General features: G+C 43.3%; 2 protein-coding genes across 2 annotated transcripts; both read left to right on the top strand.

Moving 5' to 3' along the window:
* The first annotated feature begins 26,975 nt into the window (after positions 1 to 26,975).
* Positions 26,976 to 44,418, top strand: LOC137360151 (deleted in malignant brain tumors 1 protein-like). Its single transcript, XM_068025699.1, has 5 exons — positions 26,976 to 27,032; positions 27,312 to 27,626; positions 36,022 to 36,336; positions 43,931 to 44,239; positions 44,396 to 44,418. The coding sequence occupies exons 2-5, from the start codon at positions 27,314 to 27,316 to the stop codon at positions 44,416 to 44,418; spliced, it is 960 nt and encodes a 319-aa protein (XP_067881800.1). The 5' UTR covers positions 26,976 to 27,032; positions 27,312 to 27,313.
* A 1,580-nt stretch (positions 44,419 to 45,998) lies between these two features.
* On the top strand, positions 45,999 to 54,888 carry LOC137360150 (scavenger receptor cysteine-rich type 1 protein M130-like). Its single transcript, XM_068025698.1, has 4 exons — positions 45,999 to 46,032; positions 51,324 to 51,632; positions 52,761 to 53,051; positions 54,791 to 54,888. The coding sequence occupies exons 1-4, from the start codon at positions 45,999 to 46,001 to the stop codon at positions 54,886 to 54,888; spliced, it is 732 nt and encodes a 243-aa protein (XP_067881799.1).
* The last annotated feature ends 17,201 nt before the right edge of the window (positions 54,889 to 72,089 follow it).

Raw genomic sequence — 72,089 nt, 5'->3', positions numbered from 1 at the left:
ATGCACCGTGGATGGCACCAGTATCCCTCAGATGTACTGGTACAGGCAATACCCAGGGGATAGATAGATAGATGGATGGATGGAGAGTAGTTGCGGTGTGGTTTTATGTCACTGTGCAGTGAGACAGGGGCACTAGCAGGTTGAGATAGTGAGAGGGGGACAGTAACTTCAGTGAGACAGGGCCACCAGCAGATGGACATGGTGAGAGGGGTCAGTAACTGCAGTGAGACAGGGACACCAGAAATGGAGATGGTGAGAGGGGCCAGTAACTGCAGGGAGACAGGGACACCAGCAGATGGAGATGGTGGGAGAGGACAGTAACTGTAAAGAGATAGGGACACCAGCAGATGGAGATGGTGAGAGGGGGACAGTAACTGCAGTGAGAGAGGGACGCCAGCAGATGGAAATGGTGGGAGAGGACAGTAACTGAAAAGAGATGGGGACACCAGCAGATGGAGATAGTGATGAGGAGACAGCAACTGCAGTGAGACAGGGACATCACATTGGGGGATGACAAAAGCACTTCTCCTCTTTGACAGATATTTTATATTTCCCTCCCACTGCCCTGTCTCAGCAGCCAGACCTGGAGCCCACACTGAGAGATGGCTCTATCGTGCCAGTCACTGCACTGTCATCGTGCAGGCAGAATTGGAGACCACACCAAAAGCTGACCATGTGGTGCCTGGCATTGCATGGTGAAGCAGCGAGTAACATGAGAAGTCTGAGAACAAGTTATTAAATGTTGGATGTATTGAAATGCTACCCATACCCTTTCCTCCCACCCCTGCACCCAATGATCCACGAACATCATTCTTCTCTTACATTTAGCTCTGATCTCCACTGTACCTGGACAGAGAAAATCCCTGCATGAGGCATTCACATGCCCACACTGTGAAGGAACTAAAGTTATTAACAAAACAATCTGCACAAATTGACACGGATATACGTTGAACTAATATTACGTTCACAAATTGCACTCAAATTAATATTCATTCCTGTGCCACCTAATAGTGTTTTCCTGAACGCTGTGTGTTTTCTAATTCCAGAGCCGCCCCTTTGACCTCAGCGTGGTGGACGCTTACTGCAGTGGTAAAAATGGCACTGCAGATATTTACAACCAGAATTTTGGGCAGTGCGACTGAGAGTGGGACTGACTTCTGGTTGGTGCATCTCGACTAACTTGGTGGTGCCTGCATGGGCATCGAACGAGGGACAGTCAAGGGCGCAGATGCACTTCCCTCTTGAAAGAGGACACCGCCTGCAGCTCCCATAGCACAAGTCTGCTCCCATGGGGCTGTATGTTATATCTCACTGATCTGCATGAGAGAAAACTAAAGGACAGCAGAGATCCGTACAAAGCTCCTTTCCATTCGAACCACTAAATCTGTCAATGCTGCCTCTCTACGTTTCGAGGCTGGTAGGGATTGTGGAAATCAGTGCCCCAACAGCTGCAGGTTGGGCTTTCATTAAAGCTGGCCTGTGTGAGTTGGTGTATGTTTGTGTGTGTGTGTATTTGTCTTTGTCGATCTGTCTGGCTTGGTGCCTGGGTTCTGATCGGTGTGCGTGTGTGTGTTTGTGTGTGAGTCTGTCTCTTTCTGTTTGTGTCTATGTGTTTCTACATCTGTCTGATTCAGTGCCTGGGGTCGGATCGGTGTGTGTATGTGTGTGTCTTTGTATATCTGTCTGGCTCACAGCCTGTGTTCTGATTGGTGTGATTGTGTGTGTGTGTGTGTCTTTGTATATCTGTCTGGCTCACAGCCTGGGTTCTGATTGGTGTGATTGTGTGTGTGTGCGTGTTTATTTGTATGTCTGCCTGACTCGGTGCCTGGGTTCTGATTGGTGTGTGTGTGGCGTGTGTCTGTGTTTGCATATCTGTCTGGCTTGCTGCCTGGGTTCTGATCGGTGCGCATGTGTGTGTTTGTGTGTGAGTCTGTCTGTCTCTGTTTGTGTCTATGTGTTTGTGTATCTGTCTGATTCAGTGCCTGGAGTCTAATTGATGTGTGTGTGTGTATGTATATGTAAATGTGTGTGTGTGTGTCTTTGTCTATCTGTCTGGCTTTCAGCCTGGGTTCTGACTGGTGTGATAGTGTGTGTGTCTCTCTGTCTTTCTGTGTGTATGTGGTTGTATATCTGTCTGGTTCAGTGCCTGGGCTCTGATAAGTGTGTGTGTGCGATTGTGTATATGTGTGTATGTGTTTATGTGCATGTGTTTCCATATCTGTCTGGCTCAGTGCCTGTGGTCTAATTGGTGTGTGTATGGTGAGTATTTGTCTGTCTGTCTATGTTTGTGTGTGGGTGAATGTGTGTGTTTCTATATCAGTCTGGCTTAGTGCCAGTTGTCTGATCTGTGTGTTTGTTTGTGTGTGCCTGTGTGTTTGAATATCTGTCTGGCTCAGTGCCTGGGGTCTGATCGGTGTGCATTTGTGGGTGTGTTGTGTGTGTCTGTGTTTGTATGTGTTTCTATATCGGTGTGGCTCAGTGCTTGGGGTCTGCTGAGTGTTTGTGTGTGTGTGTTTATGTGTGTGTGCCTGTCTGTCTCTCTTGGTAAGTGTGTGTTTGTACATCTGTCCGTTTAAGTGCCTGTGTTCTGATCGGTGTGTGTGTGTTTGTGTATGTCTCTGTTTGTGTCTAATTGTTGGTATAACTGTCTGCCTCAGTGCCCCCGGTCTGTTTGGTGAGTGTCTGTGGGTGTGTAGTGTCAGTCTCTGTTTGTGTGCATTTATTTGTATATCGCTCCAGCCCAGTGCCTGGGGTCTGATCAGTGCTTGTGTGTTTGTGTGTTTGTTTGCATACCTGTCTGGCTCAGTGCTTGTGGTCTGATCGGTGTGTGCCTGTGCGTATGTGTGTGTGTGTTAATGTATGCATGTGTGCTGTGTGTTTGTGTCTGTCTGTTTCTTTGTGAGTGTGGGTATCTATATCGCTCTAGCTCAGTGCCTGCAGTCTGATCAGTGCATGTGTGTGTGTGTATATCTTTCTGGCTCAGTGCGTGTGGTATGATCGGTGTATGTATGTGTGTAGGAGCAGGAGGAGGCCATTCGGCCCTTCGAGCCAGCTCCGCCACTCATTATGATCATGGCTGATCACCCAACTCAGTAACCTGTTCCCGCTTTCGCCCCATATCCTTTGATCCCCTTAAACCCAAGAGCTATATCTCATGCCTTCTTGAAAACATACAATGTTTTGACCTCAACTGCTTTCTGTGGTAGCGAATTCCACAGGCTCACCACTCTCTGGGTGAAGAAATTTCTCCTCATCTCAGTCCTGAACGGTTAACCCCGTATCCTTAGACGATGACCCCTGGTTCTGGACTCCCCCACCATCGTTAACATCATTCCTACATCTACCCTGTCAAGCCCTGTTAGAATTTTATAGGTTTCTATGAGATCCCCCCTCACTCTTCTGAACTCCAGCGAATATAATCTTAACCCACTCAATCTCCCCTCATACATCAGTCCCGCCATCCCAGGAATCAGTCTGGTAAACCTTCGCTGCACTCCCTCTATGGCAAGAACATCCTTCCACAGATAAGGAGACCAAAACTGCCCCCAATATTCCAGGTGGGGCCTCACCAAGGCCCTGTATAATTGCAGCAAGACATCCCTGCTCCTGTACTCAAATCGTCTCGCTATGAAGGCCAACATACCATTTGCAGTTTTTACCACCTGTTGGACCTGCATGCTTACCTTCAGCGACTGATGTATGAGAACACACAGCACTCATTTCATATTCCCCTCTCTCAGTTCGTAGCCGTTCGGATAATAATCTGTCTTCCTTCGTTTGCTGCCAAATTGGATAACCTCACATGTATCCACATTATACTGCATCTGCCATGCATTTGCCCACTCACTCAACTTGTCTAAATCACCCTGAAGCCTTTCTGCATCCTCCTCACAACTCATCCTCCCACCCAGTTTTGCGTGATCTGAAAATTTGGAGATACGACATTTAGTTCCCTCATCTAAATCATAAATATATATTGTGAATTGCTGGGGTCTAAGCACTGGTCCCTGTTGTACCTCACTAGTCACTGCCTGCCATTCAGAATAAGACCCATTTATCCCTACTCCTTTTTTCCTGTATGCCAACCAATTTTCTATCCATCGCAATCCCATGAATTTTAATTTTAAATGCTAATCTCTTATGTGGGACTTTTTCAAATGCCTTCTGAAAGTCCAAGTAAACCACATCCTCTGGCTACCTCCCCCAACCCACCCCCCCCCCCCCCCCCACCCCCATCATCTCTGCTAGTTACATCCTCGAAGGATTCCAGTTGATTTGCGAAGCATGATTTCCCTTTCATAAATCCATGCTGATTCTGGCCGATTCTACCACTGTTCTCCAAGTGCTCTGCTATAAAATCTTTGATAATGGACTCTAGAAATTTCCCAACAACCGACGTCAGGCTGACTGGTCTATAATACCCTGCTTTCTATCTACCTCCCTTTTTAAATAGTGGGGCTACATTAGCTACCCTCCAATCTGTAGGAACTGTTCCAGCGCCTATCAAATCTTGGAAGATGACCACCAATGCATCCACCATTTCTAGGGCACTTCTTTAAGTACTCTGGGATTCAGACCATCAGGCCCTGGGAATTTATCAGCCTTCAATCCCACCAATTTCCCAACACCATTTCTCTACTAATACTGATTTCCTTCAGTTCCCATCTCTCACTAAGCCCTGTGTTCCCCAACGTTGCTTGTATGATATTTGTGTCCTCCTTTGTGAAGACAGAACCAAAGTATACAATTAGTTGGTCAGCCATCTCTGTGTTCCCCATAATAAATTCCCTGTTTCTGACTGTAAGGGACTTACATTTGTCTTCACTAATCTTTTTATCTTCACATATCTATATAAACCTTTACAGTCAGTTTTTATGTTCCCCACAAGCTTGCTCTCATTCTCTATGTTCCCCTTCTTAATCAATCCCTTGGTCCTCCTTTGCTGAATTCGAAACTGCTCCCAATCCGAAGGTTTGTTGTTTTTTTCCTAGCGAATTTATATGCATCTCCCTTGGATCGAATGCTTTCTCTAATTTCCCTTGTAAGTCATGAATTGGCTACCTTTCCCGCTTTACTTTTGCGCCAGACAGAAATAAACAATTGTTTCAGTCCATCCATGCACACTTTGAATGTTTGCCATTGCTTTTCCACCGTCGTCCCTTTAAGTAACGTTTCCCAGTCTCTCATAGACAATTCGCGCCTTATACCTTCATAGTTTCCTTTACTAAGATTCAGGGCCCTCGTCTCAGAATCAACTATGTCACTCCCCATCTTGATGAAGAATTCTATCATATTATGGTCGTTCTTCCCCATGGGGTCTCGCACAACCAGAGTGTCAATTATTCCTCTGTCATTACACAATACCCATCTAGGATGGCCTCTTGCCTAGTTGGTTCCTCAACGTATTGGTCCAGAAAACCATCCCGTTTATACTCCAAAAATCCTCCTCTATAGTATTGTGACTAATTTGATTTGCCCACTCTATAGTTTGATTAAAGATACCCGAAAATACAAATGTTCCCGTAATACATGCTTCTCCAATTTACTGTTTAATGCCATTCCGAACATCACTACTGCAGTTCGGGGATCTATATAGAACCCCCACTAACCATTTCTGCCCATTAGAGTTTCTCAGCGCTACCCATACATATTCCACATCGTCAGAGCTAATATCCTTCCTGATTATTGCATTAAAAAGCTCTTTAACCAGCAATGCAACTCCAACACCTTTTGCTTTTTGTCTGTCCTTCCAAAATACTGAATAGCCCTGGATGTTCATTTCCCATCCCTGATCACCTTGCAGCCATGTCTCCATAATCCCGTCTGCATTATACTCGTTTATATCTATTTGCACGATTAATTCATCCACTTTATTGTGAATGCCCCACGTGTTAAGGAACACAGCTTGTTTTTAAAACATTAGTTGGCCCCTTCCCACTATTTTTCACTGTGGCCATGTTTGATTCTGGCGCTTGATTTCTCTGCCTTTCACTTTTCCTATTCCTCTTACTGTCTTTTGTCCTTGTCTTTGATCGTCCCTCCTCTGACTCTTTGCAAAGGTTCCCATCCCACCGTGTGTTTGTGTGTGTGTGTGTGTTTGTGTGTATCTCTCTGTCTGTGTGTTTGTATATCTGTCTGGCTCAGAACCTGGGGTCTGGTCGGTGTGTGTGTTGCTCCCTTTGTCAGTCTGTGTATGTGGTTATATATCTGTCTCGCTCAGTGCCTGGGGTCTGATCGGTGTGTGTGTGCCTGTGTGTGTGTTTTATCAACCTCTTTGCTGGTAGATTTGCTAGTGCTGTTGGGGTTGGGGGGGGGAGTTGCTGTTGGGGGTTAAACTAATTTGGCAGCGCAATGATATAAGGCTGGAGGTACAGTCGGGATGTTGCAGTCAAATAAAGAAGAAAATCTAAGTGAGTTTGGAAGGCAGAGCAAATACAGACCTGTTAAGGCACGAGCGAATAATGCAAGGATGGATTGCATCTATTTTTTTAATGCGAGGAGTCTTACTAGCAAGGCAAATGATTTGATGGCATTAATTAACACATGGGATTTTGATATTAATGCTATCACAGAAACATATTTGTGGGAATGGCAGGACTGGCAGCTCAGTATTCAAGGGTATGGAATCTTCAGGCGAGACAGACGAGGGGGTAAAAGAGGAGGTGGCATTGCACTGTTGATCAAGGAGTCAATTACTGCAGTAAGGAGGGATGATATCTTAGAGGGATCCTCAAATGAGGGCATATGGGTAGAACTTCAAAACAAAAAAAGGGGCAAACACTTGGCTGGGAGTGTACGACGGGCCTCCAAACAGTCAGGGAGAGGTAGAGGAGCAGATACGTAGGCAAATCTCAGGCAGGTATAACACTGATAGGGCTATAGTAGGGGAGTTCATGTTCCAGCAATATTAACTGGGATATTCTTTGTGGAAATGGCTGAATGGGGGCGGAGTTCTTAAAATTCATAGAGGAGAGTTTTTTGAGCCAGTACGCAGAACGTCCGACAAGACAAAGGGCAGTACTGGACCTAATCCTGGGGAATGAAGCTGGACAAGTAATAGAAGTACCAGTGGGGGAGCATTTCGGGCTTAGTGGTCATAAATCTGTAAGATTCAAGGTAGCTATGGAAAAGGACCAGGAGGGACCGGAAATAAAAGTACTGAATTGGGAGAAGGCCAATATCAATATGAAAAACAGGATCTGGCTAAAGTGGACTGGGAGCACCTAATAGAAGGAATGTCTACATCAGGCCATTGGGAGTCATTTAAGGAGGAAATAGTGAGAGTTCAGAGCCAGCACGTACCCGTAAAGATGAAGGGTAGGTCTAACAAGCCCAGGGAACTCTGCATGTCAAAGGATCTCGAGGATTGGATCAGCAAAGAAGGGGGCTTGTGGCATATTTCGAGCGCTAAAAACAGTGGAGGCCATAGAGGAGAATAGAAACATAGAAAATAGGAGCAGGAGCAGGCTATTCTGCCCCTCAAGCTCGGTAGAATGTGTAGGGAAAGGAAAGGCCCAAGGCGTTTTATAAGTATATTAAGGGCGAGAGGATAACTAGGGAAAGAGTCGGGCCCATTAGGGTCCAAAGTGTCAATCTGTGTGGAGAGCCGGAGGATATAGGTACGGTTTTAAGTGATTAGTTTTCATCTGCTTTGACGATGGAGGAGGAGGATGTAGGCATAGATATCAGGCAGGGGGATTGTGATATACTTGTACAAATTAGCATTGAAACGGAGGAAGTATTAGCTGTTTTAGTGGGATTTAACGTGGATAAATCCCCAGGCCCAGACGAGATGCATCCCAGGCTGTTATATAAGGCAAGAGAGGAGATAGCAGGGGCCCTGACACAAATTTTAAAATCCTCTCTGGAAACAGGAGAGTTTCCAGAGGACTAGAGGCCACTGAATGTGGGAAGGGGAGCAGGGATCTTAAAGATAATTACATCAGTGGTTTGGAAACTATTGGGAAAAACATTCTGAGGGTCAGGATTAATCTTCACTTGGAGAGGCAGTGATTAATCAGCGGTAATCGGCATTGCTTTGTCAGGGGAAGATCCTGTCTAACAAACTTGATTGCAATTTTTCGAGGAGGTGAATAGATGTGTCGATGAGGGTAAAGTGGATTCTGTAGTCTACATGAACTTCAGTAAGGCTTTTGCTAAGGCCACGCATGGGAGATTGGTTAAGAAGGCAAGAGCCCATGGGATCCAGGGTAATTTGGCAAATTGGATCCAAATTTGGCTGAGTGGCAGGAGGTAGAGGCTGATGGCTGAGGGTTGTTTTTGGGAGTGCAGACGTGTGACCAGTGTTGTACCGCAGGGATCGGTGCTGGGACCCTTGCTGTTTGTAGTGTACATTAAAGATTCAGATGTGAATATAGGAAGTATGATTAGTAAGCTTGCAAATGGCACTAAAATTGATGGTATTGTAAATAGAGAAGAAGGAAAGCCTTAGATTACAGGACGATATAGATGTGCTGGTGAGATGGGCGGAGCAGTGGCAAATGGAGTTTAATCCTGAAAAGGTGATGCATAGGAGGGCTAACAAGGCAAGTAAATATAAAATGGATGGTAGGACCCTAGGAAATAAAGGGTCAGAGGGACCTTGGTGTACTTGTCCATAGATCATTGAAGGCAGCAGCAAAGGTAGATAAGGTGGTTAGGAAGGCGCATGGGATACTTGCCTTTTTTAGCCAACGCATAGAATATAAGAGCAGGGAGGTTATGACGGAGCTGTATAAAATATAAGTTAGGCCACAGTTAGGGTGCTGTGTACAGTTCTAGCCTTCACCTTATATGAAGGATGTAATAGTACTGGAGCGATTGCAGAGGGGATTCACCAGGATGTTGCCTGTGCTGGAATATTTCAGATATGAAGAGAGACTGAAAAGGCTCGGGTTGTTTTCCATAGAGCAGAGAAGGCTGAGGGGGGACGTGATTGAGGTATACAATATTCTGCGGGCATTTATAGGTTAGATAGGAAGAAACGTATTCCTTCAGCTGAGGGATCAATAACCAGGGGGCATAGATTTAAAGTAAGGGGCAGGGAGTTTAGAGGGGATTTGAGGAAAAGAATTTTAACCCAGAGGGTCGTTGGTGTCTGGAACGAACTGCCTGAAGATGTGGTAGAGGCAGGAACCCTCACGACATTTAAGAATTATGTAGATGAGCATTTGAAACGCCATAGCATACAATGGTCCGGGCCAAGTACTGGAAAGTGGGATTAGAATAGTTAGGTGCTTGATGGTCAGCACAGACACGTTGGGCCAAAGGGCCTGTTTCTGTGCTGTATTACTCTATGGCTCTCTGATTGACCACCGCACAGTCCCTCTGGAGCCAAGGTCCTGTCTTTACATTGAGGTATACTCACCATTGTAGTGCGTGGCACTGCCACCTTGCTATATGGCAGAGATTGCAAACAGATCTAGCAACTCTAAGCTGGGTATCCACGAGACGCTTTGTGCCATAGGCAACAGAAGCAACAGCAGAATTATATTCAGCCACAATGTGTAACTTCATGGCACGGCATATCCCCCACTCTACCATGACCATCAAGTCGTGGGATCAACCCTGGTACAATAAGAATGTAGGAGGGCTTCCGAGGAGCAGCACTAAGCATACCTAAAAATGAGGTGTCAGCCTTGTGATGCTACAACACAGAACTACTTGCATGCCCAGCAGAGGAAGCAACATGTGATAGACAGAGTTAAACAATTCCACAACACACAGATCAGCTCCCAACCCGATGCCTTCCCCACCCGTATTGCCAACCATCCTGACTCCCAGGCCATCTCCAAAAGGATTGAAAAATCCAGCCTGTTGAATCAGGCAAGGCGTCCAGCCACAGAACACACCAGATAAATTAACTTGTAGAGAAAACAGGTAAGTCCTTTGGTCGATGAACTCCATTTTTCCCACAGTTCATATAAAACTCCTCACCACCCGCCACCCCCACCACCCCCCCCCACCCCGCCCTCCCACAAGCTTTGTGGACGCTCTTCAACCTACAAGCTAACAGTTAAAAAATCATTCTTGATACTGTCCCTACTCACTTGCCTGGAGGTGTGCAGGTCCAATAACACTGAAACAGATCTGCAGTCCTGCCGCATCCAGTCACGAATGGTGGTGGACAGATGATCAACTAACAGGAGGAAGAGGTTCCACAAATATCCACATCCTCACTAATAGTGGAGCCCAGCACTTCAGTGCAAAAGACAAGGCTGCAATATTTACATCCATCTTCAGCCAGAAGTGCAGAGTGGATGATCCATCTCTGCCTCATGCTGAGGTCGCCAGCATCACAGATGTCAGTCTTCAGCCAATCTTATTTACTCCACCTGATATCAAGAAATAGCCGAAGGCACCGGATACTGCAAATGTTCTGGGCCCTGACAATATTCTGGCAATAGTACTGATAACTTGTGTTCCAGAGCTGGCCATACGCCGAACCAGGCTGTTGCATTACGGTTACAACATTGACATCTACCTGGCGATGTGGAAAGTTGCCCTGGTATGTCCTGTCCACAAAAAGCAGGACAAATCCAACCTGGCCAATTGCCGCCTTATCGGTCTACTCTTGATCATCAGCAAAGAGATGGGAGGGGTGATCAATCGTGCTTTCAAGCAGCACTTGCTCAGCAACAATATGCTCACTGACGCTCAGTTTAGTTTCCGCCAGGGCCACTCAGCTCCTAATCTCATTACAGCCTTGGTCCAAACATGGGCAAAAGAGCTGAATGCTAGATGTGAGGGGAGCGTGACTGCTCTTGACATCACGGCAACATTTGACTGAGCATGGCATTAAGAAGCCAAAGCAAAACTGGAACCAAAGGACATCAGAGGGAACGCTCTCCACTGGTTAGAGTAGTATCTAGCACAAAGGAAGTTGGTTGTGGTTGTTGGACGACAATTATCTCAGCACCAGGACATCAGTGCAGGAGTTCCTCAGGGCAGTGTGCTCGGCTCAACCATCTTCAGCTGCTTCATCAATGACCTTCCCTCCATTATAAGGCCAGAAGTGGGGATATTTTCTGATGATTGTCCAATGTTCAACCCCATTTGTGACTCATAATATCCTAAAGCAGCCTGTGTTCATATGCAGCAAGACATGGACAACTTCAAGCCTTGTGCTAATGAGTTGCAAGTGACATTCGCACCAGACAAGTGCTAGTCAGTGACCATCTCAAACAAGAGGTAATCTAACCATTTCCCCTTGATGTTCACTGGTATTAGAATTGTTGAATCCCCCACTATAAATACCCAGTGGATAACCGTTGACCAGAAACTGAACTGGACCAGCCAGGTAAACACTGTGGCTACAGACACAAGTCAGATGTTAGGAATTCTGCCGCAAGTAACTCATGTCCTGTCTCCCCAGTGCCTGTCCACCATCTACAAGGCACATGTCAGGAGTATGATGGAATACTCTACACTTGCCTGAATGGGTGCTGTTCAAACAACACACAAGAATCTCGACACCATCCAGGAAAGCAGTCCGCTTGATTGTCACCCTATTCACAACCTCCAGCATTCATTCCCTCCACCACAGACACACAGTGGAAGCAGCGTGTATCAAGAACAATGTACACTGTGGCAACACACCAAGCACCTACCAAAGCCGCTACCCATATTACCTAGAAGAACAAGGGCAGCAGATGCAGATGAACACCACCACCTTAATATTCCCCTCCAAGCCATTCACCATCCTGACTAAGAACAAGACCGTCGTTCCTTCACTGTCGCTGGATTAAAGTTCTGGCACTCCCTTCCTTACAGCACTGTAGGTGTCCCTACACCCCAAGGACTGCAGCAATTAAAGAAGGCAACTCACACCATCGCAAAGGCAATCAAGTATGGTCAATAAATGCTGGTCTCGCCAAGGATGCCCACTCCCCATGAATGAATAATAACAACAAGAACAAAAAATCTCTCCTGCTCTCCGTCCGATCACACATCTTAATTTTATTTCTGCTTGCCGCCTCCTTTTCACTTTGGAAAAAAAACTATTACATGTCTAACCTTTTCCAGTTCTGATGAAAGGTCACAGACCTGAAATGCTAACTCTGTCTCCACAGATGCTGTCAGATCTGCTGAGTATTTCCATCACTTTCTAATTTAACGTCAGTGTTTATTAGGTTGCCTGAGTGTCACATTATTAACAGGGATCCCAGAAAATGACAGTGTTGGCAGAGAGATCCTCAGATCTCTACATTCATACTGCATTCTCTTAAGTATTTGAAAAAGTCTGAGGAGATCTTGCATGTGGAACATAATTTATCCAGGTTCATTGCTGAGTATCAGTGCTTACTGCAATTTCCTTGGTTAGTGCTACCATTTCTCAGTATGTTCATGTATAAGTGCCACTGTTTTCAGGATCGATTAGCTCCTCACAGATACAAGAGATTGACCCAAATATCTTCAATCACCACCATTCTGTGCGTGTGTTTCAAGTTTCTCTGACAACCAGTTGCTGTCAACACCCTTGGCTCATGCTGAAATTGTCAGTCTGTGATATCTGCAAAACACACCTCAGGGGGACAAGTCTATCATATTGGGAAAGGACCGGACATATCCTCAGAAACCAAAGAGTGGGTGGCAGTATTGTGGGGGCTTTACCTTGTTTCAAATCATTTTTGTCTAGATTGACAATGCGGTATGTGGAATTATTTTATTAAATGTCCATTTCTGGGGAGTTTTTGTTTCATTCTATGTGAGATCCGGAGGAATTAATCATTTGAACATTTTCTACCTGTGATAACTTTACAGTGGCTGCTCAGCTGTGTTCATTTATTGATCTGTTTTAGTTCTTCAGACTCTTTTCATTACCCAGATTTACTTTCATTCCCAGAGAAATCAGGCTGACATTAAATGTTATTTATTGAGGTACAGTGGACAATTTATTGAAGCAACTGTCTACCTTCAGATCCCCTCTTTGAATTGAATCACAGCAAGTTAACTACTGACATTGACACAGGCTGCATTTCCAGTGATCGGATCGCAGCGAGTTAACACTTTACATTAACACAGGCTCAATCCTCCTGATTGTATTTGATTCTTAACAGTATTCCTGCTTCATTAACCTATACAGGCAACATCTCATGGGTTCTTCTATTTTAAATTAAAACCTCAGCGAGAATTGATGCTTTGGTGTATCTGACTTTGCTGATTGATTTGGACTCAGAGTGATTTATCATGGCCTGTTGATATTGTGTGTTATACATTTGGAAATTGTACACAGATTACAGATATTCTGTGCTGTGATTCAGTTTTTGTGATAAGAGGTACGTTTATTTGCAGACACTAAGCTGTCAAATATTTCCAATGAATTAATGATATTGCCCAGAAATGCTTCCCCCGATACTTTGGCCTTCTGGATTTTAAACAACGTAATTTCAAATTCCGAGTTTTAATATGCTGCTGCAGTTTCTTGACATTGCAGAGCAGCAGGCAAGAAAAACGGAAGCAGAGAAATCACCACAACGCCAGGTGCTTCCTCTCATTTCAACTGAACAGAAAAACACGCAGTGGCTGTTCTGAGGCTCTGCAGACTGTGAGCTGCTTTTCTCATATTTCGGCAATGGAAAGCCGTTCCTGATTCCAAGTGATCACCTTCCAGAAAACAGATTCCTTTGTTTTAGAGGAAACACATCACATCCCTCCCTGTATAGTTCAACGATGGTGAACATTCACAACTTATGATGACCACTCAGTGTCTCAGTGTGTTCTGCGTCTCTCGACAGTCTCAATTAGAGATCACATTTCCTCAATTATTTGGCAGTTTTCCCAATAAAGCTGCAAAGTCCTTATATGGAGTGCAGCAGTTTTGAGAGGAATGGCTCAGATACACTCTGCTGTTTTACAGTGGGCAAATACAGCAAAACTGAACAGGAAAGCAGTGATTGCTGTATTGCTGGTAATGGTGGTCATGGCAATCGAGGTGACTACCCTGGGCAACAAGTCAACATTTGACCAAGTGTGTGCCGAAGAAGATTACTTTCCTGATCCCATCATATTCCCATGTGCCACTCTCTCCGAAGTTATTTATCTATTGTGTGTATGCATTTACATTCAATTGCAACCTCACCACATTTCTCTATGACATCAACTTCTTTAAAAAGTCAAAATATTGCAGATGCTGGAAATCTAAATCATGAACTGAAAATGTTGGAACTACTTAGTAGGCGAGGCAGCATTTTGAGAAAGCGAATTTTCTTCAGAACAGGAAAGGTTTGTGCTGTAGCAGTGTTTCAGTAAGGACAGAGGCTGGGAAAATGGGAACAGAGGAAGGAGATAAAGAGAGAAACTGTGATGGGGTGGAAGGCAGTAGTGATTAAATGAAGAACAGAATCATTACCAGAACCTGCTGTCAAAAACAAATGGTGGCAGTAGTTCCCACGTGTTTATTTTTGAAGTTGATGCTGAGTCAGAAAAATTGGAACAATGTAGGAGGCTGAGTACAGAGAGGTCAGCTGTGAGTGGGACAGCGAATTATAATGGCATGTGAATGGAAGCTAAGGGACTTAAAAAGGAAGTACTCAGCAAAGTAATTGCAGAAGGTATGCTTCATCTCCATGGTGTGGAGGATAATTGTTAAGAATTAATACATTGATTAAACAAAAACAAAAATGCAAATAAATCACTGTTTGTGGTCCTGACAGTTGAAGGAGAGAAGGTAAAAGGGCAGGTCATGCATCACCAACACTTGCATGGGAAGGTGACATTGGAAGAGTAGTGGGTGTTTTGAGTGAAGGAACAGTGGATCAAGCTGTACCTTCAGAATGCTGAAAATGGAGTAGAGGATGTCTGGTGGGAGCATTGTGGTGAAGTTGGCAGAAGTGATGGAGGATATTTCATTGAATGTAGAGTCTGGTGGAATGAAAGTTGAGGGTAAGCGCAACTTCATTACAGTTAAGGAAGGATGGAAGGAATAATAGTGGAACTGGAATGGAAAGGTTCAAAGGCCCTTTCAGCCACCGAGAGCTAAATACACTTCATTCTAAATCACACTTCTAACTGGAGAAGAGTAAAGGAGAAGGTGGAAAACAAGATCAACAACTTCTTATTGATGAGGTGTCCTTACATAGTTAAAATTTCCAAGTCATATTATCAAACACAATTTGATAGCGAGCAGCGTTAACAGATATTATGGCAGATGACCAAATGCTTCGTCAAGGTGGTAAGTTTTAAGCAGCATCTTAAAGGAGGAAAAAGATGTAGAGAGGCAGAGGTTTATGGAGAGAATTCCAGAATTTCGGATCTAGGCAGATGCAAATAAGACCACCAGCGGTGGAGCGATTAAATTTGGGAATGCTCAGGTATCCGGAATTGAAGGAGGACAAATATCTGATAGGGCTGAAAGAGATTACAGAGATAGGGAGAGAAGAGCTCATGGGGAGATTATAAAATAAACGTGGGAATTTCAATATTGTTAAGGTGCATGACCAGAAGCTAATGCGATTGCAGAGGTGATGGATGAACGTCTCCTGGCGAGAGTTGTATATAGGCTGCAGAGGTTTGGATGTCTTCAGGATGACTGAGGATGCAAACAGGGAGGTTGGCCAGGAATGCATTGGAATACTCAAGTCTAGAGGTGAAGATGGGGAATTAAATGCTGCACTCTCTGGATGAAAAATGAATTGTCAGTTAAAGGAAAAGAGAAAGGAGGGATTCATTACAAATTCCAATTCAAGAATATAATCTCAAACCAAATAGAAAGCAGAGTGTACAGGGAGAATTGGAAAAGAATACAAGAAGGACAAAGGGAAAGCATAGAAAAGATTAACAGCTGACAGTAAAGGGGATCAGAAATCTTGTAAAACATACACAAGTAAAAATAAAGGAATGGTGCAGCCGATTATGGAGAAGCAAATAAATATTCCTGTCGAGGCAGAGGGCGTGACTGAGGTACAGAATGAGTAATTTGCAACTGGCTTCAAAAAAGAAGAGGCTGAAATTAATGTCGCAATCGAGGAGAGGGAAGTAGAGATCCTGCATAGGATAAAATAGATGGGAACGCGTTGCTAAACAGTTTGTCAGTAAATGTCGACAACACCCCTGGTCCAGATGGGAAGCATTCTGGGAGATAAAGGAAGCTGGGTAGAGATAAGATCAGCCCTGACCACAATGTTTCAATCCTCCTTGTATATCGCACTGGGGCCAAAGGACTGGAATTTGGCAAATGTTTTCAAAACGAGAGGAGAGGTTAAATCTTGTGACTGCACGCTAATCTGTCTAACCACAGTGAAGGGTGAGAGATCTACTAGAGGCCTTCATCAACGACAAAATTAATTCTCACTTGCAGAAGCATGGGGTAAGATGAGAAAACCATCTCGGATTTATGAAAGGCCAATTGCGTGTAACTTAGCTGATTGAGTTCTTCAATCAAGTAAGAGGCTGAAGCAGGCTTTGTGTATGTGGGCATCCAAAAATGTCGAAGTACCTCATAACAGACTTATTCAGAAAATGGGAATGCATATTATTAAAGGGACGATGTCAGCTCGAGTAGTCGATAGCGTAAGAGACAGGAGGGAGGGAACAATGGTGAATGGATGCTCTTCTGACAGGCGAGAGTGGCTGTTGCCGTGTGTTGGTCTTAAGACTACTGTTTTTTCTTTCTACATGCAAATTACATAGACTTGGGATTAGAATGTATAATTTTTACATTTGTGGATGGTGAAAAACATGGCTCTGCATTAAATCGTGAATATTATTATAGCAGACTTCAGGGTGGACAAATCAACGGTAGATGCAATTTATTGTGGTCAAGTCAGAAGTGATGTTCATTGTGAAAACATCATGTCAATATAACATAAATAGTACCATTTTCAGGAGGTGCAAGAACAGAGGGACAGGGGAATGCATGTTCATAAATCTTTAAGGATTTCAGGGCAAGTAGAGAAGCTGATTGAGAAAGTGTATGAGATATTTGCTTTGAAAATGGGGTTATTGAATTCAAACATAACGGGCATCAAGCTGCTACTTAATAGATCAATTGTTATGACTCAGCTGTCGTCCTCTGTGCAATTCCAGGCATGAATACCTTGGAAGAATTTCAAGGCCCTGCAAAACGTACAAAGGAGGATTATCAAGAAGGCACCACGGGTGAGGGAATTCATTTGCAGGGAGAGAATTCAGGAGCTTGGATTTTTCGAATTGGAGCAGGGAAAGTTCAGTGGGATAGAAACATAGAAAATGGGAGCAGGAGTAGGCCATTCGGCCCTTCGAACATGCTCCGCCATTCATTATGATCATGGATGATCATCCAACTCAGTAACCTGTTCCCGCTTTCGCCCCATACCCTTTGAACCCTTTAGACCCAAGAGCTGTATCTCACTCCTTCCTGAAAACATATAATGTTTTGGCTTCAACTGCTTTCAGTGGTAGCGAATTCCACAGGCTCACCACTCTGTGGGTGAAGCAATTTCTCCTTAACTCTGTCCTGAAAGGTTTACCTGCATCCTTAGACTGTGACCCCTGGTTCTGGACTCCCCCAACATCGGGAACATCCTTCCTGCATCTACCCTGTCAAGTCCTGTTAGAATTTTGTAGGCTTCAATGAGATTCCCCCTCTCTCTTCTGAACTCCAACAAATATAATTCTAACCGACTCAATCTCTCCTCATACGCCAGTCCCGCCATCCCAGATCTAACAGAGTTCAAAATAATGAGGGGTTATGGTAGAGTAAGAATGCGGAACTTATTTCCTCTCATGAATACGTTTGTCATCAGAGATCATGGCCAGGATTTTACTGGCCCCCAGAGGCGTGATTGGAAGCCGGGAGGGGTGGGGAGGGGGCACGGAGAAAAGCGGTGTGTGACAAGGGACTTGGCAGGATGGGGATCCCAGCGCCTCCCCATCGTCCAGTGATCCTGGAGGCAGGATAGGCCGACAACAGCCTTCTCGCCCAATGGCAGATTGAGGATCTTCAGTGGCCAATTAAGGGACAATTATGGGATCATTCCACCGCCGCTGGGATCTTACCAGCAGCGATGTCCTCCACCATATGGAGAGGACACCTTGTAAAACGAAGCATTCTCCCTGTGGCCTTGTGGGTGCGGTGGGGCGTTGCCTCCTTCATGGCCAATTTGTGACGCACAGAGCACCCCCACCAGGAACCAGTTCATTCCCCGGGACCTCCCTCCACCTGCAGCACAAGAAAACCGCCCAGGCCCTCTCGCCGGGGCCTTGCGTACTGGCTCTGGTGACACCGCCTCACCTACCTCTTCTCTGCGGTTCCAGAGATGGGCCTGGGTCCGAGACCTTCTGTAGAACCGGAAGAATAACTAGAAAGGTAGTGAAGAGACATTTCTTCACACTAAGGCTTGTTTAGATCTGGAAAGCACGACCCGAAAGAGTGATGAAATCAGATTCCAGAGGAATTTATAAAGACAATTAAACAAGTGCTTGCAATGGAATAATTTACAGGTTACGAGAAAAAGCTACATATGTGACAATAAATTAGACAGCTCTTTCAAAGGGACGACTCTGACTAAAGTAGCCGAATGGCCTTTCCTGTGCATCTATGAATCTATGATTTGGACGCCAGATCAGTGATTCATTTACTTTTCACACTGTCACACGTCATTATCCTCGCAGGATAGGCTGGTAGTTGGAACCTGGGTTCATTTTATCCATTAATGGTCACATTTCGTCTCATTGGTGTATTTTACCAGCTTGTAATTCACGGTTCACACAAGTCAAAATCTATTGGTTATTTGGAAGAAAACATTGGTTTCTGCAGAAACTTCTGTCAAAGAATTAATTTCCACAACAGCTAAAGTTTCAGAAGCTGCTGTAAGGAGCTCTTAGTGTCTGAGAACTGCGTTCGGGTAATGTTCTGTTCTCATCACTGTACCCAGCGCCAGAACCATGATGCAAACCTTCCTGACCCTGTCTCTACTGCAGCTTTTGAACTGTAAGCTACAGATTTTTGAATGCATTATGTTATTTACTGATACACTGATTATTATTACAAGATGTATATTATTAATCTAATTATCATCTTTAATACAGAACCCATTCAGGAGATGTGGAAAGTAAATAATGCTTTATACATTTTAATTTTCTTGTGTAGAGTTTAATGAAATATTGGCACTTGTTTATTGCCTTCTACCAGCCGCTCGTACAGAGCAGACTGGCGTTGAAAATCTCATGGGTCGATTTAAGCAGGGTCTGTTAGAAAAAGAGACACTTCGCTGTTAGAATAGAATATGTCAGTGTCTGAGATCAATTTACATAAAACGGATCTATTTTATTTTCAGTTGTCATTCATTGGGATGGTATGAAATGGATACTGTGTAATATAATTTGTAGTAGTTTCATTTACTACAAATTTTGGATTGAATGTTTCAATTTTAAGTTCTTTCAACTACAAATAGGAATAAACCTCCATTTATATAAAAATGCCTTGCGCTTATATAGAGCATTTTACGACGTCAGGACGTCCCAAAGGGCTTTGCTGTCAATTCGATATTGTTTTGTAGTGTTGTCCATACTGTAATATAGGAAACGTGGCTGCTAATTTACACACAGCAAGCGCCGACAAACAGCAATGTGATAATGACCAGAATACCTTTTTTGTGTGTGTGATGTTGATTGAGGGATCAACATTCGCCAGAGCACGAGGGATAATTCCCCTGCCCTTCCTCCAAATAGTGTACCTGAAAGGGCTGACGGAGCCTCCGTTTAACTTCTCCTCCGATGGAAAGCACTTGGGCAGTGCAGCACACCCTCAGTACTGCATTGGAGTGGCAGCCCAGATTTTGTGCTCAAGTCTCTGGAATTAGACTTGAACCCACCATCTCCTTACTCAGAGGCCAGAGTGCTGGCAATTGAGCTACTGCTGACAGTAATATTGTTTTGGTTACATGAAACGAGTTTGGAATATTTTACATCGAATTAACGGGTATTTTGAATTCCCAGTTGAATTTGTATCGAACACAAAGACTGCGGGAGTTTGTTTTATATTTCCCCCTGTGTTTCTTATACTGACACAGCCAGCTGGAATTGAAATTCTAATCTGATTATTTAAAGCGCGTCTGATAGAAGTAGAGTGCCGTCTTTGTTTGAATAGAGTGTTTCGAGGTCTGTGTGTAAGTTATTTCACTGAGTGTTGAACATCAGTCAAAACTACATCAACTGCCCACATGAACTGCCACGCACATTCCTGTCACAGATATTTCTCAAAACCAGTGCTGTCTGCTGTCCTAGTGATACAGTTCATGAAACTAAATGTTTTAAAGTAATTTGTTCAGTGTTGAAGTGTTATATTCATTCTATAATAACCACTCAACTGGAGATGGAACCAATATTTTTCAATTCGTTTTTATTGTTAGTATAATTTTCACGAGCACTCTGCAAAAAATGATGTTACTGAAAGTTCCTAAATCGTTGGGGAATTTGCTCTGTATTATTGACCAGTTAGTGATGATCTTCAAGATCAATATCTTTTATATTAAATTAATTCTACTATTTCCTCATTTTTGTACAGTGCCTAAAGATAGTTCAATTTTCCCAATCACATATTTTTACACAGTGCCATGTAGTGTGTAATGAGTTAGCGATATTGTTCTTTATTATTGTTCCAACGGCTCGATGTTTGTTGTGTTATTCCATTGATGATTCCATCCTGTTTCTCACTATTTCCCGTGTGTGTTTGGTTCCATTTATTAATCTCTGTCTATAAAAATACTTTATTGGGTTACTGACAGGACAACGTAGTCCCAGTGTTATCAGATACTTTCTGTATTTAACGAATTATATTTCCATGAATATGCAATAATTGGAGAGTAAAATCCTGTTTTGTGGATTATTTAAAGAAAACTTTATTCAAACCACAGAAACTATAAACATTTAAGCAAGTATGAATCCCTGTAGCCTTTTCCCCAATCGTTAGTTGCTCAGAATCATTTTTAAAAGCAGGCATGCTTTATGACAAAAAACAATGTTATTCTTTTCTATCATATGAAGAGAATATTGAAATAGTTTATCACATTTGTAGAATTCACATTGAATACGGAGCTTGAGCTGATGGTTTGATTTTACATTCCATCAGTCTTAAATAGGGAACAATTATTCATTCTTTTGCTATCAGAAAACATTGTTTTTATAATAGCTTGCATCTGATTAACACGTCGTCTAAATCCCCAGGAGGGACATGTGTAAAACTTTGATTTAAATCCAAAATTGAAAACAAATACCGTGGCAATTTGTTTTATTTGGTCCTCTGATGCTCTTGTACCGACACAACTGACTGGTGTTGAAATTCTAAGCAGATGATTTAAACACAGCAATCTAGCAGTGGAACGTGATCACAGTGAGAATAGAAGGTCTCGGGGTTTGGGTTCGATGGTAATGCAGGGATTATAGAACAGCAGTCAAAGCTAAATCTACTGCTGAATGAACCCACACGGGCATTTCTGTCCCAGGTATTTCACAGTCGAAGTGTTGTCTGACCCTGTGCGACATTTTGAATGGAACTGAAATAATTTAAATAGTTTGTTCCACGTTAGAGTGTTGCACATGATCTTATCATATTGTATAATATTAACTGGAGGCAGAACCAATATTGTTTCAATTAGCATTAGTTATTACTGTAATTGTGACGTGCCTCTCCAAAAGATAATGTTACTGAACATTCCAAAATCTCTGGAGGATTTTCCATTTATTATTGTTTTCTTAATGATGACCTTGCAACTGTAGAACTTTGCATTGTAAATTCTCAACTTATTTCACATATTCATATGTACAGTGTCAAGTAATAATAATTGTGGCAAAGTATCCTTCCACATGCTCCTTTTATGTAAAACACCGCGAATTGTTTAATGAGATATCTTGAATAGTCTCCTTCCACCTGCTCGATATTTTTGCAGAGTTTTTCAGTGGATGATTCGATTCAGTTTCTCATTGTTTCCAGTGCGGGTTTGGTTACATTTGTCAATGTCTATCGACAACAAATGCTGGTTCACGACAGGAAAACTCTCCCTAAATGTTATTGCATACCTCCATGATGAATTGTCTTTTGTTTTTGTAAAATGGATTGTATTCTAAAATCCTGAATTTGAAGGTCATTTAAGAGTATTTTCTGCAAGCCAAAGAACAAAGAGAAAGTATGAAATCTATCTGACTCCCTGAATCTTTTTTTTTTAGCAATTGGCCCCAGATCAAAATCAATTTATACGAAATGTGCATATTTATTTTAATTTGTCATTTATTGAGATCGTATAAAGTGAATATTGAAACAGTTTCCTTAATTTATAAATTTGTCATTAAATACATTTTGTCCTGTTTGACTTTAAGTTCATCAAATTCAAATAGGCAACTGTTATCCACTTTTGTCGCTGACAGCAAAAGCGGATCTAATATTTGTCATCTGATTAACATTTAATTGTATTTCCAGAGGAGAATTGAGTTAAATTCAGTTTTAGTACCAAAACTTAACATAAATGCCCCAAGAGTTGGTTTTATATTGTTTCCTATGGCTGTCGTACAGGAGTTTAACTGGAGTTAAAATTCTAATGAGGCGTTTAAAACGGAGACTCCTGGAAGTAGAAATTGCTCAGTGTTACAATCGAGTGTATGTGAGTGAGAACTGCAGTATACTGCGATCTGCATCTAGCCGACTCATCCCACATTGAGATATCTGTCCCCAGAATTTCTCAGTGAAGTGCCGTGTGATACAGAGAATTAGATTAAATAGTTCTTACAGAATTTGGAACGTTCAGAAAGGACAATAAATATTGTATAATATATTAACAGGAGGTGCAATCAATATTGCTACATTTGTACTGATTATTATTAGAGTTATCAATTACACCCTCCAGAAATGATGCTACTGTTTTCAGGGGATTTGACGTATGAACAGTTTTATTTAGTCACCGACAATCTTCAAAACAAAGCCTTTTCACATTAAATCATGCTTTCTATTTCATACCTTTAGGTGCACGGTGTTGTGTAATAATTAGTGTTTCTCAGTCTCTTTCTATATGATTCATACATTTGATGTAATATTTAATATCCAGACGCGTTTCTGAATCTCTTTCCACATGTCCCATACTTTTTATATGGTGCGATGCAGTGTTTAATGAAAGATCTGGAGTTGTTTCCCAGTCTCTGGGTAAAGGTGGGAAAGTAGATCTGGGGCAAGAGATCAGCCATGATTTTACTGAATGCCGGAGTAGGCTGCGTAGGCAGTATGGCCTAATCCTACTCCTATTAAATTCTTTAATGTCCTTCCACATGTCCCATACTCTGATCACCTGTGGAAGAAACCCTGAATTCGTTTGCATATTTCAATTCAATAGACAGGGCCCAGAACAAATTGTCTCGGTACTGTAAATTTTTGATGCGTGTTTGGTTATTTCTAACCGTGGCAACGTTTCTTCAGACACTAGCTGATGTGTTATGGATAGTGATTGCTAAAACTTACAGATAATGCTATTGACGCACAGAATCCGGATTGTTTGATATGAGTTTCTTCTGTCCAGTGCTTTGCTTGTGAGTGTAAGCTACAATAACTGTAATTCTATCAATTAATTTGCTTCTGAAATCTACAAGAGCTCACCTAATTGTGGAAGTAGTTCAAATTGGAACTAAAATAGTTTGATTAAATATAATTATTTTGATTCTTGACCCACCTAATAATCTGCCGTGACAAGCATGTACTTATAAACTCTTTGTACTGACTGTATTTTGTAATCCCTAAACCACTCCATCCCTGGTTTTGTGACACATTCAAGAGTTTAAATTCTGGTCTTTGTATATCCCACGTTTATCCCGTTTCAGTTCACCTCCTTTGAGTTGATTGTTATTTATAATTAATATTTCCATGTTACTGTTTGTAGTAATACGGTACAATAGCAAGTTGACATAAGTATAAAATGTTAAAATAACTTAACAGTTTTGCACCAAACCCATTAGTCTAAACATCAGGAAGGTAATGGTGCGACCGCCGAAATCTGAGGTGTGGGAAGCGGGAGTTACCACTTGTCGGTGAGAGCTGGGGAAACGGGTGAGCGGGACTGTCCGAGCCAGGATAACAGCAGCAGAGTTTTAGATCAGTTGAAGTTTACCTCGGGATGGAGGCCGACCAGAAGAGTTTGGGAATAATGGGTATATTCCCTGTATGTGGAGGTGATTTGGAAAACGGTACACAAAGAAATGCATTCAAACATTTTCAAGAAAAATAATGAGAGCGGTTACAAATTGTGAGGAAGGATAAGAGAGCCAAATGGTGGAGTCAGCAGATATGAGTAGTGCAGATAAATGGAAATATAGTAATGATTGAGAAAGGGGAACGACTGAACATTTATCTGAGATGGTAAGAAATAAACTGGTCGAATAGACAAATATGGGAATCTCGGTTATAGATTGTTTAGATTCATTTTCGGGATATGAGCTCGCTGGCTAGCCAGAATTTCCAGAACAACCCTACTTAGCCAGATGGGATGGCGGGGTGTTTTCTTGAAGCACTATCGTCATGTTGGCGATATTGTTCTGCACCCATGTGTTGTCTATCCCTAGTTTCCCTAAGAAGGTACTCGTGGGTTTTCTCCTTGAACCACTGGATTATCTGGAAAAAAAAGTCCAGTGTTACATGGGTGGTTACAGGCTAAAATGATAAATGCATGAAGAGTAGGTGAAATGACTGAATGGATTGAAGAAGATTCACAGACTCTACAGAAACACTGAGATTGGAACCGTTTATCAGTAAATACTGAAAGATTATTCCCCCTCGTCTGTCATTGGGTCACTGGAAAAGGGGATGTCTGGGAACTGACTATTATCACGGAAAGTTGGTAGGAATGCTAAGGTTCCTACTGGGAGGAAGTCACACACTATTTACATTATCGAATTAGGAGCATAAAGAGACCAATGAGATAATAGTTGGGAAAATGTAACACATTCAAGATTCCTCAGAAGGCACAGCTGAGGACAGGAATTGGTGTCCCGTTGGCAATAATATATCACCAGAGTATACAAAGAGACAACAATACATGGGAGATATATTTTCACCAGGGAGTTGGGGAGCAGGTCAACACACTGTCTGCAGTATATAACGTTGTGAATAGAAAAACACCCGGAGAGCTGTGAGACAAATTGTGATCAGGGGGATTGGTACAGATGAACACACCGTCTATAGTAGATAATGTTGAGAATCGTAAAAACACCTGGAGATCTGTGAGACACATTGTGATCAGGGGGATTGGGAGCAGGTCAACACACCCTCTATAGTATGTAATGTTGAGAATTAAAAAAAGACCGAGAGATCTGTGAGACACATTGCGATCAGCGAGATGGGGAGCAGCTCAATACACCCTCCATCGTATATAATGTGTTAATAGAAAAACACCTGGAGATCTGTGAGACAAATTGTCATCAGGGGGATTGGGAGAGTCAACCGACAGACTGCATTTTTAAAAAGCATGAACACTTAACCAGTAAACGGGAGGACCATTGATCGAACATCATTAACGGGTAAAAGAATATGGCACGTCGGCGAGGCAGGTGACAAGAGAATCGGAACAGCAGCAACTTAGTAAGACACAGTCAGCAGGGAGTTAGGAGACTGACAGATCCTTCATCTTGTTTTGTTTTGTTTGAGGAAGCTATATATTTTATTGAACAGCAGAAATGCCCAATTAAACCTTTATAGAAACTTTGAAAGTTACAGGTGGAAGACTTTGCAGTAAATTAAAAGGCATCGGAATCTACCACAGGATCGGAAAATATTTAATAGAATTTAAATGTTCCCATTCCTTCTCGAACTTTAGATCAGAATACTGAATTCACTGAGCGTGCCATCACCAGTGAGCTGAAAAGCAGATCCATCACCACTCTCTTCTCAGGGCACCTACACAGGTCATCAATGGTCAGAGCACCATCAGCACACATTTACAGGGCGATGGGGAAAGGGAGTGGGACTAATTAGACTGCACTGACAAAGAGACAACATAGGCACCAAGGGCCGAATGGCATCCCTCTGTGCTGTTTCATTGTAAAATTCTATAAGGGAGAGGATCATCACCACCTCCTTCTCAGGCACCTTCACACTGGTAATACATAAGGTCCACCCACCGCCACAAGGGAAGAGTGTATCCGGGTGTCAGTGTGTGTATATGTGAAAACAATTCTGGATACATTTAGGCCCATTACCAATATTAATTTGATGCAGAAACTGTATTTTCTGTTTTAAGGAATGAAATCACATATCCCTTATAATTTCTTCCGCAAAGTGTTGGGAATAATGACCCTGCAGTTAGTTGCATTTGTGTCTTTTCTTTCTGACAGTTTCATTCATTTCTTTTCCCAGTGAACTCTAATTGTTAACTTCTCATTTCAGGCAGACCTGGGAACAGTAAGGCTGGCCCGTCAGGTAATCGCCTTTTTTTCACACTATCTGCTATCTCTCTGCTCCAACCCATCCCATTAAATATTAAGCTTGGGCGACAGTCTCAGCACCTTTTTGATCATGTTGCCCTGTTGCTACTCAGAAAGGGAGTGTGCAGCTCATTGTGATAGTAAAGATCTTTAATTCTAGCTGACAGATGGCTGCTGCCTTCATGTGGAGAGACAGTAACTGAGGGTCTCTGCAGAGCAGAGTGAGAATAATCAACTCCACTCACACTGTTACCTAGCTAAGAGATGACTGCTGTCTTCATGTGGTGGGACAATAATTAAGGGTCTCTGAAGAGCAGAGTGTGAAGAATCACCTCCACTGACATTGTTGCCGGTCCAAAGGTCCACCTCACCAATCTGTGCTGACATCCTGATCACATCATCATCCAGCCCTATCTTTATTGGCTGTGTTGGGTGAGGGGGCAATTTCCCCTGCTCTTTCGTGGTGCTGGGATCTCACTGTGTTCGCCCAATCAGTACTGAGCACTTAAATATGAGATCATTACAGCCACGCCCATCTCCCCACTTCTGCCGGTTAAATCGACTCTGAGCCTGTCGCCACCTCGTTCCCATTGGAGCAGTTGTGTTGGTGGGAATATCCGGCTGTCTCCTGGTTCCCTGCTCGTTTGCACCGTTTATTAGTATTTCAGTTTCCTTTTTCTTTTATGTGTAATATTTACTTCGGGTTTTATTAGGGTTCTGAGTGCAGACTGATGTTCCTATCTATTCATGCCTGGCGAATGGGGAGGGTTCGTACGCTGGGAACCTGTGGGTTTAACACACTCTAACCGCCTGCTGATATTTTTGATATTTTACAGAGATGGTGAAGCTGAGACTGGTGAATGGGGGCAGTCGGTGCGCTGGGAACTTGTGGGTTTAACACACTATAAGCGCTTGATGATATTTCTGATGTTTTACAGAGATGGTGAAGCTGAGACTGGCGAATGGGGGCAGTCGGTGCGCTGGGAGAGTGGAGATACACTACAGGGGACAGTGGGGGACTGTGTATGGCTCGTACTGGGACCTGCAGGACGCCGCTGTTGTGTGTCGGGAGCTGGGCTGCGGAACTGCGGTCTCTGCACCAAGCTTGGCTCACTTTGGGGAAGGGTCCGGACCCATTGTGACGTTGAGTGTAAAGTGCAGCGGGACCGAGGCCGCTCTGCGGGACTGTGAGTCAGCTCAATGGGATCACTATTCCTACTCACACTCCTATGATGCCGGTGCCATCTGCTCAGGTAAAAATCTTTCTCAGTCTCCCGTCTCCCACCGCGGCTGATAGAATCTGGGAAGAAGCAAAAGTAAAACAATCCGGGATGGTCGGTACCTGGAAAGTCAGATGTTAATAATTCCAGTAATCTCCGGTTAGAATTAATGTTAATGTTCGGATCACTGTTTAAAATTATATCATTAGCACCATATTAAATAAAGATTCTCCACCGGCAGCAGCAAATACCTGATACTCAGCACATTTACAATACAGACAGTGCAGTTTCCATTGAGATTTTCCCTTGATCCGCAGTGAATTATCTGAACGGCTGGAAATGTCACAACCTCAATCCAACTCTCCATTCATCAACCCAGCAGCCGCTACCTGGCATGCACTGTCAGACCGGCTGTCCGCCTGCAATCATCGCTTGGCCTCAGATCTGATGTATTACACAGATTGTGAAGCTGAGACTGGGCAGCAGGGGAGGGAGGGAGGCAGGTTTCGCAGCCTCGGGGAGCTGAAGTAATGGGTCCGCAGTTATTGTGGGTATCACAAGAGGAAACTGCGCGTTAAGATCCCACCGCTGCCTGCGCATTGTCTTTTAAATTTTAGGAAATATTGAGAAAGTAAAATGCACAGAATATTAAACAAAGGAGCTAAGATAGTTCAGGAAGTAGCTGCAACGATTAAACTCAACACAGTTGAACTAATGGAAGAAAAGAGGCGAGTTTGCCTGAAAACATGGCCAGTAAGGAGGATAGCAACAGTCTTCAAGAGGATAAAGCGAGGCTGGTGAAATGGGCGGACAGGTTGCAGATGAAATTTCTTGCAGAGAAGTGTGAACTGATGCATTTTGGTTGGAACACGGAGGAGAGGCAATATCACAGAAGCACTGAACTGTTACAGTGCAGAAGGGGACTAGTCGGCCCATCATGACTGCATGGGCTCTCTGAAAGAGAAATTCACTCAGTTCTATTCGCCGGCCTTCACTCCATAACTCTGCACATTCTTCCTTTTCATAGAACTGTCTAGTTCCATTTTTAATGCTGCAATGGAACCTGCTTGCACCACGTTCTCAGACAAACATTCCAGATCTTAAACACTCGCTGCATGAAAAACGTTTTTCGCATGTCACTTCAGCTGATCTTACCAAATGCATTAAATCGGTGCCATTTCCTTCTCGATCCTTTCACCAGTGGAAACAGTTTCTCTCTACGAACTCCATTCAGAATCCTCATTATTTTGAATACCTCTGTCTATTCACCTCTCAGCCTTCTCTTCTCCAAGGAAAACAATCCAAACTTCTCCAATTTATCTTCATAACTGAAATTCCTCATCCCTGGAACCTTGACGTTTCTCATGAAACGTCTCTGTATTCTCTCCAATGCCCTCACATCTTTCCTCAAGTGCGGCGCCCAGAACTGGATGCATTACTCAAGCTGAGGACGAACTAGTGTCTCAAAGAAGTTCAACATAACTTCCTTGCTCTTGCACTCTATGCACCTATTAATAAAGTCCAGGGCCGTGTATGCTTTATTGCACGCTCTCTCAACCTAGCCTGCCACCGTCAATGACTTATGCACTATTAAACCAAGGTCCCTCTGCTCCTGTAACCCCTTTAGAATTGAACCCTTCATTTTATATTTTATCTTCATGTCAGTCCGTCCTAAATGAATCACTTCACATTTCTCTGCATTGAACTTCATCTGCCAACTGCCTGCCCATTCCACCAACTTGCCAATGTCCGTTTGAAGATCTGTACTATCCTCCTCACAGTTCACGATGCTTCCAAGTTTTGTATCATCTGCAAACTTTGAAATTGTGCCCTGTACACCAAGGTCTAATTCACTTATATATATAGACAGGGACCTGAAGATTGAAGGATACATGGCATTTAGGAAGGGCAGGAAGCTAGGAACAGGTGGAGGGGTAGCTCTGTTAATTAATTATGGTATTAGCACAATGTTGAGGGATGACCTAAGATCAGGAGACCAGGATGTAAAAGCTGTTCGGGTAGAGATGAAAAATCATTAAGGCAAGAATTTGCTTGTCAGAAGTGGTGTACAGACCACCTGACATTAACCACACTGTGGGGCGGGTTGTAAATGAATAAATGAATGGCAGCCTGTCAGAAAGGTACAGTGATAATTAGGGGCGGATTTTCGCCTAAATTTAGACTGGAAAAGTCAGATGGGCAGAGATAGCCTAGATGAGGACTGCATAGAATATTTTCGGGATAATTTCTTGGAACAGTACCTTGTGGAGCCAACCAGAAAGTAGGATATACTAGACCTGGTATTGTGCAATGAGGTCGGAATAATTAATGACCGCACAGCTAAGGTGCCCCTTGGTAGCAGCGATCATGATATGATTGAATTTTACATTCAGTTTGAGGGAGAGTAGAGTGGGTCCAAGACTAATATTTTAAACTTAAATAAGGGCAATTATGAGGACATGAATGTAGAGCTAGCTAAAGTGAACTGGCAAATCAGGTTACGGGATAGGTCAATAGAGTTTCAGTGGCAGACATTTAAGGGAATATTTCAGAATACACAATTTCTCATATTTCAACGAGAAAGAAACATTTCAAGAGTGGGTCCCACCATCCGTGGTTAAGTATAACAGCCAAAGGTCGGATCAAACTTAAAGAAAAAGCTTGTAATTGCGCAAAGATGGGAGGCATGTCAAAAGATTGAACAGAATATTTTTAAAAAACAAAGGATGACAAAAACATTGATAAGTCAGGTAGCATTGGAGGACGAGAGCAGGCTAGATAGATATATAAGGACAGATAGTAAGAGTTTATATATATATAAATATATATACATTTAAAAAAAAGAAAAGAGGTAACTACGTGAGCGTTGAACTTATAAAATGTGAGTCTGGGGAGTTAATAATGGAAAATAAGGAGATGACAGATGAATTGAACAGATATTTGGCATCGGTCTTCACTATTGAGTATAAAAGTAACATCCCAGTTTTAGCTGTAAGTCGGGAAATGGAAGGGACGGAGGAACTCAAGAAAATTGCAAACACCAGGGAAAAGATACTGAGCAAATTGTTGCAGCTGCAGGCTGACAAGTCCCCGGGACCTGATGGACTTCATCCTAGGGTGTCAAAAGAAGTGGCAAGTGAGGAAGTTGATGCGTTAATTTTAATTTACGAACATTCCCTAGATTCGGGGAAGGTTCATTTAGATTGGAAAATAGCGATTGCAACTCCTTTAGTCAGAAAGGGAGGGGGTATATCCAAGGATGTTATGGGAAGCAAGGGATGAAATTGCAGAGCCGCTGGCAATGATCTTTTCATCTTCTCTGCTGACGGGGGTGGTACCAGGTGATTGGAGGGTGGCAAATGTTGTGCCCCTGTTCAAGAAAGGGAATAGGAACAACCCTGGGAATTACAGGCCAGTTAGTCTTACTTCAGTGGTAGGCAAGTTGATGGAAAAGGTGCTGAGGGATAGGATTTCTGAGCATCTGGAAAGACACTGCTTGATTCGGGACAGTCAGCACGGTTTTGTGAGGGGTAGGTCTTGCCTCACAAGCCTGATTGAATTCTTTGAGCAGGTGACCAAGCAAGTGGATGAGGGTAAACCAGTGGATGTGGTGTACATGGATTTTAGTAAGGCATTTGATAAGGTCCCCCATGGTAGACTTATGGAGAAAGTCAGGAGGCATGGGTTAGTGGGGAATGTGGCCAGTTGGATTAAGAATTGGCTAACTGATAGAAGGCAGAGAGTGGTGTTAGATGGTAAATACTCAGCCTGGAGCCCAGTTACCAGTGGCATGCCGCAGGGATCAGTTCTGGGTCCTCTCCTGTTTGTGATTTTTATTAACGACTTGGATGAGGAAGTCGAAGGGTGGGTCAGTAAATTTGCAGATGATACAAAGGTTGGTGGAGTTGTGGATACCGAGGAGGGCTATTGTCGTCTGCAAAGGGACTTGGATAGGTTGCAGTGCTGGGCTGAAAAGTGGCAGATGGAGTTTAACCCTGAAAAGTGTGAGGTCGTCCATTTTGGAAGGACAAACATGAATGCAAAATACTGGGTTAACGGTAGGGTTCTTGGGCATGTGGAGGAGCAGAGAGACCTTGGGGTCTATGTGCATAGATCATTGAAAGTTGCAACTCAAGTGGATAGGGCTGTGAAGAAGGCATATGGGGTGTTAGCGTTCATTAGCAGAGGGATTGAATTTAAGAGCCGTGAGGTGATGATGCAGCTGTACAGGACCTTGGTAAGGCCTCATTTGGAGTACTGTGTGCAGTTCTGGTCGCCTCATTTTAGGAAGGATGTGGAAGCCTTGGAGAGGGTGCAGAGGAGATTTACCAGGATGTTGCCTGGAATGGAGAATAAGTCTTACGAGGAAAGGCTGAACATTCTAGGCCTCTTCTCATTAGAAAGGAGAAGGATGAGGGGTGACATGATAGAGGTTTATAAGATGATCAGGGGAATAGATAGGGTAGACAGTCAGAAACTTTTTCCCCGGGTGGAGCAAAGCGTTACAAGGGGTCATAAATTTAAGGTGAAGGGTGGGAGATATAAGGGGGATGTCAGGGGAAGGTTCTTTACCCAGAGAGTGGTCGAGGCATGGAATGCCTTGCCCGGGGAAGTTGTTGAGTCAGAAACTTTAGGGACTTTCAAAAGGCTTTTGGATAGGTATATGGATAAAGGAGAATGATGGGGTATAGATTAAATTGTCCTTGACAGAGGACAAAGGATCGGCACAACATTGTGGGCCGAAGGGCCTGTTCTGTGCTGTATGTTCTATGTTCTATGTTCTATGAAACAGCAAGCAGGAAACTACAGGTCAATTAGTTTAACACCTGCCTTAGGGAAAATGTTACAAGCTATTATTAAAAATGTTATAGCAGGGCATTTAGAAACATTCAAGGTAATCAGGTATAGTCAACATGGCTTTGTGAAAGGGAAATCATGTTTCACCAATTGATTGGAGTTCTTTGAGGGAATTACATGTACTGTGGATGAAGGGCAACTGGTAGATGTATTGTACTTAGATTTCCAGAAGGCATTTGATAAGTTGACACATCAAAGGCCGTTGCAGAAAATAAAAGCTCATGGTGGAGGGGGTAACAATTTAACATGGATGGAAGATGGGTTAGCTCACAGGAAACAGAGAGTAGGCATAAATGGGTCATTTTTTTGGTTGACAAGATGTAATGAGTGGTGTGCCATCGGGATCTGTGCTGGGACCTCAACATTTCACAATTTATAGAAATGATTTAGATGCAGGGACCGACGGTATGCTTGCTAAATTTGCTAATGTCACAAAGATAGGTAAGAATGTAACTTGTGAAGAGGACACAAGGAGTCTGCAAACAGATATAATTAGGTTAATTGAGTGGGCAAAGACCTGGCAAATGGAGTATAATGTGTGCAAGTGTGAAATTGCCCACTTTGGCAGCAAGAATAGAAGGGAAGCATATTATCTAAATGCTGAGAGATTGCAGAGCTCTGAGATACAGAGGGATATGGGTGTCCTAGTGCATGAAACGCGAAACGTTCGTATGCAGGTACAGCACGTAATTAAGAAAGCTAGGAGAATGTTATAATTTATCGCGAGTGGAATTGAATACAAATGTGGGGATTTTATGCTTCAGCGACACAGGGTATTTGTGAGACCACATCTGGAATATTGTGTACTGTACTAGTCTCCTTATTTAAGGAATGATGTACATGCGTTGGAGGCAGTACAGAGAAGGTTTACTGGTCTAATATCTGGAATGGGTGACCTGTCATACGAGGAAAGATTTGACAGGCTAGGCTTGCATCCTTTGGAATTTAGGAGAGTAAGAGGCGGCATGATGGAAACATATAAAATCCTGAGGGGACTTGACAGGGTTGTTGTGGAAAAGATGTTTCCCCTCGTGTGAGAATCTCGAACTAGGGGTCACTGTTTAAAAATAAGGGGTCGTCCATTTAAGACAGAGATGAGGAGAATTTCTTTGTTTCAGTGGGTCGTGACTCTTTGGAATTCTCTTCCTCAAAAGGCAGTGGAAGCAGAGTCTTTGATTTTTTTAAGGCAGAGGTAAGTAGATTCTTGATAACCAAGGGGCTGGAAGGTTATCTGGCGTAGGTGGAAATGTGGAGTAATCAGTTCAACCATGAACTTATTGAATGGTGGATCAGGCTCGAGGGGTTGAGTGGCCTACTCCTGCTCCTAATTTGTATGTTCACGCATATCTTCATATATAACAGGGTATATCTGATACATTCTCTTTATTAATTTTAAACCCCTATAGTATCAGAATTACCTACTTTTTCACTATTGCCTGTGGTATATCTTCTTTCTTGGCAAAGAAAGACGCAAAGAATTCAGTTAATACCTCAACTATACCCGCTACCTCCATATGTAAATCCACTTTCTGATCCCTAATCGGCCCCACTCCTCCTTTTACCACCCTTTTACTATTTCTCTGTCCGGAGAAAACTTTGGGATTTCTTTTAATGCTAGCTGCCGGTCTCTTTTCAAGGGTACAATTATAAAGTGACTGCAGCCAAGAGTGACCTGGGAGTATTTCTAATCAAATCATTGAAGGCAGCATGGCAGGTTGAGAAAGTGGTTAATCGGGCAATGGAATGTTGGCCTTTTTAAATAGAGGCATCGAGTACAAAAGTGAGGAAGTTATTATGAACATTTGTGAAACACTGGGTTCACCTCAACTGGCGTATTGTGTACAATTCTGGGCACGACACTTCAGAAGAATGTGAATGCTTTAGAATGGGTGTAGAAAGGATTTACAAGGAAGGTTCAAGAGATGAAAGACTTCAGTTACATTGATAGGTTGGAGAAGCTGTGGTTGCTCTCCTTCGAACAGAGAATGCTACGAGTAAATTTGATAGCGATGTTCAAAATCATGAGGGGTCAAGACAGAGTAGATAGAGAACAAGAGTTCCTCTTGGCAGAAAGGTCAATAACCAGAGGACACTGTTATAAGGTGGATGGCAAAAGAACCAAACGTGACATGAGGAATAAGTTATGTATACAGCGAGTGTTTAGGATCTGGAATGTGCTGCCTGCGAGTCTGATGGAGACAAATTCAATTGTGGCTTTCAATATGGAATTGGAGAAGCACCTGAAGAGAAAATCTTCGCATGTCTATGGGGAAAGGGCAGAAGCATAGGACTAACTGAGGTGCTCTTACTGAGAACCAGCATGCACACAACGGGCTGAATGGCCTCCTTCTGTGTTGTGAACATTCTATGATTATATGCTGACTGCTGCATCTTGCTGGTCATAAACTGTCTGTCCAGTTTTTAAACCTACAACTGTGAATGTGGTTTCAAGATAATTAATTTCATATGAAGGGCTTTGAAGGGTGATCATGACAGACAGTAGAAAACTGGGTACAAAACAATCAACAAAGTGTGGTTAAAGGTAGTTATTCAGACTGACAAAAGGTGAGAAGTATTATGTGATAATTCATGTCAATGGGTTAGCGCTGTGCAAATGCGTTCTATTGTTTGGTCCATTCCGAAGATTACGGCACACAACATTAAGAAGCGGCTGAGCACACAGCACAAAGCAAACGTTAAGGGCCCGATAATACTGCAACTGTAGTGCTGAAGATCTGTGCTCTGAAACTAGCGACAACTCTAGCCAAGCTGATCCAGTACAGTTACAGCAGTTACAGCACTAGTATTCAACTGATATGGTGTAAAGTTGCTCAGTTACACACTGCCTGGAAAAGCAGGGAAACACTGACTAGTTAGCACCCAATCAACCTACTCCCAATCAACACCAAATCTTTCCTTGTGCTGGGTGTGACTCCCCTTTCAACGTATCAATCATGAACAAACATCTATCTTTTTTTGTATTTCCAAGAGCTTTGTTAACATGCATTGATATTTTATTGATTTTTGTATCTGTACCCCTCAGTCCCATTGCTCCTCGATGCAATTTAGATTATCATAGTCCAAGGAATATGGCTTCTCACTCTTCCTACCCAAATGTGTAAGTGTGCATTTATCTGCATTAAAATTCACTTACAATTTCGTTAACGTAAAGTATTTTTCTCACAATCTGCCTTTGAATATTACGATTGTACGTCCCTTTTCTGAGTCGAAATCATTTATGTTAAACATGAACAACAGTACTCCGAGCACCAGTTCTTGTCACACAATACTTCTTGCCTAGTTCTAACTGCTGATCCAGTGCATGTTTCTCAGTTACAGTGACGGCGACTGGGGAAGTTATAAATAAATAAAGGAACATTTTAAACATGATAGTTCTGTCACATTATAAGCAGTAGTGATACAGGAAATCCAGCATAATCTGTTCTGAACAGAATCTGAGAACGAATGTTGCCAGATCTGTGATTAATCAGATGCGAATTGAAATGTAAATATTTGCATTATTGTGATTATTAAAGTATTATGCTAATTATGATATAATATGCTTATTAAGATCACAGATATCCTCGACTAACATCCGGAGACTCTCCATGCTCAGGCAGACTGGAGATCCAGTACGGTGAAAACTGGGGTACAGTGTGTGACCTTGACTGGGATCTGAAAGACGCCAATGTGGTCTGTAGTCAGCTTCAGTGTGGAGTCGCCGTGTCTGTGCCAAGATATGCCCATTTTGGAGAGGGCACTGGCCTCTTACGGACTGACATCTTTGAATGCACTGGAAACGAGACCAGTTTATTGGACTGCCGTCTTTTTCAAGGAACCCAGCAGGAGTGCAGCCACAGGAACGATGCCAGTGTGATCTGTTCCGGTGAGTACAGACTTACTGAAAAGCAGACAACTTCCTGCTTATATTTGGAAAACTGAGGAAGGTGTATTTCCCATGTTTCTGTCTGAAAGGTTCATATCTAAACTAGTCATTATAGCTTACTATCGCTGCTATAGGTTTGGTGTAACGTGGTACAAAATACCCGCAATTACTGGTAAACAGGATGGTTCTAAATTTTAAAATTTATTCTGCAAGAAGCAAAATTTTCGCAAGTTTGTTTACCACTGCACCGAATGTATATTTAGAATTGAATATTGACTGCAACAGTTGGGAGTTGACTAAATGAATATGCACTGGCCTAATTCGATACTTTAATCTGAACACCATGAATGAACCGACATTACAATAGCCTTCTGAATCTCCCTGACCACGTTATTATTCTTATCATACAACAGTGAAACAGGTCCTTCGGCCCACCGAGTCTCTGTCGACCAACAACGACCCATTTATAATAATCCTACATTACCTATAATTCTCCCAGCACCTACCCACAGTAGGGTTAATTTACAATGGTCAACTTCCTTTCGACCTGCAAGTCTTTTGCTGTGGGATGAAAAAAGAGCACGAGGCAGAATCCCACGCATTCACAGGGAGAACATGCAAACCCCGCACAGACAGCACACAGAACTGAATCCAGGTCACTGGAGCTGTGATGCTAACCAAAGTTCCACTGTGCCCACGTTAACTTACTGAATGGCAGGGTATAAAAGAACGGCTGTACTCTAGCACTGCTCAGTGCAATCAGGCCAGAAGTGAAAGATTACAAAGTTATTGATAGAATGTGTGCATTTTACCCGATAAATATGACAGGATTGGACACATATCCACATGATCAGTACAGAGCTTTCAGTTGCACCAGCCTGTTCGATCATTCAGTTAGATCATACCTGATATGCTCTTCAAGTCTCTTTACCTGCCTTTGAACCAGATTCCTTGATCCACCGAGATAACAAAATTTTAACAATATTAGTCTTGAAAACTTAGATTAGATGTAACATCCACAGCTCTTTACTTTGGAAGTTGTTAAGGAATGTTCCAGATTTCCACTGTTATTATAGAAAATATGTTTCCTAATTGTTCTCTGAGGCCCAACTATCTTCTGGTGCTTGGTCAGTTACCTTCCCACCATCAAAATATCAGAAGTTCGGCTTTTTGCTGATGATTGCATGGTCTTTAATTCCATTCACAATTCCTCGGATTAAGAAATAGTTCATGCCCACTTACATCAAGATCAGGACATTATTTAGACTTGGGCTGATGGGTAGAAAGGAACATACTCACCACCTGCGTGTCAGGTAATTACTATTTCCAACAAGAGAGACAATAACATCTCCCCTAGCTATTATGATCAGTGAATTCACTACCACCATCAAATCCTGCTGGGTGTTGTCATTGACAAGAAACTGAACGAGACCATTCACAATAATGTAGTGGCGAAGGGAGCAGGTCAGATGATCTGCATTCTGTGGCAATAAGCTCACCTGCAGAATTCCCAAAGACTTTCCAGCAGCTGGAAGAGATAGGCTGGGAATGTGAAAGGACATGACTCTTCCAAATTTCAGGGAACCCAGCCACAGTTTGTGTAATCCTTCATCATAATGAGGGGAGGCAGTGGCGTGGTGCTCATGTTACTGGACTAGCAATCCAGAGTCCCAGGCTAATTCATGGGACGCTGGTTCAATTCCCACCATCGCAGCTAATGGAATTTAAATTCAGTTAATAAACCTGGAATTGAAAACTAGTCTCAGTAATGGTGACCATGAAACCATTGTCGATTGTCATTTAAAAAAATCTTGTTCAGTCATATCCTTAGGGGATGAAATCTGCCATTGTTACATAGCCTGTCCTACATGTGACTCGAGACCCACAGCAATGTTGTTGACTCTTAACTGTCCTCTTACATAGCCTAACAAATCAACCTGTTGTGAAAGGCAACGAGGCATGAACAACGAATGCTGGCCTTGCCTGAGACACCCACATCTTATGAATGAATAAAAAACAGAAACATTTGAAGCCAAGGAATCATTCTAGTATCAGTTATGCTGCACACTCTCCCTGTTCAACATATCCTTCCCAATGCATATTGCCCATAGCTGAACATTACACCAGATGGGGCCTGACCAGTTTTCTTTTGAGCTGCAGCATCATTTCTAGCCCCTTGTATTCCATTCCACTAGATATAAAGCACAGCATTCCATTGGCTGTTTTGATTTTCGCTCCTGCAATTGCCCATGACACTGAAGTCTCTTTTCCCTGTGCTGCATCCGGCTTTTCACCATTTATAAAGTACTGTAATCTTTTTAATTCCAAACTGGAGACCTCACACTCACCAATATTGAAAAAGTTTTACACAGTCACTGTATCTTTTTTTTGGTAAAGTTATGCTTAAAATATACATGTTTGCAATATGGTTGATGGTTTCTTTCAATGGCAATATTGAATATGTCAATTATATGTGGCTTTCTATCCAGTCATCTAAATCATTAATAAATATGGTGAATAGTTGAGGTTCCTGCCGGATGGCGCCATCACAGCCTGCCAGTTAGATGATCTGCCCATTGTCCCTGCTGTCTATCTCCTGCCACTAAACTGACGTCCTAAGTAGGTCAATAATTTTCCCTAAATTCTATGAGCTTCAACTTTAGCCAACAATCAGTTACGAGGGATTTTGTTGAGTGCTTTCTGGAAGTTCATCTGAAAAACATCCATTGAGGTTCCCCTGTCCTCTACTTTAGTTACCTCCACAAAATATTTGATCAGGTTTATTTACAAATCCACGCTGGCTCTCTCTGATTAGCTGTAACTTTTTATGGTGATCAGACACTCCATCTTTAAATGTACACTCTAGTAATTCCCTGACAACTGCTGTTAGGCTAAACAATCTGTAATTCCCTCGGTTCACTCACTAACCTTTCTTTAAATAGCAGTGTGACAATTGCAATTTTCTGATTACTGATCCAGCAGTTTGCTCTCTATCATTAACAAAGTGATGGAAGGTGTTGTTTACAGCGCTATCAAGCAGTACTTACCAATAAACTACTCACTGTTGCTCAGTTTGGGTTTGTCGGACCACTCAGCTTCAGACTTCATCACACCCTTTGTACAAATATGGATGATATAGCTGTATTCCAGATGAGAGTGACTGCCCTCAATGTCAGGGCAGCATTTGTCCGACTGCGGCAACAAAGAACCTTAATAAAAGTTGTGTCCATGTAAATACTGATGCAAAGTAATTATGTATAATTCCTGCCATTTCCTTATTTTCATTTATAATATCATAACTGTGATTGTAATGAGATCACATTGCTTTTAATGACAATATATTTCTGACGTTATTGTAAAAGATTTGTCGCTCTTGAGATCTGTTTTGTCATCCTTTGCTATTCTTTGTATCTCTGCCATTCACGAAGATCTGTGCATTTTTTTTGCATTTTTGCATGTTTTTGGTCTCTTTTATATTATGATGTTATTGTGTCTTGCATGCCAGTCCATAATAAATAAGTTTGAGTTTGTAATTGGACCATTCAATGCGGTGGTCATTGAGTTGATCTTCTTTGATGGCAGGCTTGTGCCGTTCACTGCGTCAGGGAAGCTATGGAGATCGATAAACACAAGACCGTCCCCCTAACAGTGACCTGTTCCTCCGTGAATATCAGGGTTTCCCTCCTCGAGAAGACGCACAAGCACCTGCTGTGCAGACAACATACCACGACCAGAACAGTAGCATGGATTGACTTGCCACAATGCACAACAACTGACGAATCAGCAGAAGGAATAATGGCATATACTGACCTCTCATGGAATATAATTAACTGACCAATAACAGCCAGAGCAAGAACACGTAATAACCTATCAGTAGTAAGATCCAGCCCAGATTCCCATTCTGCACTGCATATAAACAGACTGCTTCCACCAATTACAATTATTTCTCCAGACAATGGGCAGAGTACATGGCCCAAAACGTCGCGGTCTGTCAGTATTTCTAACAACTGCTTTTCCAAGAAAGCAACTGCTGTTTTCAGCGCAAAGGCACGTGATGTAAAACCGTAAAATGGTCTGACTCAAATGTTGCATGTTTTAGTTTTCTATTCCCCTGTAGCACCTGGATATGCTACATTTACAACTGTGCTCCAGCCCCTCACCCCGCCCCCACCAGCCTCCCCTCACCCATTTACTAGTTTAAGGTTCCTGTAACAACCCTATTTATCCTTTTTTCTGGGACCCTGATCCCAACCAGATTCAGGTGCTGCTCATTCCAACAGAATAGTTCTTTAATATCCCAGTACAGGTGTCAGGGTCCCATGAAAGGTAAAACCTCTTTCCAACATCATAACCTTCAACCACATGTTCATCTCCCTGATCGTTTATTTTTCTGATGCCAAAGTGCAAGCGGCTTGTATAATAATCCAGAGATTATAATCCTTGTGAACTTATTTTATATTTCAGCTCCTGGTACTCTCTGAAAAGAACCTCTTGCCTACTCTTTGCTATGTTGTTTATCCCTACATGGTCCACAACGACTGGATATTTCCCCTCCATTCTTGCAATCTGATTTGAGATAACCCTCATTTCGCACAAGTTGGGAAAATACTGTGTGGAACTCTTAATGCCCTAATTATTGAATCACTTAAAGGTATCACATTATGCTCCACTCCTCCTCCTTTTGAACAGCTTCCTATTCCAAGGTATCACGGTCAACATTCTGGCTGTCCTTCTGACCGTCTTCATCCTTATCCTCACAAATAGCCAGGACTTTGTTCCTTTTCACTTCTGTATATCCTCGTTCTCCATTACATCTGGATTTCCATTACTGTGCATTATAAGCTGCAACAACCTCATTCTGATCCTGCAGCTCTCTACAAGGTGTGACTGAAATCTGCAGCAAACTGTCAAATACTCTTCTTGTTGCCATATGTGTTGGCGTTTCTCCAATTCCCACAACAGCTCTATGATCCTGAGCCAGAGAGATTCCAGGTTGAGATATCTACTGCAGACAAGTTCCCTCGCGGCAGTTCCATTATCTACAAATTCCAATATCCAGAAAAAAAACTGCACTGCCAGAACTTAGTCTGTCTTTATTTTTGAGGTAAAATTATTTTTAGATGCATTTTAGCTTTAACGCTATTTCACTGGTTAGCTAACGCCGAAACACTAAACACTCATCAATTAACTTAATACTTATTTACAACTTACCCACGCCCTCTCACACCCTGACCTGACAATTGCTTCACTGAGTGAGTTTTTCCCACTATTTGCCTGGTGTCTGTCCCTCAGCCCCTTCCAATAGGCTCTGCTGCTGCTGGCTGTGACGCTCTTTTAAACCGGTGGCTCGAGTCACTGACTCCAGTTTAACAGACACAACAGAACACCTCCATCCGAACGCTCACTCTCTACTACCGAGAAGGACGAGGACAGCAGATGCATGGGAACACCATCTGCATGTTCTCCTCCGAAGCACACACCATCCTAATTTGGAACTATATAACTGGTCCTTCACTGTCGCTGGGTCAAATCCTGGAAGTCCCTTCCTTACAGCAATGTGAGTGCACTGAAAGCGCATGCACTGCAGTGGTGCAAGAAAGCGGCTCACCACCAGCTTTGCAAGGGCAGTTCGGGATGGGTACTAAATGCCGTCCTAGCCCGAAAGTCCCACCCCCTGTGAAATAATAAAAAATACCTCCTGTTCCCACTCTGAACCGAATTCTTACTCTTAGCAAACTCTAACTTCCCACTATGTTCATAATGTATTCAGTTAACATTGCAATCTTTGTTTACACTCTGCCTTACTAGAAGTCTAAAAATAGAAACATAGATAATTGGAGTAGGAGTAGGCCAGACAGCCCTTTGGAGCCTGCTCCACCATTCAAAAAAAGTCATGGCCTATCATCTAATTCAGTACTCTGTTCCCGTTTTTCCCCATATCGCTTGATTCCTTTGGTATTAAGAAAGATATCTATCTCCTTCTTGAATATAGTTAGTGATCTGGCCTCCACTGCCTTCTGTGGTAGAGAATTCCGCAGGTTCACCACCTTCTGAGTGAAGACATTTCTCCTCATCTCGGTTCTAAATAGCATACTCCGTATCCAGAGACTGTGACCCGTGGTTTTGGACTCTCCAGCCATCGGGAACATCCGCCCTGTATCTAGCCTGTCTAGTACTGTTCCAGTCTTATAGGTTTCTCTGAGTACCTCTCTCATTCTTCTAAACTCTAGTGAAAAGAGTCCGAGTCAATCCGATCTCTCCTCATACATGAATCCTGCCATCCCAGGAATTAGCATCGTAAATCTTCTTTGCACTCTCTTCATGACAAGGGCATCATTCCTCAGATAAGGAGACCAAAACTGCACACAATACTCCAGGTGAGGTCTCACCAAAGCCCTGTATAGGTGCAGTAAGACATTGCTCCTTTACTCAAAGCCTCTTGCAATGACGTCCAGTATTATATGCCTTTTGAGGCACATTCAAGATGCAACAGTTTAGACAGTTTCCAGCTGACAGTAATTACCCCAGTTCGGACAAGCACAGCTGATTGACTGCTTACTGCTAACCTGACTTGCACTGTTAACTGCTAACAATGAACTGCCTTGCAGTTTGGTTTTTAATTACAAGCGAAACGCTAAATGTTAAGGCTAGATTTCAGTCTTAGCCACTAATTACCAAATTCTAAACTTCCCACTCTGGTTACAACACATGCACCTAAAGGTACAGTCTATGCTTGCACACTTTGCCTTAACTCTAACTACCTTACTGAATTGCAGAAGAACATTCCCCATGCAGGCAATTGCAGTTCAAGAGGACGGTCCTGACACCGGTTTCAAGGGCAAATAAAGTTGAGCAATAACTGCCACCTCTGCCAGAGATGTCCACATCCCTCATAAAGAAAAGCAGCTCCCAAATGAGCTTGTTCTGTATTTGTTCTTCAGATCTTCTATCGCACATCTATCAAACCACTTAAACATTTTAAACACATCAACTAGATAAGCTGTAATCCTTCTAAACTAAAGCTACTACAAACAAAGTTTATGAAACTTGTCTTCATAATGTAACGCTTTAAGCATTGTTGCCATTCTCGTGACTCTGTCCTTAACCACCTCCAAAGGCAATGGTTTTATGAAGTGCAGTGCCCAAAAGTGACAACAGATACAACAGAAACATCAAATCCATCATCTTTATATTCCAAAATCCAAGAGATAAAGACCAACAATCGATTAGCATTTGCAACAAGAGGTGTTAATTTTTGAGTGTTCAGCCAACTTCATAAAGAGGTCCTGTAGTAATTATTGTGATGAAAGGACACAGACCTAAAACATAACTCTCTTGATCTCTCCACAGATGCTGCGAGCCCTGCTCAGTATTTCCAGCATTTTCTGTTATATTTCAGATTTCCAACATCCGCAGTATTTTGCTTTTGTGTTGCTGTGGTAATTCTAATTGTTTTTTGATAGATAATTTGTGTAAAGTATGGATAGATAATCGTGTACATAAGATTCAACTGTTATACCCATTTTCTATTTTGCTGTTTCTATGCAGAGGATGATTTATAAATTATTTGGATTTGTATTTGTTTCCAATACAGGGAAACATGGACCTCGATTGGTTGATGGGACGAACAGATGCTCAGGCCGGGTGGAGGTGCTACATGGAGATCAGTGGGGGACGGTGTGTGACGTTTACTTTGATTTGGAAGACGCCAACGTGGTCTGTGAGCACCTTCAGTGTGGGACAGTAACCTCAATACCGGGAGGAGCTCACTTTGGGAAGGGAGCCGGTCCAGTGTGGATGGAAAGTTACAGGTGTCGGGGGAATGAGACGCGATTGTGGGAGTGTCCTGTTTCATCCTGGGATCAGTTTAGCTGCTCACATGAAAATGACGCCAGTGTCATCTGTACGGGTGAGTCATCTCAGTCAATTGAACTGAAATAAACCAACTGTTCTGCTGTCAAGCATCATTGACTATTTCCACAGGTCGCTGATTCGCTAGTTTTGCTGATCCCATGCTTCCTTTGACACTAAGATTCCGAGATGTGTTTGTGGGTTTAAGTGTCTAAATTAAATTACAAATGAATCAAAGAGCTTCACTCCAGTAAACATTGAATACATACAATGTCTATTGATTAGTACTAATCGCTCATATAATATCTCTTTTGTGGTAAATCTAGGGCATTATTCAAGGGGCATAGAATCAGCAATTTGCTCCCAGGACCACTGCCATAGCATAGAAATGTTGCTCGAGCATTGAAACTGTGATCAATGTTGGCCGTTCAAATATGAATTATCATGGAAGTCTCTGCAAAGATCAGCTGTACAATAGAAAACACTGTGAACTTGTTTCCAGCTAAATAACATGAGATAAATTTTAATTTCCATTGCATCAAGGGCATTAAAATGACAGCGAGTGAAGTAACTCGTTATTTCACCAATATGCCATGTCTTTGATTATTTCACAAACTTGATGTAAATTACAATTCTCCCAGTTATCCCTCAACCCGCGCCCTGTTATAACAGATTATCTGCTCTGTTATCTGATCGCTGTACGTGAGACATTGCTCAACGCAAATTGCTCCCACGTTTCACAATTTAAAATATAGGTAATAAAAACAGTAAGTGCTGAAAATACTCAGAAGTTCTGGCTGCATCTATGGTGAAAGAAACAGAATCAACCTTACAGTTTGCAGATCTTTCATCATAACTTAGAGATTTAACAGTTTTTAAAGAAAGGGGAAAGCAAGGAAAGAGCGAAAGGAACAATCTGTGATATGGTGGAAGACAGGAGAGATTAAATGGTAAATGGGACAGTGCAAGGCAAAAATAGATAGGAATGGGCCAAGTAAAAAACACATTTCTCGAAGTGTTGCAAATTGGAAGGCAAAATATCGTCCAAAAAAAGAAAAAAAGGGGAGGGAATCTGATCTGAAATTGCTGAATTCAGTGTTCATTCCATAAGCCTGGAAAGAGTCTAGTGGAAAGAGGAAGTGCTGTTTCTCAAACTTACGTTAACCTTCATTGGAACTGTGTAGGAGAAAGAGGAGAGAGAGGTCAGTGTGGGAGCGGAATAAAGAATGAAAAGGACAGGTAACTGGAAGCTAAAGGTAAAGCTTGCAGACTGAACAAAGATGTTGTGCAAAGTAAGCACTCAATTATGTTTGGTGTCCCAATGTAAAGGAGACGGTATCATGATCAGTCAATACAGTGAGTGCAGTATACTAAAGAGAAAGCAGGACAAGTAAATCGCTGTTTCACTTGGAAGCCGTATTTGGGGGCTTGGATGGTGAGAAAGGTGGAGGTAATAGGGCAGTGTTTGTACCTCCTGCCCATTCATGGGAAGGTCCTGTGGGAAGGGGTGTTGACAATGGTTGAAGAGGGCATCAGGGTGCCACAGAGTGAAAGGTCCCTTCAGAACGTTAAAATTGGAGGGAAGGGGGAGATGTGCTTTGTCGTGGCATCACATTAAAGGTGGTGGAAATGGTGGACGATGGTCTGTTGAATATGGAAGCTGATGGAGTGGAAGATGAGGAGAATCAGGATCCTATCATGGTTCTGGGAGGGGGGAAAGGGTGAAAGCAGAAGTATGGGGAATGGAATGGTCGTGCTTGAGGGCCCTGTCAACCATGGTGGGTGGATGAGGAGGTGAGGAGAGTCCTCGGATGAGGAAAAAGGAAGACATATCTGGAACCACTGGTATGGAAGGTTGTATCACCAGACAGATACATTGCCGTGGTGCAAGTGAAAAAATGTGATAGAGTCATTCGAATAATTGGGGGGTGAGGAAGCATAGACAGGTAACTGTGAGAGTCACTGGGTTTACTCTTTATATTAGTTAATAACCTATCCCCAGAATCAGAGACAGAGATTTTGAAGAAGAGAACAGAAGAGTTGAAGATGGACCATGTGAAGATAAGGAGGATAAATTGGAAGAAAGGTTGATGATATTTTCAAGTACAGGGCGAGAGCTGGAAATATCAGTACATGTGGACAGGAGGACGACCTTCAGTCCCTCGGGTCTCACCCCAAGTTCATTTTACCCTCTGTCCCCATTTCAGCAACCGTAAGCTGCTCGGTACGTCTCTGAAATGTATTTACTGAGAAAAGGTAATGGTGAAGAAAGTCTTTCAACAAGCCTTCTGAACAATGATGACAGAATAGCAACCATTAAAATTAATGACATTTCTGGTGGCAGTAAATTCTGAGATATTTTGCTTCAGTTTCGACATTCTCAATGTGTTTCATATTGTAGATGAAAATTGGTCACTAAGGCTGACTAACGGGGGAAGCTGGTGTGATGGGCGAGTGGAGATTTACCACAATGGCAGCTGGGGGAGATTGCAAGGTAGACACTGGACCGTGAATGATGCCAACGTAGTCTGTACACAGCTGGGTTGCGGTGAAGCGACAGCCGCTTATAACTATTCAAAGGACGGAGAGAGTGAAGGACCCGTCTGGGTGAATGATGTCCAGTGTGAAGGAAACGAATTGCAGCTCCAGAACTGCAGCTTATTCACATTGAATTCGTCTCTCACTGACAGTATGGATGTTGGGGTCCTGTGTTCAGGTAAACATATTCTTCACTGCTTTTACAAAAACAAAGAAGTGAAATGTCTAATCTGCTGAGAAAAGTGATAATCCAGGTTACTTGTTCCTGGGTGTCTCAAGCCAGTCATTTCACTCGAGGAGAGTGGGTGAGGATGGTGGGCGGTCGGGGAGCTGGGGCTGGATGGGGGTGGCGTGCAGAGAGAGAGGGCACGGACACAATTAAACAACAAGAACGTTTTTATTACAGAAATTTCAATTAACACATGCATCACAAGGGGTTTAACAGGAATGTAAAGGGAGAGAAAACTGACACAGAACCAAACAAAGAGATGTTACAGTTGGTGACTAAATTCTTAGTCAGATGGTTGTATTTGAAGAGCCAGAGACACGGAAATATTTCTGGTGGAAATTCAGATCTGGGGGTTAGATGGTTAAAGGCAAAACTGAAAGTTGTAGGCAATTGAAGTGGGTGAAGTACAAGAAGCTGTATTCAGAGAAAAGCAGAGTTCCTGAAATGTTTCAGGCTGGAGACGGTTATACTGATGCAGGGGGAGAGCATGAAGGTGGCTGAACATGAAGATCATAATTGGAAACACGAGGTATTGATGGCGGGGAAACCAATAGATCGTCGAGTGCCATGGCGTTCCTGAGAGGGGCTTCATGTAGGGCAGGCAACAAAACTTTGGATGAGCTGATGTTTCTGGAGGATGCAAGATGGGTGATCGCCCAGGAGAACATTAAAATATTCTGTTCTGCAGGAAACAAAGCATGGGTGAGCATTTCAGCAGCAGATGGGCTGAGGCAGGAAGGGAGGTGAATGATGATAGAGGTGAAAGATAACGGCCTTATGAAAAAGAGAATACGGAATTGGAATCTCAGCTCTGGTATCAAATCCGGCGCCGAGCTTGCAATCAGTTCTACTGTACAGTATATAAGTGGAGGTAGCTGTGTGGGAGTTGTTATGGTGTAAGTTTCATTATATTGTGGATAAAAGTAGACAGATGTTTTGGACTATATGCTTTAAAGTTTCATTGTGTAGCATGTCAATGCAGGCATGTGTTCTGGGGATGTTGCGTTATGCAGAGTGTAAGTGTGGGCAGATGTTTTCGGGTTGTTCCAATGAACATTTATTTCCATACGACAGAGTGGAACTTACAACATATGAGATAGTTAATGATTCAGATTTGATACCGATTGGTTACAGTAAATAATTTCTTCGGGAACAGCGGAAATCAATACATTCCAGCGTTTCACGTCAGAAGTTTACAATGCTGAATGGTTATTACACACTCAGTCCCTGGACAGAGTAGAGTATGTCATCTTGTTCTTCAGTTAGGTAGATGTTAAGCTCCACCCAAAATTTATGCCCACCTTCAGAAGCCATGTATCTTCTCCTTGTCTTCTACTTCTCTATCTGATGGGTCACATTGCTGATGTTTATTTTCCAAAGTGCCTGACGCAATTCGTCCAATCATTTTTGTCTAGTCCAGATTAAATACTGGTTTCTGTTCATCCAGGAGGTCTGCACATCTGGAGTTCAATTGCCCATAGGAGCTTCCTGATCCTGTCCAACATTTTGCAGAGAGATCCTGTTTCCTGCCCTCTTTGGTCCGGTCCAACAGTCATATATTGATAGAATTAGTCGTTTAGTTCATTGACTTTTTAAAGACAATAACAATTGTTAATTTGCCTCACAAGTTTCGTTTGCTCATTGAACATAATTGCAGCAGTCTGTCTGGACAGAGAGGTCTGCATATTTTCTGTTCAGACATGCGGTTTATGTCTCTAAAATTACTCAAATATGTTCCTTGTCAAAGACAGAGTTCCATCCTTACAAAAGTAATTGATTCTCCTATGCAATTAATATTAAATTGATTTATGATAATGTTATAATCAACACAACCCTAGAACGTAGTTCTACACGAAGATACTGCACATTGCAAGGCTGATGTTTAAGGGTACTATTTTTGGAGACGTTACATTCTCCAATATGAAGTGGAAGTAATAAATAGGGTGGATTAAACTGCTGGTCTTGCCAGTGACACCAACATCCCCTGAAATAATTAAAAAACAGAAAGGAATGCTGACATGTGGCGAACTATCTGGTAATATAATTCTGAATGGATCAATCACATAAAGCATCATCGGGTCCTCCTCATCTTCACTAAAACCACCCGTTTGACAAAGATTATCCAGGAAGGCATAGAAAACGCACTGCAAGTATTCTCCATCATAAATCTTCCTCCTGAACCACTTCCCTGCCTCGTCCACCCTGAACTGCAAAAATATGTGAGTGGAGCTCGTAGATATTTTGTCACAAAGTTCAAAAACATCCGTTCAGTCACCTCCACTACTTCCCTTTCTTCCCCAACCCACCAGGCCTAACTTCCTATCAGTTCCCATCCCCATCCCATACGATCACCCTGAATTCCCATTTCTTGTTTCTCTCCTAGAATCCTTCACGCTGTCTCGGAACCTGTACTGTTGATGGAATCCACATTTTGCTGTCTACACCTTATTTCTTTTAAACTACTGAACACAAACATTCCCTTCCTGGGTTCCATGTTAGCTGGCATTATTAACCATTATCTTTCTCTCTCTCTCTCTCTACATGTTCAGGCTCCTCTCCTTCAAATCAGCAGTCATCACACCTCTCCTCAGAAAGGAACCATTGACCACCTGTTCATGCAGGTTGCGGCCCCAGCTCCAACTGTTCGTACCTCGCCAAAGTCCTTGAATGTGTTGTCGCCTCCCAAATCCATGCTCATCTTATATGAAGCTGCATGTTTCAATTCCGCAAGTCAATTTTCTATCCACACCACAGGACGAAAACAATTGACATCCGAAGTGATTGTGACAAATATAAACGATTCCACCTCCTCTTTCTTGACTTGTCTCAAATTTTGATCTGATTGATCATGAAATACTTCTCCAATTCCTCCCCATTAACACCCGGCTGGGTGGGACTGCACTCAGCTTGTTCTAGTATTATCTATACAGTCATGGTCAGAAAGTGGCCTGCAATGGCTTCTCTTCCCGCTCCTGCAAAGTCAGCAATAGTGTCACCAAAGGATCTATCCTTTGACACTTCATTACTCATTTACATGCTGCCTTTCAGTGATATCCGCAAACACAGCCTCAGTTTCCACATGTATCTCACTGTATCCAACTCTACCTCACATTCAACACTCTTGAGCCCTCCAATGCCTGCACACTGTCAGAATTCCAGGCTGACATTCAGTACTGCATCAGCAGAAAATTCCTCCAACTCAGTATTGAAAAGATAGAAACCATCAGTCCCCATCGCATGTTTCCTTGTCTCCAACTCCATTTCTCGCCATGCCAACTGTCTGTCACTCAGCCAGACAGCCTGTAATCTTGGTGATATATTTGACCCAAGGGTGATCCTCCTATCAAATCTCCATATCCTCATTAACACTGTCTATTTTCACCTCCATGACATCACCCGCATTTGCCCTTATCTCGTCTTGTCGATAGCGTTGTTCCCTCCAGACTCGATGATTCTAATGCACTCCTGGCTGGCTTCACGAGTTTCAACCTCTGCAAGCTCCGCTGTCTCGACCATTTGCCACTCAGGCATCTGCCCTCTGCTCACTGACCTACCTTTCCCAGCAATGAGCGGTTTTAAAATTCTCATCCTTGGTTTCAAATCCCTGCCTGGCCTCACAGCTCCTGTCTTTGCAATCGGCTCCAGATTGACAGCTCCCAGTTCTGGCTTCTTGAGCATTCCTGGTTTTAATTGTGCACCATTGGCGGCCGTGCCTTTATTTGCGAAGGTCACACGCTCTAGAATTACTTCCTTAAATCTCTCTGCCTGTCAACCAGTCTTTCCTGCTTTAAGACGTTCCATAAAAACTAACTCTTTGACTTCGCTTTTGGTCATCTGACCTAATATATTTTTCGGTGCTCTGTGTTAAAATTTCTTTGATATCACTCCTGTATCGCCCCTTGGGATGTTTCATTACGTTAATGGCGCTAGATAAATGCAAGTCACTTGCAATTGAAGATGAGGGAAATAGGAGATGGCAGTAAATGTCTGTCCAAGATAACAAATAAGGGTAACATACATGGATAAAGAACAGATACAGTTATATAACATGAGTATAAATTAACTGCTAATCGTGTGAGTCATTGCCTGTTTAACACCGTACACAGCATTCAAAACATAAGAGGGGAACTGGAGACCAGAACTTGTCAAAGCCAGATGTAATAGCACATCTGAAACATTGCTGTTCTTTACATTCTATGTAAGAAGTAAGTGTAAACAGATATTCTGTTGTATAGTTTTATTTACCTGTCCACAGGTGCATTTAACGTTCTTTTTTTGAGCTGGTGATGGTAAAATCAGTTGTATTGAGTGATGATGTGAATGTCTATTGAAAGTATAATCCTCATGTACTGTTATCCTACAGACCACGTGCAGTTAAGGCTCTCTGACGGTGGAAGCCCATGTAATGGCCGAGTGGAGATTTATTACAATGGGACTTGGGGCTCAGTTTGTGATGATTCCTGGGATCTGGCGGACGCTGACGTGGTTTGCAAACAGCTGGGTTGTGGAAAGGCATTGGACCTGGCACCTCCTGCATCTTGTGGGCCAGGTTCAGGGCCAGTTTGGTTGGATGAACTGAAGTGTTCCAGTAACGAATCATTTCTCTGGGAATGTCCCTCAGCATCGTGGGGTAACCACGACTGTTCTCATAAAGAAGATGTGAGGATCATGTGTTCAGGTAAAGGTGCTTCCATGTTCCCATTTTCCGTAGTGTTGTGCACGTGGTTTCACAGGGAAGATATTACTTCGAATTACATACATTGGACAGCACGGAATCTGGCCATTCGGACGAACTGGTCAATGTGGTGTTTACGTTGCCTACGAGTATCGCCCCACATCACTGCACCTAACCCTCTTTGCATATCCTCTAGTTTCTTTCTGCCTCATGTACCTGCATAGCTTTACCATAAAGGCATCAGTGCAAATCACCTCAGCAATTGCATGTGTTCGGAATTCAAAATTCAAACCACTCCCTAGGTAAAAAAAAAATTCTCCTGAATTTCTTATTAGATTTATTCGGGATTATCCTTTATTTATGATCACTCGCTTCGGTCTCTGTCACTTCAGAAGTGATTAGTGCCTCTGTATCCCGAGGTCTCTTTGCTGATCTATATCATTTTCACTCTTATTTTAGAAGAAGTACGTGGCCTCTTTATTCTTCCTGTCAACACTGAGCACCTTAGGCTTATCTGTATTCAACTCATTTGGCAATTGTATGCCCATTCGGCCCGTTTATTAACGTCTTCCCGTATTTTGTCTCTGTCTTTCTTAGTGTTAACTATACCCCCAAATTGCTGTCATCTTAAAATTTGAAATTAAGTCTCCCTTGTCTAAATCCAAATCGTTCATGTAAATGTTGAGCAGCAGTGACCCCAGACCTGTGGAACACCACTTCCCACCTTCCGCCATTCTGGGTTACCACATTGTACCCGGACGGTGTGCTTTGTAGCTGGTTTCCTATCATTCTTCCACTGATCTCTTGACTTCACAGGCTCGGACCCCAGTCATGATCCTTGTCAGAGGCCTTCTGAAGGAAAAACATGCATATTACATCGACTGCATTATCCCTGTTATCTTTCTGTAACTTCTTCAAATAATTCAATAACGTTGTTTGTCTTTCTGTTGTGAAATCGGTGTTGATTATTCTTTATTACTTTATGGGCAGTCGGTGTTTTTCTATCGCTTTTCTGAAATAATTACTGGAAATCAGTGAACACAACCGGTGCAGCATGTGTTGAGCTGTGCAGTATGAACATACAACGAGTTATCAATCTAACTATCTGGATATTTCTTGTGTCATTGACAGAGCACAAAGAGCTGCGGCTGGTGAATGGGAAGCATCGCTGTGAGGGGAGAGTGGAAGTGTTCTACAATGGCACCTGGGGAACAGTGTGCTCGGAGAGACTTGATGGACCTGATGCAGAAGTGATCTGCAAACAGTTACAGTGCGGTCCCCTCAGTTCTATCGATTATTATGCTCAGTCATTTGGAGAAGGATCTGGACCCATTTGGCTTGATGGGATGGAATGTATTTCACACGAATCGTTCCTTTGGCAATGTCAAAAAGAACCGTGGGGTAAACACAACTGTGAACACAGGGAGGATGCTGGTGTTGTTTGTTCAGGTAACACAACAAACCTCTAAATGTGCGAGTGTCATTTCAAACATTGGTGTCCGATACAGTCAGCATGTTTCTCTTCTGAACAGAAGCAAAAGTAAATAAGGAGCAGCACCACAGATCAAAGGACTGCATTCGAGAATATGATTGTAAACGTGGGCTTTCACCAGGTGCTACTTCCTCTTTATTATACCAACTATCTGACATGTACTCCTTTCTTATACTACATCAATAATAACCATTGATTCTCTTTGCCAGATTCTGGACATTGGTTGCGCCTGTTTGGAGGTAACACCAACTGCTCCGGGAGAGTTGAGATACTGTGCAATAACAGCTGGGGCACGGTGTGTGATGACTCCTGGGATATGGCCGATGCCAATGTTGTCTGCAGACAGCTGGATTGTGGTCACGCTCTTTTGGCCCCAGGAGGAGCTACTTTTTCCCAGGGTGACGGTGTTATCTGGCTGGATGAGGTGAAATGCACTGGAAGCGAATCTTCTCTGGCCGACTGTCCTTCTTCATCGCCGGCTCAGTCTGACTGTGATCACAAGGAAGATGCCAGTGTGATTTGTTCCGGTGAGGGCGACATGTTTTGGAGAGTGGGGTTAGGGTTCATTGTTTTGTTAAATTGACTCACTAGTTCCGGAAATTAAGAACAGTATTTATTGTTTAAATGGAAAGTGCTGAAATTTCATCCTCCTGAACCTTTTGTACAATATACTCCACAGGGCTCGATGTGCCTCCAATTGCTGTCCCGTCCACATCTGCAGGTACTTACCATTATTAGTATCCTCGCCAGCGTTAGGGTTTGAATTAGTTGAATTGGTATTGTAGTCATTTTCTCAAGATGCTATGAGCACTTTCTCACTGACTGGAATATTTTTTCCTCACCGCATATTTCAAATGGTCTGGTTGAAATTCAGCTAATTCCAGATTCTGGCTGGACCTGAACTGTCGTGTTCTCATCAGAAACATGGGGGCACTGTCTCTGTAATTTAGACTGGCTCACACTTCCCTCTGGTGCAATGTGCACCACACATATTGCGGAATGTTCAGCCTGACTCATCGCCCGGAAGCAGTGGATATAATTATTAACTCCCTTTTGTAAATATGTTATTGTGCAAGACGGACTGTGTATGTGTTAAACCTTTCTGTATTATTGTAATTAAGAACAGGGATAGAAAACTACTTCCATCCTATTTGCGGTCTGCTTCGGAGTTCTGCTAATCTGTGTGTTGATCTCACTGATGGTGGTTATACAGAAAAAGTCAATCAGAAGAGGTGAGGTTCATATCTTACCGCGGATCCAACGAAAGATCCCAGATATTGTGTCATATGCATGCAAAACTCTCGTTCCTTGCAGATTTCTATGGACTGTCAAGTGGCCTTGTTAGAAACACATTGGTTTTTTTTTTGCTGATTTTCTCCATTCAATGTGCTAAGGATTTAGTAAAATGTGACATTTAAAATGGAGAGTGATTTGAAGTGTCCACATTCACTGTGAGAGTTCAGCACATCATACATGAAATTCTGGAAGAATTTACTTATTGTAACAAAGGATCCGGAAGTTTACTTCAACTTTTTAAGCTGTGCATTCAACTATTTACTTGTCTGTTAATCTTCCTTCATCCATTGGTTATCAGTTCCAGCCTTTCAGATTCCGGCTCTGGGCATCCAATATCGAGCTGTCTAACCGTGTCTGACTGTTATTTTGACAGGTGATACTTGTATAGGACCTTCTGTATTCACCAGCGGTGATTCAACATTCCAAAACGACGCCCTCCACTCATATTCCACCCATCCAAATCACTCCTGATTTATTGTAAGAAATGGGACGCTTAATAAATGACACTTTTCATAATAATATAAAGTTCCTATAGAAATAGACCTCTCTCTCTTCAGAAAGATTCTGGAGCTGGGACAGCATAGGCGCCTAGCACTGCCAAGGACCCGACCAGAACAGGCTCTGTAACAAGACAGTCCTAAAGCTGATAAGATCGAGCCTTGTAACCTCACTCGACAGGCAGTCGTTTACAAACGATCACAAGCAGGAGATCAGGTCATAGAGTCATAGATTAATAGAGTTATTCAGCACTGAAACAGTCCCTTCGGCTCAGCGTATCTCTGCCGGCCATCAGGCACCTATCTATTCTAGTCCCATTTTCCAGCACTTGGACCATGGTGTTGTATGCAATGGCATTTCAATTGTTCATCTAAATACTTCTGAAATGTTGTGAGGGTTCCTGCCTCTACCACCTCTTCAGGCAATGTGTTCTAGACTCCAACCATCCTCTGGGTGATACTTTTCCCCTCAAATCACCTCGATATATCCTTCCCCTTACCTTAAAACGATGCCCCCTGGTTGCCGACCCCTGCACTAAGGGAAAAGTTTTCTTCCTATCTATCCTATCAATACCCTTCATAATTTTGTATACCTCAATCATATTCCCTCCTCAGCCTTCTCTGTTCTAAAGAAAGCAACCCCAGCCTTTCCAGTCTCGCTTCATAACTGAAATGCTCCTACCCAGGCAACATCCTGGTGAACCTCCTCTGCACCCTCTCCAGTGCAATCACATCCTTCCGACAGTGCAGTTCCCAGAACTGTGCACAGTACTCCAGCTGTGGCCTAACTAGCGTTGTATGCTGCTCCATCATAACCTTTCTGCTCTGATATTATGTGCCTTGGCTAATAAAAGCAAGAATCCCATATTCTTTCCGAACCACCTTATCTTTCTATGCTGCTGCCTTCAGTGATCTATGGACAAGTACACCAAGGTCCCTCTGATTCTCTGTACTTCCTATGGTACTACCATCCATTGTATATTCCCTTGCCTTGTTACTCCACCGAAAATGCATCACCTCACCCTTCACAGGATTAAATTCAATTTGCTGCTCCCTTGCCATTCTGACCAGCCCATCCATATCGTCCTGTAATTTAAGGCTTTCTTCCTCACTATTTACGACACCACAAGTTTTGGCATCATCTGCAAACTTACTCCTCATACCTCCTATATTCAGGTTTAGATGATTAATGTTCACAACAAACAGCAAGGGTCCCAGCACCGATCCCCGTGGTACATCACTGGTCACAAGCTTGCACTCAATAAAACAACCCTCGATCATTACTCTTTGCTTCCTCCCACGCAGCCAATTTTGGATCCAATTTGTCAAATTGCCATGGATCCCATGGGCTCTTACCTTCAAAAGGGAAATATTGAGAGTTCAGGGCTAAAATGTTCCCACAGAGTTGAAGGGTTGGACGAACAATTCCAGGGATATTGTGGGTGTCAAGGGATATGGAGGATTGGATAAGGATCAAAAAGGAGGCTACTGGCAGATTCAGAGCGCTGAAAAACAGCGGACTCCCGAGAGGAGTACAGAAAGTATAGGGGGTACTTAAAAATTGAATTCGGAGAGCGAAGAGGGGGCATGCAATAACACTGGTGAGGAAGTTCAAGGGAACGCCCAATGCATTTTTTAAAAGTATATCAAGGGCAAGAGGATAACCAGGGAAAGAATGGGAACGATTAGGGATCAAAATGGCCGTCTGTAATGTGCAGGCAGATGACGTAAATGCGGCTTTAATGGATTACGTTTCATCTGTGTTCACCATGGAGATGGACGATGTCGGTGTAGAGATCAGGGAGCGGGGTTGTGAAGTACTTAAACAAATTAGCATTGAAAGGCAGCAAGTGTTTGTTGTTTTAGCGGGCTTAAAATGGAAAAATCCCCAGGCCCAGATGAGATGTGACCTAAGCTGTTAAGTGAGGTAAGGGAAGATCCAGCAGGGGCTTTGACACACATTTTCAAATCCTCGCTGGCCACAGGAGATGTACCAGAGGATTGAAGGACAGTGAATGTGGTATCATTATTCAAGAAGGGTAGCAGGGTTAAACCAGGTAATTACAGGCAGGTGAATCTAACGTCAGTGCAAGGGAAAATATTGAAAACATTTTGAGGAACACGATTAATCTCCACTTGGAGAGGCAGGCATTAATCAGGGACAGTCAGCATGACTTTGTTAGGGAGAGATCGTTTCTAACAAACTTGATTGAATTTTTTCCTCAGTTAGCACATTTGTCCTCAGTCTGCTGCAGGTGAACATAGGGATATGCAGTAAAATTGACGCAGACATGTACGAAAATACACACAACAAAACTACTCCGCATTCACTGTATCCGACTTTGTCCCTTTACTCTCTCCGTCTCTGTGATTTGGATGTGTTCGCAGATAATTTACTGTTAAACGCTCATGGGTTGCAACTAAACTTTAATCTTCCCACCCTCCATCTGACAGGTTCTGTCACTAGTGGCAAGGGTTCACCGGCTGGTTTATGCCAAGCAATTTATGAAGAGATTGGGAATATTCCACCTGGCAAGGATTCCTATCAGATCCGGCGTTCAGGTCTGTGTTTTATATTTCATGCCAAATGTTCACAAGACAAATGTCACTTCCACTTAAATACCCCATTTTAATGGTCAGTTTACTGACTGAACACTGTCAGAAATCCGCTCGCTATCCCCGGTGAAGGAGTCATATCACAGTGCGAGTGTGTCTATATCTGTGCGTATAGCAAGATTAGCAATGGGTTTGTGAAGATTCCCGCCCGTTGCTACTGCTTAAAGAACGTGATTTCTGTTTGTTTGTAACTATCATGTCATTTTATTCCATTTAAGCTAGACCATAAATAGTCACTGCTCTCAGGAGGAGACAGTCACATTGACTCAGAGTTTATTTCTCTAAGTGACTGGATTTCTGGATCAGAAACACGCTTCCATCAGGAACTCCGAAACTGAAGTCGGTGGTTCCTGCAAAAAACATATCCCAACAGTTTGTATTCTGAAGTTTAACATTAATCTACAAATTCTGTTTCACAATACTGGGGCAACAACGCTGGCAAATCGATAAAAGTTTTGTCTTGCGATATATTTGGAGGGCAATTTAACCATTGAGATTAATTTCTCAGGTTGCAAAAAAAAACAGTAAAGAACAAATCCGTTATTCGTCTCCTTGCACTCTTTACACTTTTCTGCCCCATTATCCGGGGTGGGGTTCGGTTTTAAAGCCACCACCATCCGTTTGAGACTCTGAAATTGAAAGAAACGCGGACAGGATGGAGGGATTCTGGATTATGAAACTGTGCGAACTGATTATGTTTTACACTATTGTCTCTGCTCTGATGTCTGAAATCTGACCCACCAGCTGTACTGTGTATTGTTTTAACTGCTCGCTGGATGAGCCAACATATTTGGTCCATCCCGAGTTGCTCTTGAACTACTGCAGTCCCTGTGATAAATGTTTCACAATCTTGTCAGATACAAAGTCCCAGGACATTGTCACCAGATGATGACGGCATTATGTTATTTGCTGGAACGTCCCAATCGATCTCTCCAATAACCATCCATGTTTGTGTTTAACAGTTGCTGATTCCATTGAGTCCCTAAATCGGATTGAATATTAAACCAGTCACAGTTTGGGTGATACGGATCCTGGATCAGAAAATCCTGAAGGGAACTCCTCCAGTATTCAGGGTGGGTACATTTTTATTTGTTACCATCACGTTTTTTTAATCCATCACGCAGTCTGTTATCTAAAATCAACAACTAAATATATCAGAACTTAATCGCTGTAAAATGATGCTGCTGAATACATGGGGATTTGCTGAGGGATTTCAGTTTTTAAAAATGGAGAAATAATTTGGATGTCTGCAAAATAATACCGATTGCAACCAATACTTTAATGGAATGAAACATTCAATTATTGTGATTTCTGACACTGTTGTGTGGGCGGTGAAATGTGACATTTGTGTGTATGTTGAATGGGTGATTCAATGGGACAGATGTGACTTTAAAACGGAGGGCAGAATTTTGTCACACAGTGGCGACAGACTGGGAGGGAAATTGCCGCTGGATAGCAGTGCAAAGGAAGCCCGACGTATTTACTCTGTTAAGTGATATTCCTGGAAGCGGCCGAGCTGGTGGGTGGAGGCTGCACTTTAAGGCACTGGGCAGGCAATTGAGTCAATAAACAGGAAATTCATGGCAATTTTCCAAACCATTCACAATTTAATGAAAGGTGACAACAGTTTTCAGAGACTCGCCATCTATAAGGAGGGGGAAGGTCAGAGGAAGGTCAGTTTTGGCTGTGAAAAGCATTGTGGCACTGGAGGGAGGGGGAGAGATACTGTATCGCGGTATTGGCAATCTGGAGGCTGACCTATCTTGGCGATCATAACAGAGGTATTTAGGATGAGCATCCTCTCAGACTTGAAACTTACCTACACCAAGTAAAAAGAATGGAGACCTTGAGAAGTGAGTGCAGCAATTTACAATAGGTCTACGCCACGCCGGTTTTGAGGCCTCCCATTGTGGAGGAGAATGAGAGATGGAAGCAGCTGCAGTCCCCAGGAGTTGAGCTGCAGCACCCAGATAGGGACAATAATCATGAGGCTGGAAAAGAGTGTGGATGAACAGGGCACACAGCCGCACGCAACCAGCTTCTTGAGTGCAGAAGATGCTACCCACCAGAGAGGGCTTACCATCAGAGGCTCTGCTTCCTGCAAATGTCGGAACAGCAGTGTCACTGAAGATTGTGCTTCTCCAAGAAGGTGGGCACTGAGCTGTGCTCCATGGTGTAGGAACATCTGAACAAATGAGTGAGGCACCCCTTCTCTAATTTAATTTTTATCATTTGTGACATTTAAGGCTGTCAAATTAATGTTAGGCACTGCACTCACCTTGTCATACTACATCAGGGCATTGATCCCGTTCCTGCACTGAAACCTCTGACATGGGACTACCTCACGGCTGCTCACTCCCTGCTCAATCTCCTGCCATGCCCTCCCCACCTGCCTCGCTGGCCTCCTCCTCCGGTCCTGATGGAAAAGCGCTTCCCTCCTTGCCCTTGCTGCCTGGAGGAGCACTTCCATGGAGGCATGCGAAAACCTGGGCGCCAACCTTGCTCTGGCTGCTGCCATCTGCCCAACATGCAGGTTGTCAGTCTCCCAACCAATATCCTACACTGCCCCTTCCTTTCAATCGATTACAGGCTGCATTTTAAACATAGCATGAGCGATGACTCGCCTATCGTGACACGACACGGTCCCATCATTCGCCAGCCTCTAATCTCACTACGGCTGAAGATCACAGTTTACACTGGCTGGCCCGTGTCGACTGACGTCTAATAATATAATTCTAAGTATTCAGTGATACCATTTAATTTCAGTGAAAATCATTATTTCCGCTCAGGTCTGGTTCCGGGTGATTATGATGATGTTGAGACTGGAGCCATTGACACTCAGGATGGTCACTTGTTGCTGGACAGTAGTCCTGATGATCTCTTCACAAGTGCTGGCGGTGATCTCTCCACTCTCGGTGAGTTCAACTCCCACAGTCACCAGCTCTCTGTCACTACTTTGAATTTCGTTCCACTCGGCGATGTCACAGACTGCTGGTTGATTTAAATACATGTTGTGATTAAAGGAAATTAGACAAAACAATGCTCGAAATATTTTAGAAAAGACACCCTTATGTTATTCGGTGTGTGATATCTCTCTTGCTAACACTTTGACTGCAAATCTTCCAGGTGCTCAATCTGAACACCCTGATTCAGGCTGAGCTGATCCATTTCATCTGCTTTCACCCAGCGGTAAAAAAAACAACACGGTGAATGGAGATGGAAAACATTCCGAGGCCAACAAATTCCAGTCCCCTTTACGTTATACGTATATAGATGACCCGCATTGGACCAGCTTTCAGTCAATCATTAAATCATAAACTTTTTCTCCACAGTATACAGCTCTCAGACCCGCACTGAGCCCACTTTCAGTCCAGTCATTCATCCATAAGCTTTCTCTCCACAGTATGCAGCTCTTAAACCCGCACTGATCCCGCTTTCAGTCCAATCATTAATCCATAATCTTTTTCTCCACAGTATATCGCTCTCAGACCCACACTGAACCCGCTTTCAGTCCAATCATTAACCCATAATCTTTCTCTCCACAGTATAGAGCTCTCAGACCCGCACTGAACCCGCTTTCAGTCCAATCATTAACCCATAATCTTTCTCTCCACAGTATACAGCTCTCAGACCCACACTGAACCCGCTTTCAGTCCAATCATTAATCCATAATCTTTCTCTCCACAGTATACAGCTCTCAGACCCGCACTGATCCCGCTTTCAGTCCAATCATTAATCCATGATCTTTCCCTCCGCAGTATACAGCTCTCAGACCCGCACTGATCCCGCTTTGATGCCTCCCTCCATTCCTGAAAACAATGAGGATGTTCAATGTGACACGTTCACAATAGCAGACATTACACCAAAGATGGGCATTGACTGTGTAGTTCAACATCTTACATCTCCATCAGTCTGGTAAGACCAATGTTTTATAATTTGTTCCGTGTATTGTGCTGACAGTGTGCAGTCCCAGCTGTTTCCGATATTAAGAATATCGATATTGATTCCAAAGTATCAGAAAGATGATGGGTGGCACAGTGGTTAGCACCGCAGCCTCACAGCTCCAGTGATCCGGGTTCAATTCTGGGTACTGCCTGTGTGGAGTTTGCAAGTTCTCCCTGTGTCTGGGTTTTCGCTGGGTTTCCTCCCACCACCAAAAGATTTGCAGTTGATTGGCAAATTGGTCATTATAAATTGCCCCCATTAGATGTTGGTGGTAGGGAAATGAAGGAACAGGTGGGGATCTTGTACGAATATGGGATTAGTGTAGGACTAGTAAAAATGGGTGGTTGATGGTTGGCAGAGACTCGGTGGGCAGAAGGGCCTGTTTCAGTGCTGTATCTCAAAAACAGAGAGAACATTTTCTGTACTTACTAAAGAAATAAGAGGCTTATTGAAGCAGAAATATTCTGAGGAGATCATATACTGTACTTGAAGTATTTGTTTGGTGGTTAACATTGCTGTAAACCTCTCAAGTCGTTTTTGTTGTCCTTTCAGGTAAAGGTCAGCCTCAAATCCAGTGTATGATGTCTGGAGGTGGATCACAGACTGATGTGTTATTCTGTGTTAAATCTGAAGGAACGGCATGAACTTTCCCAACAGTGTGAACATGATAATTGTACTTTGTTTTACGATACAAACATCACTTTATTTTTATCAACCATCATTTTACTTTGTGTTGAAATAACTAGATTTGGCTTTTCTCCATATTTTGTCTGAAGGTGCGTGTTTTCTGTTTAATTAAAATACCAAACACAATTGATTTCGGAACATTTCTCTGTCTGCACAAATACTGAGATATATTACTCCGCATGTAATTACCAACACTGTTACAGAGATTAAAACCGGTGCTTATTAATGAAGAGTTAGAACAGAAAATCCGGAGCGGAACCCCGTAGGCGGTCATGTGTCACCTTTGGCATGTTTCCGGCAGTTCCTGCAGCCATACTGGTGCCAAACGTCGTGTCCTGCACTCCTTTGGACCCCACCAGAAAGGCCGAGAGGGGGGTTTTGACGACTGGGCAACTCTCAACCTCCATAAATTTGCCCAGGCATGCACCATGGAGAGGTCACTCCATAGTTGCCTCACAGCGACTAAAACAACACGGAAGGCAGCAGTTACGGGTTATAAGTCCAGATAAATTGGCGTAGAAACTGGGCGCCACGGGTTGCCTTTGTCGGTGGGAGATGTCATTGCACCTCACTGGACAGCTGCCGCCCGCCTCAAACCGGGCAGCCCCCGGTCAATAAGGTTCTGTCCCGCCACAGTCTGCCTGCTTCAATGGGTGCTTGGAGCTCAGGGTCATTGCCCGAAAGGTGGACTGATACACGGCACCAAAAAACATGAAAAAAGGAAAGAAGGTACCAGCCCTTCGCTTTGCAAGCTGGAACGTCAGAACTATGTGTCCTGGCCTGTCGGAAGACCTTACACAAATCAACGATTCTCGGAAGACCGCCATCATTAACAACGAGCTCAGTAGATTCAATGTGGACATTGCAGCACTTCAGGAGACTCGCCTCCCCGCGAGTGGCTCTCTAGCAGAGCAAGACTACACCTTCTTCTGGCAGGGCAGGGATCCTGAAGAACCAAGACAGCATGGAGTGGGCTTCGCCATCAGAAACTCCTTGCTCAGCATGATAGAGCCTCCCTCAAATGGCTCGGAACGCATACTGTCCATCCGACTGCTCACCACCTCTGGTCCAGTACACCTACTCAGCATCTATGCTCCAACACTCTGCTCCGCACCTGAAGCTAAAGACCAGTTCTATGAACAACTCCATAACATCATTAGCAGCATCCCCAACACCGAACACCTATTCCTGCTGGGGGACTTTAATGCCAGGGTTGGGGCCGACCATGACTCATGGCCCTCCTGCCTTGGGCGCTATGGCGTTGGAAGGATGAATGAGAACGGGCAGAGACTGCTTGAGTTGTGTACCTATCATAACCTCTGCATCACCAACTCGTTCTTTCACACTAAACCCTGTCACCAGGTTTCATGGAGGCACCCAAGATCACGTCGTTGGCACCAGCTAGACCTCATTGTCACAAGGCGAGCCGCCTTAAACAGTGTTCAAATCACACGCAGCTTCCACAGTGCGGACTGCGACACCGACCACTCCCTGGTGTGCAGCAAGGTTAGACTCAGACCAAAGAAGTTGCATCATTCCAAGCAGAAGGGCCACCCGCGCATCAACACGAGCAGAATTTCTCACCCACAGCTGTTACAAAAATTTCTAAATTCACTTGTAACAGCCCTTCAAAACACTCCCACAGGGGATGCTGAGACCAAGTGGGCCCACATCAGAGACGCCTTCTATGAGTCAGCTTTGACCACCTACGGCAAAAGTGCGAAGAGAAATGCAGACTGGTTTCAATCTCATAATGAAGAGCTGGAACCTGTCATAGCCGCTAAGCGCATTGCACTTTTGAACTACAAGAAAGCCCCCAGCGATTTAACATCCGCAGCACTTAAAGCAGCCAGAAGTACTGCACAAAGAACAGCTAGGCGTTGCGCAAACGACTACTGGCAACACCTATGCAGTCATATTCAGCTGGCCTCAGACACCGGAAACATCAGAGGAATGTATGATGGCATGAAGAGAGCTCTTGGGCCAACCATCAAGAAGATCACCCCCCTCAAATCTAAATCGGGGGACATAATCACTGACCAACGCAAACAGATGGACCGCTGGGTTGAGCACTACCTAGAACTGTACTCCAGGGAGAATGCTGTCACTGAGACTGCCCTCAATGCAGCCCAGCCTCTACCAGTCATGGATGAGCTGGACATACAGCCAACCAAATCGGAACTCAGTGATGCCATTGATTCCCTAGCCAGCGGAAAAGCCCCTGGGAAGGACAGCATTACCCCTGAAATAATCAAGAGTGCCAAGCCTGCTATACTCTCAGCACTACATGAACTGCTATGCCTGTGCTGGGACGAGGGAGCAGTACCCCAGGACATGCGCGATGCCAACATCATCACCCTCTATAAAAACAAAGGTGACCGCGGTGACTGCAACAACTACCGTGGAATCTCCATGCTCAGCATAGTGGGGAAAGTCTTTGCTCGAGTCGCTCTGAACAGGCTCCAGAAGCTGGCCGAGCGCGTCTACCCTGAGGCACAGTGTGGCTTTCGTGCAGAGAGATCGACTATTGACATGCTGTTCTCCCTTCGTCAGATACAGGAGAAATGCCGTGAACAACAGATGCCCCTCTACATTGCTTTCATTGATCTCACCAAAGCCTTTGACCTCGTCAGCAGACGTGGACTCTTCAGACTACTAGAAAAGATCGGATGTCCACCAAAGCTACTAAGTATCTTCACCTCATTCCATGACAATATGAAAGGCACAATTCAACATGGTGGCTCCTCATCAGAGCCCTTTCCTATCCTGAGTGGTGTGAAACAGGGCTGTGTTCTCGCACCCACACTTTTTGGGATTTTCTTCTCCCTGCTGCTTTCACATGCGTTCAAATCCTCTGAAGAAGGAATTTTCCTCCACACAAGATCAGGGGGCAGGTTGTTCAACCTTGCCCGTCTAAGAGCGAAGTCCAAAGTACGGAAAGTCCTCATCAGAGAACTCCTCTTTGCTGACGATGCTGCTTTAACATCTCACACTGAAGAATGCCTGCAGAGTCTCATCGACAGGTTTGCGTCTGCCTGCAATGAATTTGGCCTAACCATCAGCCTCAAGAAAACGAACATCATGGGGCAGGATGTCAGAAATGCTCCATCCATCAATATTGGCGACCACGCTCTGGAAGTGGTTCAAGAGTTCACCTACCTAGGCTCAACTATCACCAGTAACCTGTCTCTAGATGCAGAAATCAACAAGCGCATGGGTAAGGCTTCCACTGCTATGTCCAGACTGGCCAAGAGAGTGTGGGAAAATGGCGCACTGACACGGAACACAAAAGTCCGAGTGTATCAGGCCTGTGTCCTCAGTACCTTGCTCTACGGCAGCGAGGCCTGGACAACGTATGCCAGCCAAGAGCGACGTCTCAATTCATTCCATCTTCGCTGCCTTCGGAGAATACTTGGCATCAGGTGGCAGGACTATATCTCCAACACAGAAGTCCTTGAAGCGGCCAACACCCCCAGCTTATACACACTACTGAGTCAGCGGCGCTTGAGATGGCTTGGCCATGTGAGCCGCATGGAAGATGGCAGGATCCCCAAAGACACATTGTACAGCGAGCTCGCCACTGGTATCAGACCCACCGGCCGTCCATGTCTCCGTTATAAAGACGTCTGCAAACGCGACATGAAATCGTGTGACATTGATCACAAGTCGTGGGAGTCAGTTGCCAGCATTCGCCAGAGCTGGCGGGCAGCCATAAAGACAGGGCTAAATTGTGGCGAGTCGAAGAGACTTAGTAGTTGGCAGGAAAAAAGACAGAGGCGCAAGGGGAGAGCCAACTGTGCAACAGCCCCAACAAACAAATTTCTCTGCAGCACCTGTGGAAAAGGCTGTCACTCCAGAATTGGCCTTTATAGCCACTCCAGGCGCTGCTTCACAAACCACTGACCACCTCCAGGCGCGTATCCATTGTCTCTCGAGATAAGGAGGCCCAAAAGAAGAAAGAATGCAAAGTTCGTTTTGTAACCGATTCACTTTTCCATTTCCTGTTAAAAAAAGGTTTAGAACACGTCAGGTGACAAATAAATGGTCTGTCTCTTTAATCTTCATTTATTGTATCTTCTTCCTCCACCACCACATACTCGATATGGACAAATTACTGCAGTTTATAATGTAAGTGTTGATGTACAATGGGAATAACCTTCAAAAATAATTAAAATGATTTATTCAATGTTGCAGTTGGAATTTGTGCCTTTGTCAATATTAACGACTGTATTGTGGTTCAAGGACTAAATATACACCAATTTCGAGATACAATATAATGTTTTCCTGTGCTACACGATCCCGGAGTATGGTGGGAGGGCAGGAGAAACTGGTCAGTAATTCATGCGTTTTTGCCGTCAATTTTAAACATTTCAGTTAGTCATCAGCAGAGCACAATTGTTACTCTGTCGGGAGAGCAGCTACACCATGCATTACTCTCCAGAAAATTGTGATTTTTGTGATTCGTCGGCTTACTGAAATACCCGTATCCACCAGCAGATGGCGAACATCATTTGAATTGAAAACGAATTATGCTGGAAACACATAACAGCTGAGATATCATCTGTGGCGAGAGACACAGGACCAGCTTTGAACGTTATTGCGATTTCGTCAGAAATATATATTAGTCGAGATTAATTACTTTTAGCAAATACAGAATCAGGGAAAAAGGATGGACTGGAGAGAGTAAAAGAGTGAAGGTTTGTGTTAAGATGGAGGCAAGTGTTATGAAATGAATTCCGCCCCCTTTACTCTCTCTTATCTATCTCCCTGTGATGTGCAGCACTTTATTCTCTCAACCCTCACATTGTCATTAAACCTGCTGACAATGGAATCGCTGTTGTTGTTTGTTGTAAAGACCTCTACCTTGGGGAGCCTAAACACGAACTCTCTGACATATCGTTCCACTTCCCCCAGACCATGAGTCCATCACTGAACATCATGTCATCCTTTCCCATATTATCTTTGAACTCATTTCCTCTTGAGATCTTCACCCCGTGCCTGTGACCGCGCACAGCCCCTTCTAAATCCTCCAAACATCCACAAACAAGGCTACATCGTAAGACTCAACATTTCAATCTGTTCCTTTCCGATGGATCTTAACCCTTTCTATTGCACTTTCTCCCCTTGTCTTCTTCTGTCGCCATCCAAGATTTTAGCTACTCTGGTTTCCTGGCCATAAATGTTTCCTTTTCAGCATGGACATCCAGTCCAACACTGCAAACAAGATATGTAGATTCCTTCAACTACATCCCTCCCCAGGCCGTCCAACCACTCTACATTTACATCTCTCACCAAGATGTTCATTCCCTTTAAACTTCTCTTTCTCTCTCTAGAGCATGTAATTCTCTTAAAACTCTAACTGTCATCAGGACGATCAATCCCTTTAAAACTCAATCCATTCAGGAAATTCGGATCCCTACAAGTCCATCCCTCATCAGGACGGCCATACCCTCAATATGTCCATCTCTTACCAGGATGTTCAAACCATCTGCAACTTAGCCCATTCAAAATATTCAGGTCTGTACTTTTCCATCCCACACCGGGATGTCCAGTCGCTTTACAGTCCATCTTTAACCAGGATGTATCTTGCACCTACACCTGTATCTCTAAATAGGACGTGCAGCCTCTCTGCATCGCTATCCCTCGCCTCGCCATCCAGTTGTTTGACACCTTTACGTCCCACCAGCACACGACATCTTGTTTGGTAACATTGATGACTATTTCATTGTAGTTTCCTGAGCTCATTCTCAGCTGAAAGGAATTAACTTTGCTTCTAGCTGCCAGCCCTACTTTACGACCCATCCCCAATTCGATTCCTCGAAATCCTATTTCTAAAACTGAGGATCGGCAGGTAGCTCACAATGTCTATCTGTAGCCACCAACCCAGAGACCTAGCTCGATTATGCACCCCACCTCCCCCATCCTGCTTCGTGTCAGGTCTCTATTGCCTTCTCCAGGTATCTACATCTCTGTTACAGCAGTTCCAATGATGCCACCTTCCACATCATCATTTCCGAATTGGCTTCTGTCTTTGATCGGCTGAAGAGTTCCCTTCTTCAGGCACGTAACCTGCAATTCCACCCTCATCCCTTCTCGTCACCACCAGAGCCATGATCCAGTTAGCCTTGTCCTCACTTGCCACAGCAACACTTACATATTCAACAGTTTTCTGCAATTTCAGCCGCCAGCGCCATGTGACGACGAAAGGCATCATTCCCTACCTTCCCCATTCAACAATCCAAAGGCACTATTCCCTCTGTAAAGCTCTTGGTTAGCTCGCTGTCAATCCCAGAATCACTCCTCTTGCAACAAAAAACATCTCATGCAATGGTTGAATGATGCAACACCTGTTCTTTCCCCTCTTCCCTTTTCACAGAGAGCATCCCAAACATTCTTTCTGGATGAAACAAGCATCTAATTGTACCTACTTCGAACTGAATACATGGTATTTGTTACTCACAATGTAGTCTATTCTGTTGAGAACAAACGGCGATTTGATGAGGCTTCAATGAACACGTCAACTTTATATTAGCACTTTTCAGCCCTAAAATTGCTCCTGTATTTTTTAATAGCGGGTATTTGTAATGGACGAGCAAGTTGAATTGGAGGAAGTATGGGTTCGTGCTCGGTGTCCAGATCCCCTATTGACTCACGACAGTAGCAGTTACCCTGGACTCAACCTTCCTCTTTCCTATCATATTGGCAGATATGTGGTCCTCTTTGACAATTATTTCATATTTCCCTCCCACTGCCATGCATCAGCAGCCAGACCTGGAGCCCACACTGAGAGATGGCTCTGCCGTGCCAGTCACTGCACTGTCATTGTGCAGCAGAATTGGAGACCACACCGAAAGCTGACCACGTGGTGCCCGGCATTGCACGATGAAGCAGCGAGTAACATGTGCAGTCTGAGAACAAGTGATTAAATATTGGTTGCATTGAAATGCTACTCAAACCCCTTCCTCCCAACCCTGCAGCAAGTGATTCACGAAGATGATTCTTCCCCTACATTTAGGTCAAATCTCCACTGCACCTGGACAGAGAAAATCGTTGCATGAGGCATTCCCACGCCCACACACTGTGAGGGCCCTAAGTTATTACTAAAACATTTTGCACAAATTGACATGGATAAATGTTTGACTAATATTACGTTAATAAATTGCACTCAAATTAATATTCATTCATGTGCCACCTAATAGTGTTCCCTTGAAGGCTGGTATTTTCTAATTATAGAGCTGCCTCTTTTAATTCAGCGTGGTGGACGCTTGCAGCTGTCGTAAAAATGGTACTGCAGATATTTACATCCAGCATTTTCGGCGGTGCGACCGAGAATGGGACTGGCTTCAGGTTGGTGCATCTGGACTACATTGCTGGTGCGTGTATGGGCATGGGACGAGGGTCTGTCAAGGGCACAGATGTACTTCCCTCTTGAAAGAGGACACTACCTGCAGCTGCCGTAGCACCAGTCTGATCCCATGGGGCTGTGCATTATCTCTCACTGATCTGCATGAGAGAAAACTAAAGGACACCACTGATCCGACCCAAGCTCCTCTCCATTCGAACCACTAAATCTGTCAACGCTGCTTCACTACTTTTCGAGGCTGGACGTCACTGTAGAAACCAAAGCCCCAATAGCAGCAGGTTGGGTTTCAATCAAAGCTGGCCTTGGTGGTTACCAGGGCTCTTGCATAGTAAGCTTCCGTAGAGGACAACACATTCTTCATAAGAGAACACAGGCAACTCGTTCCATGAACAGGAACGTCCGGGTGCCATTCAGAGACTATTGGCTCCTCCATAGTCTCATCCATGATGTTGAAAGTCTTTGACAGGTTACCCACGCAACCGTTCTCTACTGGTACTATTCCAATTTCCTTTGCGTGAACAGCCAGGCATTGAATTGGTATTCCCCACACTCTTCAGCAATGTTTGGGTCAGGGCGCACTCGCCTGCCTCCTCTGTCCTCTACTGTGCCTTTCGCCACTACCCGTGCTACTCACTTGCAATGTGAACTTCACCCTGTACAGACTGTGCTGTCTCACCATCATTCCCATGCATTGTGCTAAATGCTGAACTGGTGCGTGTTGAAGTCAGAGGTGTGACTGTTCAGATTGGTATTGCTGGCTTGGTTCTCCTGCTTCTGAAGGGCCGAGTCGTGCAGAAGAATCTGTCAGCAGAGACAGTAAAAGCGAAATATGAGTACTGGGCAGGCTAAGCAACCTCATATCTGTGAGAGTGGGGAGGCACCTACAATTTGCCGCAGCTCCCTTACAGAGATGTACATCTAGGACAAGAAGAAAAAAAGAGAACCTTTCACAAAACAAATCAATGTCGATGGTTATGTATTTTGCTGCGATGTGTCCGCTTCAGAGACCTGTTAAGTTAGTGAGTCATGCAGCATTTTCTGAATAGTTTAGATGTGTGGTCGGGGTCAGTTTATTTTAACTTGTTCAGTTTGTCCGCAGGAGGTCAATTTATGAAAATACTGTCCGTTTATGGTTAGTGGCCAGTTGATGTTCAATGTGCCATTCTATAGATGCCGTGCACATTTATTTTCTTGACCATGAAACAGTTATGAAATACTGGATAAACACATATTGCATCAGTTGGAGCCATTGGTGCAGTTCATGAAAGTGGATCTACCAGTGGCGGTAAGCATTATGATATTAAACATAATGTCAAGAAAACCTGCTATAAAAAGGGGATTTTTTTAAATTCATGGATTGGCAACCGACTTTAAACGTTTAATTATTAAGTATAATAAACTCACCTCTTCCTTGTTTAAACTCAAGAAAACTTGTCCAATTGGTTCTTTTACGATCACAACAAAGGATAAAGGTAAAACACTCACTGGAGTGTTAAGTACATCCAGTGTTTAGAAAGGAAGAAACCCTGCTGCGGTCAAATGAGAAGAAGGACAATTGGGGTATAGTGTGACCCTCGTCACCTGATCGTAACAATAAGCATTGCACTATTCTGTATTCCAAAGAGACGAGGATACCACTGTGAAAATGTAGCCAGTGCACTGTTTAGTCTTCCCCACCAGAGGTGTAAGCTGGTATTCACCAAATGAGGTAGACATTACTACATCATTGTAGTCTTTGCACTCATCATTGCTATATAAATATAATACTGCACTGTCACACCTACAAAAGAATGGAGGTATTACTGTATCAATGCAACAATTGTATTGTGCAGTATTCACCAGCAGAGGGAGGCAGTACTGTTTAAATGCAAGCATGACACTGTTCAGAATCCACAGGCAGATATGGACAGTATAATACCAATGTAACTATTGCGCTGTGCAGTTTTCACCAGTGGAACAGTCAATCAAATTATATTCTGGGCTTTGGGAAGTTTCAATTCATGTCTGTGCAATATCTGGGCAAGTACACCGTTTGACATATAAACGTGCTCAGAAGAAAGCATGTTACTGACCTTGTTTGTTTAGTGACTGTGATTCATGGCACTTTCCAAGGGACCTATTTGTGTCACTGCGAGGTTTCTCTTTGATATCAATAAGATTCTCCTTGCAATGTTACTCTACTATTGCGTCAATGACTGACAGGCACCTGTAGCTTTACAAAGAGGGAGAGAATGGATCAACATCTGAGAACAATAGGCTGGAAGAGTATGCTCTGGGAGTTTCAATGTGTATATTCAAATTGCCATATAGTATATATAGAAATTATGATACATATGGCGGTTCAGAGTGTCCACAGGTTGTGCTATCTCTGATCGTTAGTTCCTGGTGAGCCTCCATCTCCAACTATTAATTCAGTAAACTACTGTCTTTTTGTTTCATTAACCACCTCATTACTGCTGCCTGTTCCTTGTAAGGATCAATGACTCTGATGGTCTCTGAACTGGCCTGTGGTTTAGCAGAGTTTAGTAAGACATATGAGGAAAAGACTGAGGACCGAGTCAGCA

Source organism: Heterodontus francisci, unplaced genomic scaffold (assembly GCF_036365525.1).
Source record: "Heterodontus francisci isolate sHetFra1 unplaced genomic scaffold, sHetFra1.hap1 HAP1_SCAFFOLD_216, whole genome shotgun sequence".
NCBI classification, from domain to species: domain Eukaryota; kingdom Metazoa; phylum Chordata; class Chondrichthyes; order Heterodontiformes; family Heterodontidae; genus Heterodontus; species Heterodontus francisci.
This window is presented reverse-complemented; position numbering and strand designations above follow the sequence as displayed.

Coding starts and splice junctions, on each gene's coding strand:
- LOC137360151 (XM_068025699.1), top strand. CDS start 27,314: ATGGTGAAGCTGAGACTGGCGAATGGGGGCAGTCGGTGCGCTGGGAGA. Junction 27,627..36,021: donor TGCCGGTGCCATCTGCTCAG/GTAAAAATCTTT, acceptor ATGCTTATTAAG/ATCACAGATATCCTCGACTA. Junction 36,337..43,930: donor TGCCAGTGTGATCTGTTCCG/GTGAGTACAGAC, acceptor TTTCCAATACAG/GGAAACATGGACCTCGATTG.
- LOC137360150 (XM_068025698.1), top strand. CDS start 45,999: ATGAGGAAAAAGGAAGACATATCTGGAACCACTG. Junction 46,033..51,323: donor AGACATATCTGGAACCACTG/GTATGGAAGGTT, acceptor CTACAGACCACG/TGCAGTTAAGGCTCTCTGAC. Junction 53,052..54,790: donor TAAACACAACTGTGAACACA/GGGAGGATGCTG, acceptor TTATTTTGACAG/GTGATACTTGTATAGGACCT.